Source organism: Heterocephalus glaber, unplaced genomic scaffold (genome assembly GCF_053883595.1).
Source record: "Heterocephalus glaber isolate CG9 unplaced genomic scaffold, H.glaber_assembly_v1.0 deba00000071, whole genome shotgun sequence".
NCBI classification, from domain to species: Eukaryota; Metazoa; Chordata; class Mammalia; order Rodentia; family Bathyergidae; genus Heterocephalus; species Heterocephalus glaber.
Genome location: NW_028258137.1, coordinates 2,571,483 through 2,639,354, shown reverse-complemented (window position 1 = coordinate 2,639,354; position 67,872 = coordinate 2,571,483). Strand labels below are relative to the sequence as shown.

At 59.2% G+C, this 67,872-nt stretch overlaps 4 protein-coding genes across 7 annotated transcripts; 1 reads left to right on the top strand and 3 right to left on the bottom strand.

Moving 5' to 3' along the window:
* Window positions 1-13,428: 13,428 nt before the first annotated feature.
* Foxl1 (forkhead box L1) lies at window positions 13,429-18,539 on the bottom strand. Its single transcript, XM_004842758.3, has one exon. The coding sequence runs from the start codon at window positions 16,319-16,321 to the stop codon at window positions 15,281-15,283; it is 1,041 nt and encodes a 346-aa protein (XP_004842815.1). The 5' UTR covers window positions 16,322-18,539; the 3' UTR covers window positions 13,429-15,280.
* Window positions 18,540-24,143: 5,604 nt separating this feature from the next.
* Window positions 24,144-26,848, bottom strand: Foxc2 (forkhead box C2). The gene has a single exon (XM_004842757.4). It carries the CDS (start codon window positions 26,390-26,392, stop codon window positions 24,926-24,928), a length of 1,467 nt encoding a protein of 488 aa, XP_004842814.2. The 5' UTR covers window positions 26,393-26,848; the 3' UTR covers window positions 24,144-24,925.
* Window positions 26,849-32,185: 5,337 nt separating this feature from the next.
* Mthfsd (methenyltetrahydrofolate synthetase domain containing) lies at window positions 32,186-47,339 on the top strand. Of its 4 annotated transcripts, none has more exons than XM_004842755.4 (8): window positions 32,186-32,501; window positions 33,589-33,692; window positions 36,371-36,484; window positions 37,875-37,988; window positions 38,708-38,798; window positions 40,817-40,929; window positions 41,040-41,165; window positions 46,048-47,339. In XM_004842755.4, the coding sequence occupies exons 1-8, from the start codon at window positions 32,186-32,188 to the stop codon at window positions 46,294-46,296; spliced, it is 1,227 nt and encodes a 408-aa protein (XP_004842812.2). In that variant the 3' UTR covers window positions 46,297-47,339. The 4 variants fall into 4 exon arrangements, with proteins under 4 accessions (XP_004842812.2, XP_004842813.2, XP_012926915.1 ...); XM_004842756.4 differs by lacking the exon at window positions 36,371-36,484 and adding an exon at window positions 36,223-36,336; XM_013071461.3 differs by lacking the exon at window positions 32,186-32,501 and adding an exon at window positions 32,596-32,785.
* A 6,674-nt stretch (window positions 47,340-54,013) lies between these two features.
* Foxf1 (forkhead box F1) lies at window positions 54,014-59,797 on the bottom strand. Its single transcript, XM_004842754.4, has 2 exons — window positions 58,638-59,797; window positions 54,014-57,386 (listed from the first exon to the last, which is right to left on the bottom strand). The coding sequence occupies exons 1-2, from the start codon at window positions 59,605-59,607 to the stop codon at window positions 57,226-57,228; spliced, it is 1,131 nt and encodes a 376-aa protein (XP_004842811.2). The 5' UTR covers window positions 59,608-59,797; the 3' UTR covers window positions 54,014-57,225.
* Window positions 59,798-67,872: the final 8,075 nt, after the last annotated feature.

Sequence of the window (67,872 nt, the reverse complement as noted above, 5' to 3'; positions counted from 1 at the left end):
AAATAGGAAGAAAAGGTCCAAAGGGTTAGGGGAAGTGGGAGGGAAAGGGGAAAGGAAAGGAGAGAAAGGAAAAATTATGAGAAAAGGAAAAAATGGAAATGAAGTCTCTGTAAATAGGGAAGGGCGCACAGGTAATGGGAAAAAATAAGAACCAAGATACGTCATGTACAGGTACAAGCACCCAATGATAAATGCAAATGTACTGTTTACCTAAAATGTACCAATAAAAGAATTTAAGCAAAAAAACTACCAGGGCCTCAGGGACTCGAATGTTTCCCACTCCCAGGCCCTGTTCTTTTTCCTTCCAGAGAGAGAAAGAGAAGGGAGAGAGGCCAAACTGCGACGCTCCTGGGAATAATTCAACAATGTGCAAGAGGAGAAAAGAAAGCGGTCCCTCTGGGTGACTCCCCCAAGGTAGGTGACACCCGTCCTTTCCTAAAGAAAGAGGATTAGTCTTTGGGTCCAGTGGGACCCACCTGAGGTGGACTCTGATTGGCCCAATGTGAATGATGTGTTTGAAAAGGAACCAATCACTGTGGCTAGAGGGTGGAGCCTGACCCTCTCATCTACTGGAAGAGTCCGTGGGCCTCCAGTGTACCCGACAATGATGATGTGTGGTTTTCTTCTCACTCTCTAGCCAGCTGCCTGCACTGCATCCCTTCGCGAGTCCAGGAAGATGCTGAGTGAGTGGGTGATGCTGACTGCTGCTGTGAGGGACACTGAGATCACACGTGCAGGAGGAAGACCCCACGACCATGGTGCTGCAGGCCGGCAGGGCTGGGGTGGGAGACACTAGGCCCCTGAGAAGCTGGGGGAGACATAGGGCCAGAGCAGCGGCCCCAAGAGCAATGAGTCTCTGCCTCCACCTCCCTGCCCCACTTCCCTCGTCCAGTGCAGCCCTTCTGGGAGTCCTGAGTGTTTCCTCTGGATGCATTAAAACCAAGAGCCCCAGCTCAGACTCCCTGGGGCTCTGGAGCAGCAGTGACTAGAAAAGGTCATGAGGAAAGTCATGCCAAGAAGTCACCATGCTGTCTGCTCAGCCTCATGACAGAAGCCAGGTCGGTCCCCAGGCAGGGGCAGCAAGGCCCCGGGACAGGAGACGCCAAGTGTGCAGTGAGGGGACCTTTGGAAGTCCTAACCCCTTCCTCAGCCTCCAGGGAAACCCACCACACACAGACCTCCCACACTCACACCCCACTCTGCAGTACAACTGATGACCAAGGAGCACACACACACACACACACACACTCACACACACTCACACTTCTCAAGACAGGAGCAGCTGGGGACACAGCTCAGAGGTAACACACGTGCTTAGCATGCACAAGGCCGTGGTTCCACCCCCAGCATCACATACAAAAAAAACTTCTCACTAAGGGCAATCCAAAGACTGGGAGAAAGTACTGTCAGAGAACCAACATTAGGGCAGGTGGCAGCCTATTCCCTGGCCAAATTCAGCCTTGACTGTGGGCTAAGAATAGTTTCTACATTTTTTCAATGGTTGGGGAAAATTATAAGAAGACTATTTTGTGTCACATAAAAATTTTATGAAGTTAGGGGCGGGGATTTAGCTCAGTGGTTCCTCTGCCTCGAAAGCGTAAGGACCCAAGTTCAATCCCTGGTACCAAAAAACCAAAACAAAACAAACGCTGACACACCAAAAATTTTATGAATTTATATTTCAGTGTCAATAAATAAAATTTTATTGAAGCGTGGCCACAGCCATTCATGCACACGTCACCTATGACTGCTGGCACACCTCAGTGCAAGTTGAGCAGGCACAAAAAGAAACCATTCATCTCAAAATTGAAAGTATTTACCATCCAGGCCTTTACAGAAAAGTGCCCAGCCCCACCTTAGGAAAGGAAGAGAAGCTGTAGCCTCCATCAAAGAAGAACAGTAAGCACAGAGTGCTATTTTTAACTCTCCCTAAGGAAAACAAGGTCTTAAAAATAACAAGCATGCTGGCATAAATTTAAAAATTCAATAAAGATGATGAAATATAAAGCTAGAAAACCCTCCAAGAAAGTAGATGGGCAAGGGGGAGTGAAAGAGAGTGGTAGAGAAAATTAAAAATTTAGTCAACAGTCTTGAGATCCAATATTTCACTAATGGGAATTCCAGAACGACAGCACTAGGAAATGGTAGGTAAGGAATTGTCAAAGAAGTGTCCTGCAATTAGAGGACTTGCATCTCTAAGTCAAAAGGAACACTCACTTCCCAGCACAGGGGAAAGGCTCTTCCTGAGTACATCAAACAGTAAAGGAAAAACTGCCTTGGTGCTGCACCCACCACCCTACCATACCTGTTCCACAGAGACCACTGCTTTTGACTTTCAGTCTACTGCTGTATTTCCCCCCAAATCAGACCCGGTCTTATATTTTTTGCTCCAGAAGATGCAGTAGGGCTTATTTTCAGGGGATGTCACATTTTTTCATGTACATCTGCATTTATTCATGTACAAAAATCTACATGTATTTATTCATGTACAAAAATCTACATGTGTTCAAATAAAGTCATGTCGTCTTCTGGAACATCATCATAACTCAATATGTCCATCTTGTGCTTCAGTGGACATTCTAAAGTGTCCATCTGACTGATGATCCTAATGAGCTTATTTTGGGGATAGGGCTTATGTTATGAACATCCTGAAAAATCATGTTAGGGCTTATTTTCCAGTCAGGTCTTCTTTTGGGGGAAATAGAGTGCTTACATCAGCACTTCTAATCTGTAAATATTACTGTTCTTGATTCATCAATTATAAGCACAGACTTTTATTATAGCGAGGATTTTAGTTCAGTGTCTACCTTCCCTTCCTTCACCCTCCTAATAGAATTACATTGTAATTGCCCATAAAAATGGCAGTGCCTTCCCTCTTATGGCTGCAAAAATGTTCTTCATTCTGAGAAAAGTTGCATATGATCATTTTATTTCCTTTCTTTTTTATTTCTTTTTTCTTTTTTTTTGGTACTGGGGATTGAACTCAGGACCTTGCATTTGTGAGACAGGCACTGGAACCACTGAGCTAAATCCCCAGCCCCAAAATTTTTTTGTTTGTTTTTTTGGGGTACCTGCAATCGAACTCGGGACCTTGCACTTGCGAGGCAGGCGCCAGCACCACTGAGCTGAATCACCGGCCCCTCCTTTCTTGAATAACTTTTTGGCTTTCCTGGACTTAATAGTTGCCTCATTATTTTTACTTATCATTTAAAAAAATTTTTATAAATCAAAATTACATTTTTATAAAAATATTATACAAAAGTAAAAAGAGATTGAAAAAACAAAAAGGAGAGGGAGGAGAGAACAGGAACTGTGAATTAACTTACCAAGTGCAAAATACAACCCTTGCTTAGATTCTGATTCAAAGAAGCCAATTGTCAAGAAAAATTATGAAAAACTAGGGGAAATTTAATCACTGCCAAGATACTATGTGACATTTGGGGATTTCTTCTTTCTTGCATTTTAGAAATAGATACTGAAATGTTTCAGAATGAAGTGATAGGAAGTCCAGGATTCATTTCAGAACCATCCAGGTTGGTTCTGAGCTGATCACTTGCTGAAGCCAGTGAGGACTCCAACTTGTTCAAGGGCTCTGCCCTTGTTTGTGTTCAAAACTTGATCAAAAGAAATTCAAAACAAGTCAGATTCTGTGAACATCGGCACCCTCCGAAGCAATGTTCTTTTGCACCAGAGGCCAGTCTTGCAGGCCACCTTTCTCGGGGCAGAAGGGAACCACTCTGTAGAGATGGGTTCTGGGGTCCCCCTGAGGGGAGGCCCTTCCACGAGGCTGTGGGTGGGTCCTATGGGGGGAGGGCACCCAACCAGTCTTCAAAGGATGCAGGTTTGGCCCATTTCACAGCCCACTGAGAATTCACAGCTCTCTAATTGTGAACCAAACATGAACCTTTCTTTGGCTTGGGAGCTCATTTATGCTTGGCAAAGGCATCTCATTTCAAAGCTGGGAAGTGAAGACTTTAAAAGATTTAAAACCCAACTCCAAAAGCTCCTTGGACATCAAATAGCTTTTTCTGAAACAAGGTTTTGATGAGTTAAGAGCAAATGAATTAGAAACATATGGATTAAATTCCCTCTTAAAATCCACATGGGTTTAAAAATGAAGGGGAAAAGGGCTTGGCGAATGTCTTTTTGGTTTTATCAAACCCCAAGCATTTGAAAAACAGCACGAGACCGTTGGCGAATCCAAAATGCAGCTGAATTCATCGAGTTCCCAGAGCGGGGCTGCAGAACGGACCCCACTGAATGCACCCTGACCATGGTGGTGGGGACAAAGCCTCTCACAGATGCAGCCACCCCGGGCCAGGAGCCGGGCTGGGGGCCCCAGCGGGCCTGGTCTCTGTAGCCACCCGGTTCTGCCTGCAGGTGTGTAACTGTGTTAACGGAAATGGCAAACAGCAGCATCTCCCTGTCATCTGCCCCACTGCCATCAAACTCCCTCCGAGACCCCTGCAGCACCCACAGGAGGTCAAAACGGCTCCCAGCAAAGCGAAATACAGGCATCAGAGCAGGGGGAGGGGAGATGGGACCCCAACTCTGGAAGGAGCTTCTGAGCCTGGCCTGTAAGTGGGGCTCCAGCACAGCACCCCATGGCACGCCGGGATGAGCAGACTGTGGCTGACACCCTTTGCACACAGCCAAGGAGAAGGGGCACCCTCGGGCCCCTGTCCCCAGGCCGCACACAGAACGAGGTGCATGTTACAGGACTCCAGGGCCACGTCTGAGAACTCCACCCCGAGATCCTTGTGTATGGGCCCCTGGGATTGTATGGCCAACATGGTATGACGGATGTGACTCTCACCTTCGCCCTTGCTCAGCTGGCGCCACTGCGTCCTGCTTACCCAGCACTGCTAGAGGCAGCATGAGAGGACAGATGCTGGCAGCCAGCTGCCCGGGGTTGCTTCCCGCCCTGCTCCGGGCTAGTGTGCCTGCCTCACTGGCTGCCTGTGAAGTGAGGGGAGATAGGAGGAGCTGCACCTCCGGGTGGGTGGAGCTGGCCTGGGTCTCTAAATCCCCGGCTCTCTGGAGTTATCACAGTGCACCACATGCTGCAGGGAAATGACCTCACCCCACTAATCCTCAGCACCGCTGTGGTGTTGTCAGGCCCATTTGTGGGATGAGAAATCGGGGCTTGCAGAGGGTGACGACTGGCTACCCAGCACCACAGATTGCAGCCCAGATAGGGCTGCCCAGGGCCTCAAGCCCTGTTCTTGCAGGACTCAGCTTGGCAGGTTGGTTTCTGAGCAGCTCAGCTCCACTGCTGCCACTCGCTGCCACGAAGAAGTGGCTCGGCCAAACACCCACGTACACCCTAATCCTTCGTTCACTGGGTGCTGGGGTGGGGTGCACCCAATGCAGTGTGAAGAGCACCATCTGGCTCCTACTCCCAGCTCTGCCACCTTCCTGGCCGGGGAGCCTAGGCTGAGCCTCAGTTCCTTGGGCTGCAAAATGAGCCGGATGACAGGCCAGGCTGGCGAGGCTTCGAAGCGGAAACGCAGAGGCTGAGTTCTCTCCCTTGGCAGGGCTCCGGGCACACGCTCATTACCCAGTAATCGGTGCTGAGGGCCGTGTTGTCACATGTTGGTACTCCAGCCTCCGCCCCCAGAGGCAGACAGCGTCCCCCGACACAGCATGCTTCACCCGGGGCTGGACCTGGCCCAGTGGAGATGGAAACACAGACACAGGTCGGCCTCTGCTCTGCATCTCTCCACACAGGCTTCAGGAGGACTTTGTGGGTGTGCCAGGTGCCTGGCGGTTGTCAGGTCTGGGAATGACGGTGGCTACATCTACTCATGCTTCTTGGGAGATCTGATAGCAAAGGCATCCTGTAGTTCCAGAAGTGCACCGTCTTTCCAAAAACAGGCTCCCATACAGAGCCATGCTTTCTGCACAGCTATTTGGCTATGGACTAAACCTCCCTTAACCTCAGTTTCTCCATCTGCAAAATGGAGCCAAAGGGCAGCGCAAGGCCACAAGTGACTGATAGCTGTGTCCCCATCAGACACCCCACTCCCCGTCCAGCCCAGCCTCCCACCAAGAGCCAAGAAAACTGCAGGTTCAGGCCACAAGTGACAGGCAAAGATGTAAGTCTCCAGGGCTCGCTGGAGATGCAAAGCATCACTTTGATACATCAAGACCCCAAATCTATTACACTTTTAAAAACCCAAACTAGGGCCCTGGCCCTTTGAAGCCAACATAAATACAACTTTTTTTTTTGTACTGGGGATCGAACTCGGGACCTTGCGGTTGCGAGGCAGGCAGCAGCACCACTGAGCTAAATCCCCAGCCCAAATACAACTGTTTAACAGCTTATTTTAACCATCCAATGGGAACTGAGTCATTTCAGTGAATTGCCAGCAACCTCCTTCTGCGATGAGGTATCTGTTAGAATCAGGACCTTCCTCCGATAAAAGTCTCGTGGTGGTCTCTGCTTTGTTTCCTAACAGGGTCGTCTTCCTTCGAGTTTTCCTTGGCATCCCAATAGAAGAGCAAAAGATTCCTTTTGAAGTTTTTATTGATGAATGAGCCGCTATAAATAACCCTCCCTGGCAGCCGCCCCATCTCCCAGGCAAGTCCGGGGTAATAGTAGCAGTGGGAACGGGAGGCCAATTCACGGCAGCGCGTCATGAAACCGTTTAATGGGCTTCATACTGCTTAACTTAATCTTTACAGATGTAAAAACAGAAATACAATTATTATTACAACTATTATTACATATTGCTTTGCTAATGAAAACACAGGTTTGGGAAGCGCTTAGACTCGGGCTCAGGAACTCAGGACCTTGCAGATGCAGGGGGGAAAGGCTGCCAGACCCCCGGACTGACGGGATCTAGGGAAGATTCGAGGACAGACTCCTAACAGCCCCCAAATTCTCTTCCTCTCAGCCATGCGGGCACAGACACACACACACACACACACACACACACACACACACACACACGTCACCATGGCGCAGTCACCCGGGAGCAGCCACGCCAGCTGATCTCAGCCCAGCCCTGCGGTATGAGTTATGGGCCCCGTGGAGAATTCCAGCTGCTGGGAAAGAACTGCTCACTCCTGCGGAGCCCCTGTTTCTCACAGTCCACAGCTGCCACCGCCCCCTCCTCGCCAGGGAGGGGACGCAAGTCACTTGAAAACCTATAATGCAGAGTCCACCGTGGGGCTCACCGAGGGAGCCCGGGTCCCCCAGAGCTGGTGCAGCCCGCCCTGCGTGTTGATTCTTCAGGGAAGGCCTTGCCCCCCAGGCGTCCCCAGTCCACAAATGCTGTGGGGTCAGCGTTTTTCTCAGGCGCCGCCACCCCCAAAAGCCACCGCCCCACAGACTGGGAGCCGGAGCCCTCCGCCCCGACGACCCGACGACGTCATTCGGTGCCTCGGGGAGCTCACTGGCCTCCCTGGCCCTTGTTGCTTCTCACCAGGGAAACGAGGAGCCGCCTGAATTCTGAACCCTGGGAGAAGGGCAGCCTGGGCAGAGAAGCCCAAATGCTAAGGAGGAAATCCAGTGGGAGGCTTGGCCGCCTGGGGGAGGGCAGTACGGAGCCGCCCCCGCCCCCCGCCCACCGCCACCACAGCCTGCCCCTCCCCACAGGGAGAGGGTTTCAGAGCTTCTGGGGGAGACAGCGCCGCCTCTGGGGGCCACTCCTTCCTGCCCAGCAGGACAAAGGCCAGGATGGCTCCCAGGCAAGCCTCCCCATGCCCATTCACCCACCCAATGAGGCCCACGCCCTGCTCTCCGGCAGCCAGTGAGAGGTGAGAGGGATTCCATGCTCCACAGCATAGGGTCTCCAGAGGTAGGAGGGGGACGTCTGGGGGCCACCTTCCTCCTGCCAGTCACGGCTGCCCTTCCACCCCAAGCATGTGATTATCGGAAGCTGGGCCATCACTCCAGTGACAGGGCCAGGCAGCGAGGAAAACTGAGTCCTGTAGCAAAGGGTTGGGTGCCCACCCAGCCAGACACCAGAGAGGAAGGGGCGCGGTCAGAATGTGGAAGCTCAGCCTCAGTGGAGCTTACTGAACAGTGGGGGAGACAGGTGCAGAACTTAGCGCTGGCGGATGCTGGACTGCAGCGTGCTGAGCAGGACAGACACCAGGGCAGAGGAGGAGGCGGGCAGGGACATCGCCCTGCCCTGGGGGATGCTGTCCAGGCCAGGATGGCTCCTCCCACAGAGCACCCACGGGACTGCAAGGAAAAGTGTCAGAAAAACATGAAATATCTCAATCATTCTTTGTGTTCAGTTACATGATGAAATAATAACATTTTGGATATTTGAGATCAAATCAAATGTATTACTGAAATTAATGTCATATGTTTCCTTTTACTGTTTTTAATGTGGCTACCAAAAATTGTGAAATTTCTCTCTTCTGGCTCACCGGTGAAGGACAGAAGCACTCCTTGGTTAAGAGCCATTGTGAGCCCCCTTGAGTTTAAAATCCAAGCAATTGGGCTGAGAGGGTGACCTAGTGGTACAGCACCTGCCTGGCACAAGCAAGGCCCTGAGGGCGATTCCCAGCACCTGGAACGAGGACGGGAGGAAGGGTCAGTTTATCAACCTCAGGACTGTAGGGTGAGGACCCCTTATCCAAGGTGCTTGGGCCCGGAAATGGTTCATATCAGGATTCTTGCAGGTTTGGACTATTTGCATGAGAGAGCTGAGGGTGACAACAGGGTCTAAACGTGAAATTCATTTCTATTTCACCTGCCCCTCACACAGAGTCAGAAGACAGGATTACACAACAGTTCAGAGCACCTACAGTTGGGCAAGGGGCTGCCCTGGTGATCCTTGGGCTGATCTGAAACTAACCAGCCATGTGCTCTAGCACAAGCCGTCCGAGCCTCTCCAAGTGTCTGTGCATGCACAAGCAAGTGTGAGTGTGTGTGTGTGTGTGCGCGCGTGTACATAATGAGCACCTAAATCATGGGAGGGCTGATAAAATTAAGTGAGAAAATGGATGTGAAAATTCTTATACAAACTAAGTCTTTTTCACCTCTGTGCACTTTTCTGTGCACCTTCCAATGAATCTATAAAAACATCAAATTATATCAAAACTATTCATTTAGTAAATATGTGAATCTCTTTTCCTCATTTTTCTTTCTATGGCCAGGTTGTCAGCACTTAAAGTAAAAGGATTGTGACTTACAGAGTTCTCTGCCCCCCAATATTCTGTGCGTGTACTGCATAAGAAATGAGGAGGAAAGAAAGAAAAGTGGAAACGCTTTCTGGTGGTGGTGATGATGATGATGATAGCATAATAAAGTAAAAAACTATATACATAGATATATGTGTACACATACATAAAGGAAATACCAAACTACATTGGAGAGAGCAGCTGTATTCTTCAGGTGGCAGGATTATTCCAAATATTACAGGAGCATAGGTTTGTTCTCTTTTTAATGCTCTTCTGAATTACACACTCTTGGTGAACACGTAAGTTGGATCATGAGTATTGTAGTGGTGCTTCACTCCATACAGAGTAGAGAGACGGGACAGAGAGAACATGGAGAGACGCTGAGCCCCTACTCTGGCCACATGTAATTGCACAGAGGAAAATAAAGATGGCGGGCAACACTGGACACCTTCCTCTGCCCCTGAAAATCACCCATGGTGCCTACACTCACTTCGGGGGCTCTCAACTCTGGCTATGGAATCTCAGCCACAGCCCCTAGGGAGAGGGCACAGAATGGGAGCCGTGGCTGTGAAGTGCTGAAGGTCTGGGCTTGGTGGTGGCTGTTGCAGGTGGATACCCTGGTGGACACCGGAAGGGACCAGCAGAAGCCGGAAAGAAGCTGCCCTGGAAGAAGGTTGGTGTCCCTTGAATCCCACTTCCGTACCCACAAGGGAGTGGCCACCTAGGGGCCTGTGCCCACCCTGCTGCTGTCCCTGTCCCTCAGCCTCAGCCCAGAACATCCGGCTGAGTCTCCAGATACCAGCGAGCTCTGGGCAGTGCCACCATGAATTATTCATCACCCCTTCATTGTGGTCTCAGGATGGGGCCGCCAGCGCTGACTCCATCGCCAAAAATGTGGAAAAAGTTTATTTATTCCTCCAAAACATTCCTGATTTGTAATGTGCTTTCTAAAAATGTTCTAGCTGACCAAGCCCCTGTTATATTTAGCCTCAGCATTTAAAAGAAATGCTCTTTACACTTTATAAGGCTGGCCCTGAAATGCAAGGATTTGCTCCTGGCCGGTTCCTTTCTCCCCAGGAGGGGGCAGAGGTGCCCTTAGCCGACAGGAAGGGCCTCTTTCCGGCTCAAGGCTCTGGAGCTCGCTGTGGTTGGACAGCGGGCCGGAAGAGTTCCTGAGCCGTGTATCACTCAGGCCCCAAAAGGAGGCATGCAGGCTGTGTCTTCCCCCGCAGCCCTGTGGCCATCTTGCCCTGGGGCCTCAGAGGCCCGGCCACTGTCCCTTGGCCCGCCCAGCAGTTTGTTTTGCTTTTGGTTTCTTGTTCAAATGGCCAGACAATCTCAAGAGAAGTGGGTCCCAGCCTGCTGGGGTAGGAGGCAGGCAGACGGCGGCCCAGGAGCTTCCGCCACTCCAGGATGATGAAACATCCTAAGCTGTGGCCAGGGGACCTTGAAGAACTAGGAAGTCGCAACTGAGATTAGAGGCACTGTCTGTGTGCAGCAATAGGACACTGCTTATGAGTGCTTCCACCTGCAAGATGTCTACATAAATCAGTTAGTCTCACTCTGAGCAGGCCCAAGGTAGGAGGCATGGTCATCACTCCCATTTTACAGAGAAGAAGCAAGGCAGGTGCTGTCTTAATGAGTTCAAGCTGTCGGTTGTGCTGCTCACAGCTCTGTGAGGCACTGACTGAGGTCCCTTCCAGTGGCCAGGTAACTAACATAGGAGAAGGACAGAAAAGTGAGGTCACTTTGCCAAGCCATAGGCGGGAAGGGCAGAGCTGGGTACAGGCCCCCTCTGAGGTTGGTGTATCCCTTCCACCCGCACCCAGAGACCAAGAGATCCACAGGACGCTGGTGTGGGGATTGTCCTCACTGGTGGCCGAGTGGAGCACTGGGGCCTGCTGGGAGTGGAGGGTGATGAGCTGCCCAGCGGGGACGTGCAAGGCCCAGGTGTATGGACGGCCTGGGCTTCACCCTGTCTTGCGCGTAGGAGGACCTAGGTCGTGCACAAGGTTGTGCTGTCAAGGTGAGCTGACTTGTGAACCTCTGAGCTTCGTCCTTCCCCTTCCCAGAGGGCTCTGCGTAGACCCCGCCCTGGGTCTGAGACCCCTTCCCAGCGCCCTCCTTGCTCTGCACTGGGAGACACCCTCACCGACACGCACTCACACGGCAGCAGACGGGCAGCAGAGCGCGGTTGCACCCAGTACACCACTGGAGGGGCGATGGCTTTGTCTGGGATGCTTGACAGACGGCCATGCGCAGTCATTTGCAGCCAGTCTTTGCCAGGCCCTGCGATGTGAGGGCAGAGAGGGCAGGGACGGGGGAGCCCGGGAAGCCACATCCAGGCCCACAGGTAGCTCCGAGAGGGGCACAGGGGAGCTCCTGGTTCCTCCCAGCTCCTGGGCTCCAGACGCTGGGCCCTGCTGCAGGCCAGGGGCAGGGCACGGATGGTCTTGTCCTTTGTGGTCCCCTCCGTCCAGCCCACACATGCTGAAGGGACTGGCCGACTGGTCCTTCCACTGGGCCTTCTCGGTGGGCCTCTATTTCCTGCCGGGACCTTAACTCTTATAGAAAAAATAAATTCAGGCCCCCTCCCCACTGCCACTGTAAACAAAGACGGCTGTGTGACAGCGGCCCGGGGTCCCCAGGCACCTTGTGGTGGGGATTCCCAGATTCTCAGCTTGGACCTGACTGGCCAGTGCAGTGGGCAGAGCTCAGAGGCATCGGAAGGGACAGACCTGCCTCCCCCTCTGCCCGGCCCTCCTGCCCTCCCTGTCATCGTAACCACCGTGGCACCGGCCCGGGCGGCAGGACCGGCCCTGGGCTCTGGGTGAGGGCTGGGGAGGCCAGGCCTCGCCATGTGGCTGCTCAGGCACATCTTTGCTTCACTCTGAGTGTGTACCACAAGAGTTCCAGGCGTCCAACAAGCTCAGGCTCTCATTTCTAAAAGTGAACTGTGCTGCTCACCATTGGCATTGTCTACAACACGAAACAAGCTTCACTTTGTGGGCTCAGGACCGCAGCCACAGGAAGTGTGGCTCCCACTGGATTTCCTCTCTCACGGGTGAAGCTTGGGGTGGAACAGGTTACCCACCTGTGTGATGGGGACATCAGCCTACTCACGTGTGGACAGGTGGCTCGGGCATGGGTCAGCTGTAATCATGACTGTGTGTGGCTAACTTTTTATCCCACCCATGGATGTACACGGCCGCTGCATGCAAAATGGAGAAGACATATGGCCCCACGTCCTAGAAGGGGACTCTCTGAACACGGCTAAGCAGTCTCCCCGTGTCCTCTAAGCCCTAGGGTGTGCTGTCAAGCCAGGAGGCCATTTGCATGCCCAGACAAGCTCAAACCCAAAGCCAGACAAAACCAAGGGCTGCTGTACAGTCCTCTGTCCTTGGAAAAGTGGTGGAAGTGGAGTTCTCAGGGCCGGCCCTTCTTCCACGATTCCTCCACAAAGTCTCTGTTAGTTTCATAATAATGAGGCAAAAATAATTCCTCCTCAGTTTGAGCTATATAGGAAAACAAATCTTTCAAATGATATTAGTTATTGAGTGCATAAGAAAGGACTTGGCCCCTCACCCGAGTTCCACCAATGTGGAAAAATGGTGACTTGCTGAGCATTTCTGTTCACAGAACAAACATTTGCATTGCACATATGCATATTCACACATATATGTGTGTACATACGTACAGACATGTGTTCAGGCACGTGTATACACGCTTACTAATTGGTAACGCATGTCATGCCCCACAGTCTGACCCACGCACTCAGCAGGAGAAAGCACCTTCCGATTCCAACAGAGGAAAACAAGCTTGCTTCCAGTTTGCCCCCGTAGAGCAGAGACTTTGTTTTAATTAAGAGTAGAGACCACTTCTTGGTCTCGATCCACGAGGCTGAGGCAGTGGGTAATTACAGGGACTTAGACGTGAAGATGGAAGGCATCTCTTTTTCTTCACTAAGAAGAAATATGCTCAGAAGTGTGTAGCACTGCAATCCACACTGTCCATTTCTTTCAGTTTCTAAACCTGATGAAAGTAGGGATTAGACAGAATTTCTCCTTATGTAGGTATGAACGTACAAAGGAGATACATGTTCTGGCAGCTTTCTGTGCCTTACAAATAAAGCTCATACTTTTTGAATTATAACTCTACAACATTATCTTTTTAAAATAGTAGCATTCAATTATTTGCTTCTCTAAAAAACAAGGATAGAGCTGGGGATTTAGCTCAGTGGTTCCACTGCCTGCCTTGAAAGCAAAAGGTCCTGAGTTTGATCCTCGGTACCAACCACCCCCCCAAACAAGACAGTATATCAAAAATGGAAAAGGAAAACACGAAAACATCCGACCCAGCAGAATGCTGCACCCTCCTCTGACACCCGGGCCCTCCCGGCACTGAGGCCCTGGCTCCACCCTGAGAAGCCAGAGCCTCCCAGACCTGAGTCTCAAACATAATCCCAGGCCCTCTACCCCATCCCTCTGTTTGTTTATTTCCCCCCAGGAATCCACTGGACCAGTCACTGAGAGGTTAATGGAAGAACAACTTTATTCACAGAGGCTGGGGGTTTAGGATAACAGAACACCCAGCAACGGCCCTTCTGCTACATTTCACGTGGATTACACTGGGCCTGGGCCTCACCGGTGGGGTCTCAGCAGAGCTCCCTAAACCCCTCACCCTAAGCCCGCCAAAGCCTTCCCACTGGTCTGGGCAGAGTCCTCCCCATTCCAGACAGTGTCCGGTCAGCAGCCCTCGGCTCAGTGTGGCTGCAGGGCCAATTCTCAGAAGGCCCCTCTGTGCCTGCAGGTGCGATGCCTCCCTGCCTGCAGCTTCCTTGCCAACAGGCCTAGTGGCAGGCCTTCTTGATCTAAAGCCCACAAGCATTTTCATGCATGTCCCAGGAAGTACTTAAACAGTTATTGGAAGCCCAAGAACTCGCGATGTTTTATGCTTCTCCTACACCAGATACAATGAAGGCTCCTCTGGGGTTCAGGAAAGCAAACTTCAGAGCTCAGGAGCTCGTTCCAGAAGACACGCCACAGTCAGGGAGGATTCCCCACAGCTTTCCGTGGCCTGGACGTGAACATCACCATTTCTGACTCAGATCCCAGCTGCAGACTCCCCGGGGTTTAAGGTCGGCCTCCAGGCCTGCTTGGGGCTTGCAAGGAGGAACCCCATCCACCCTACACCTCAGCCAGTTCCCTGGCTCCCCCCAACATTAACCCACCCCACTCTCCATCTGCTTTTTGTGTTTCACTCCATTTTTGTAACTAAATGAGGTCCTTCATTACATGATTCTGGAAAATGTTGTAAAAACCAGACCTAGATCTTGATAAATCCTGGAAATCAAAACTGTGACGTGCCTGTGTCCTTCCCCACACCCTCCCCGGCTCCCCGGCTCCCCTGAAATCTTCTGATTCCCTAAAGCAAAAGCTGGGGTGTGGGCTCTCCAGGAACAGGCGCAGGGGGCATGGCACTGACATCACAACGCGACAAGACGCTGAGTTACACAGGCTGTGCCTTATAGAAGCTGTCGGGCATTACAGGAAAAAGAGCTGAGCATTGAGGCAAAGAGTAACCCCTGTTGCTTTTACTGTCCAGAAAGAAATCACGAAGAAACTTCTCTATGTAAAACACTACTGCACTGGCGGTGGTTTCTTGGTTTCTACCTAACGCTGGTCGGAAATGCTAACCAGGCCTACGCCCCCGATCCTCCCACCAACCCGCGCTCGTCCGCAAAGGGGACCCAGGCCTCTAAGGGCTGCAGACTGAACGCGAGGGTAACCCTGCGCTTCCGGTGGAAAAGACCCCCAGGGCTGTGGGTCCCACCCTCGGGTCGGCCTGGGCCTGGGCCGGTGCAGGCGCGGATCAACCTTCAGTTGCCCTTAAGGGCAGGGAATTCTCCTGCGCCGGCTCCGGTGGCCGCCTGGGCGCCCAGGTCGCCCGGGAGGGGTCTTCGCAATCCAGAAGCCGCTGCCTGCTGGGCAAGTCCCTCCGAAGGAGCGCGCCCACTCGCCGCAGCGGCGCTGCCCGGAACCCAGCGTGGACCCATCGAAGCTCATTCCTCTCCGGGAGTCTGGCCGCGGCTCCGAGGGCCCGACGAGGCCAGGGAAAGAGCCGCCGCGGGCTGCCGGCTCTACTGGAAGGGGAGCGCGGGGTCAGGAAGCTGCAGAGGGAAGTAGGTGAGGAAAGGGATCCCCAGCTGGAAGAATCCGCCCTGGACGTGCGGATCGAGCATGAGGGAGGCGTTGAAAGGCGGCCGGAGTCCCGAGGAGGCGGCCAGGAGCGAGGAGCCCAGAGCTCCGGGCCCCGGCTTGGCGGCCCCCAGGCCCTCACTCCCTCCGGCCGGCTTCTGGCCCTGCCTTCCCGCCAGGATGCTATCGATGCTGAAGCTCGCGGACCTGTCAGTGCTCTTCGGGGAGCTGCGGGAGGCGGGGCGCGGAGGGGACCCCGGGTCGTCCTCCGTGCGCGCTGGCGCTGCCACGCAAGCCGCCGTGGTTGCTGCTCCCTGCGCTGCGTTGCCCGCGTCCTCGTCCTCGAACTTGGGCCCCGGCCGGCGCAGGGGCGCCGGCGGAGAGCGGCTCTCCCCGGGGGTCGAGGGGCGCGCGGCGGCCGCCTGGTGGCCGGGGGTCCTGGCGCCCGCACGCCCCTCCCCGCTCCCCACGGGCAGCTGCGCCTCCGCGCCGCGTTCCTGCAGCTCCGCGCGGGCCCGTTTGGCCTCCGGGGCCCCGGCTCCGGGCTTGGGCTTCCTCTTCCGGCGCCGGTAGTTCCCGTTCTCGAACATATCCAGGCAGCGAGGGTCCAGCGTCCAGTAGCTGCCCTTGCCCGGCCGCCCCTTCTCGCGTGGCACCTTGACGAAGCACTCGTTGAGCGAGAGGTTGTGGCGGATGGAGTTCTGCCAGCCCTGCCTGTTGTCGTGGTAGAAGGGGAAGCGGTCCATGATGAACTGGTAGATGCCGTTCAGTGTGACCCTCTGCTGGGGCGCGTCCTGGATCGCCATGGTGATGAGCGCGATGTAGCTGTAAGGCGGCTTTTGGGGTGGCTCTGCCCTGCCCGAGGCAGCCAGAGCGGCCGCAGGGGCGAAGGCCAGGGGCAGCCCGGGCCTTTCCGGGCCGTACAGATAGAGCATGGATGAGGCGGCCAGAGCTGGCACCGGGGGACCAAAGAGGTGGCTCATGCTGAGCGAACCCGCTGGAGCTTAGGGCCCGCGCCGCGCCAGGGCCCTCCCGGGAGCCCTCCGTGCCTCTGCCCTGCGCTCTGCCGCTCTCCCCAGCCGCTGCGCGCTCTGTCCCTTCTTCATGGCTTTAAAAATGTTAAATAATTGTTGTAAGTTTGCTATTATATGTTGACTTAGCCCTGGAAAATAAATTGTCTATGATAAACAGTCGTTATGTTCTCAGCCCACCCACATTAATTAAAATTTCATTGCTGAAAAACTCCAAGCTTTTCCCTCCACGTGTCTTTTTGATACCAGCCAATGGTTTTCGGGGCTATTCCTTCATTTGTTTATAGAATTAGTCTGTTGATAAGTCCGCCCACCCAAGTTGAATCAAGCTGTGTTTATTTGGAAAAATTTCCGGGCACCCAATATATAAACGCACTGATCTGATGTTTGAAATATCACGTCCACCCCTTGACGCTGTGAGCACACACAGTCAGCAGGCAGGATCTGCGCTCCCTCAGCTCCCGCGGCCAGGAAGGAGGGATGGAGCTGGGGGCAGGGAACCCAGGCTGCCTTCTACTGCTGGCTGGGGGAGCCCCTGAACCCAGAGCCCCCACAAAAGGTCTTTTCTTCTTCCCCAGCTAGAGGGAGACTGGAGAAAAGCTTGGGGGGGAGCGGGAAGCGGGTATCCTGGAAACATTTTATCCCCTGGTGAGAGGGAGGAGAGAAGGTTTTTTGCCTGATGAGAAGCCCTCCCTGGAGAGATTCTGGGTCGTCACACCGTCACCCTGTCCCAGGCAGGCACTCTGCAGGGCCCCAGATGCCCAGCGGGCCCAGGGACCAGGGGAGGGGTGGACCCAGGAGCCCAGCCTCTCTGGGAGGGGTGCCGAGGGCCCTGGGCACCTGGTCCATAGCTCCCTGGAGAAAGGCTTCGAATGAGCCCGTGTGGTGAGCTGAGGGCAGCAGAAGGTCTCCGGTGAAGTCAAGGTCGCCAGCTAGGAGCACCGTAAAAGGGGAATTTGGCAGCTGGCAGGGGAGGGCGGGTATTTGTGAATGCTGGTCTTTTGCTTTATATTCTGTGCTTTCCTGTTTATAACAAGGAGGGGGTTATAACAACTTTACAAGTGCACGCAGCTGGCCCGTGATTACATTAAGCATTTGGGAAGCCCGACGGCCCCCCACACCCGCCCTAGGGTGCAAGTACCCCCACTCCGGTTTTGCTTTACATTTAGCACACATTGCACTCTGAATCGAAAATCCTGCGTGCTATTGACCCCACCAAGCTGTCCCCTCCCCCTCTCCACCAAGGCGGGGGCTGGGCATATAGCGTGACCACTTAGGTTTCTGATCTGCGGAGTATTCTTTTAAAGGAAAAAGAGAACACGGCGGATAACTGAATTAGTGCTTCGTTTCGTGCAAAGTGGAGGGATGCCGAAGACCAGAGGGAGGGGTGAGGTAGGAGGTGGGCGTAGAAGTGGCCAGGGCCAGCCCTGCTGGAGAGGACTGGGGAGGACTGCAGAGGACTACAGGTGCTCTGACCGCCAGCCGCTGTCAGGGTTGCCAGGCTGGGGCTCCTGCGCTGCTCAGGCGGCCTCCCACTCCCAGGTGAGGAGTCTAGAAAGCAACGAAGTGTGTGGGGCTCCAAAGCCCGGCCCTTGGAAGCCACAGACAGCTGGGAAGAGGGCACGTTTGAAATACCAAAAAGGAAGCTGCAATTGGGGTCGCAAAGCCGGTTTGGGTGCAGGCCTTGCCTGGGGCGCAGGCCCGGCCCGAGAGGCCCTCCAGGTCTCCCCGGAAGGCGCTCGTTTCTAACTTTGGCCAAGAGCACCACTGGCCCCTGGCCAGTCCTGGAGATGCCCCGACCTGGCCGGGATGGAGCGGGGCGCTGTCCTCTCGGGAACCCCATCGCTGCACCCCTTTCAACCCTAGGGCAGAAAAGGGGCCTTGGTGCCCCTGCCTTTGCTCCAGAGACACCGAGGTCATCCGGGCGCTCCACATCGACGCCTCCAGCGAGCCCTGGTGTAGAGGGACCCAGCTCCCAGCCTCTGCTCCCGCTCAGATAGATCCAGGCCCCTGGATAAACTGGCATCACGCTGCCACCTCTCCCTCACCTCTGCGCCACGCAGCCCTCCCAGGGCTCGCCGGGTGCCTCCAGCACGCACGGCCCTGACTCTCGGGAACGCGCGTGGTCCAGGCGCATCTTGCAAACTCTAAGGCAAATCCGAGCTTGAAAGGAGCAAAGATACACAGTCCGATTCAGGCGGGGGCGGGGGCGGGACGCGGGCGGACCCGCGCGGCGAGTGGGCGGGTTGCCTGTGAAGGGGCGACCCGGGCACCCGAGCTCCGTCAGCAGCGTGGAAGCGCGCGCTGCCCCGCGTCCGCAGGGCTGGGCAAGGCTGGGAGGTCCAGCCCGGAGCTCAGCCTGAACCCCGCGGGTCGGCTGGGCTCGTCCCGGTTCCCAGGTGGGGAGTTTGTAATTTGAGCCCGAGCCCGGGAGGGGCGAAGTCGGGAGCCGCCCCGTCGGGCACAGTTCCACGTTTCCGGGGAGCCGGGTCGGGCCTCGAGCAGGAGCGGATGCGCCCCCGTGCGGAAGCTGCGGGCCGCGGCGGGCGGAGGAGGCCGCAGGGGGCCGCCGCGCCTGGGCGACCGGAGCTGCGTGGGTGTCCCCGCGCCAGACAGGGACGCGGACAGCTCCTCGCGGTCCCGGGTCCCCAGATCGCACCGGGCGGCGTCTCCGAAGCCAGCGGTTGCGAGCGGGAGCCCTGAGGCCTCCGCCGGCCCAGGGCACGGTGATGACCCGACCCTGGGGCTGGCAGACAGGGGCTCAGCGTGGGCCGAGGGCAGACGGCACGGTCCGCGTCTCCTCTAGGGACTGAGCGGATATGCGCTCCGCCGGAGGAGGGGAAGAGCGGCCTGGGAAGCGGGGAGGGCCAGGGCCGAGCTCCGCCCACCGCCCCGCGTCCACTCCGGAAAGTGAGGGGCAGGCGGCCAGTGGCCCTCGACCTCGCCTCCCAGAGGTCTACGTCCCTCTCCCTGCGAACCGAAGGCGGTTGCCCAGTCGGACACAACACGAAAACGCAGCGGGCGTGTGTGTGAGAAGAGCAGGGTAGGGAGAGGAGAGGGCGCCAGAACCCTGGAGGGAGATGAGCGTCGCTGACCGAACCGAACCGCGGGGGCTCTAAGGCGCCGACAGTGTCCTCGGTCCCATTCTGCAGCCAGAACCTGAGGCCGGAAGTGAGCCTGGGTCTCCCTGAGGAAGTGTGCCAGAGACAAGACAAGCACGCTGAGGCCGCTCCCCAGTGGGCCACAGGGACTGGCGGGACCCCTCTCCCCAACCCTCACAGCCTCCCTCAAAGGCAGGATCCACCCACTTTACAGATGAGGAAACTGAGGCTGGACCAGGGAGCTCCAAGAACAGAGCAGGGATCGGAACCCACAGGCTTCCTCCAGAAGCAGGTGCTCAGTCGGAGAGGCTGATGGACCGGAGGAGTAGACCACGGTGTGGACAGGTGTGGACAGGCCCAGAGCTGGGAGACTGGGGGGGTCCCCCATCCTCCCTTACAATCCCAGAGTCCCTCTCTCTCCCTGCCCCTCCTGCTCTGGAAAGAGAGAGAAGGCTTCCTGCGCTGGCTGCAGGTGGTGAAGGTCGGACCAGAAGGAAGCAAGGGCTGCCCAGCCTGGTGGGTGGAAGCAGGGCTGGGCAGGCCTTTCCAAGAGACGCACTTATTTATAGCCCACCTTGTTCCCAGAAATGACTGAAAGGCTCCAAATGGGCACTGCCCTGCCCGGCTCGGGCCTGGGCCTGGTAGAGGAGCCAGTTCCAGCAAAACCCCAGGCTCCCTGCTGTGCACAGACGCTGTGTCAGGGCCCCCAATCCCCACCCACTCCACCATCCTCTTATTTTCCCACTGAGAAACTGGCCAGGAGAGCTTAGGGTAGTGGGGGCAGTCACAGGAAGCCCCCACTTGGCTTTTGCAAGGCCCTGAGTGAGTACGGCCTGCGGATGGAACCTCAGACACATCCTCGGCTGGGGAGGGGTCACCTGGGAAGTAACACAAGCCAGGGGGAGGCTTGGGGCCACAGGGCCACAGCTATGCTGGGTCAGAGGGGGCTCTCCGGCCACTGGGACCTCCTAGGGAGGACTGGGGTCCCAGCACAGAGCTGCACCCCAGGACAGCACAGAAGCCTTCTGCTACCAGGCTCCATTTTTGGAGACAGCAGGGGGCCAGCACCCTTGTCGGCCCTCAGCTCCAGCCTTCCATACCTGCCCCCAGGAAGAAGTCCCAGGAGCCTGACACCTGGGACAGCCCAGCTCCCAGACACCAGAGACCCAACTCCACAGCAGACATGGCTTCCTCTCTGCTCTCCTTCCTGTAGAGCAGGGGTGTTGAAAACGTCCAGAGCAGCCTGGCACGCGTTAAAGGTGCGTGGTGTCTTCCCAGGCACAGCTGCTGTGCACGAGGAGGGATGGAGGGGCTAGGATGGTGGTGGCCAGCCTTCTGACTGCCCTGACACTTTCCACCCCTTCCTTGCATGCCTGTGTCAAAAAGCAAACATTTCAAACGCCTTGGTGAGCTGAGGCCATGCAAGACAGAGGCGGACAGGGAACGGTTCTCTGGGAAGTTTTGGAAAGCATTTCAAGTATGTGGTGTCAGAAAGCACTCCGGAGGGCAGGGCAGGGCAGGGCAGACAGCCCTCAGTGGCCCTGGCCCAGCCTGCCCCCCTCACCTGCACCCGCTGTGTATCCCTAGCAGAGCTGCCGCTAAGGCATAGCACCACAAACCCCTGCTTACCTAGACACCCATAGAGGACTTGGTTCCCAGGCTGGAGACCCCAGTGCTTTCTGAAGACCTTGAGATTTTGGGTAACGGTAATTCCCGTCTGATACCCCTGCCCCAACCCCTCCCCTTTCTTGGATTTGGGAGAGGGGATGGGACTCCTGGGGGGCTGGGAACCACTTTCCTTTCCTTTCGGTCCTCCAGGGCACAGTGCTGGCAGCAGCCCCCAGGCCGTGGTGGGGAATGAGGAGGAGAGGACCCCAAAGGGTTTATGAGCCTCTTTTTCCTCTCCTCTCCCTTCTGATCTTCATTTCTTTTGGGGTGGAGGGGGGGAGAGCGGGATCCACCATGAGCCCCCCCCCCCCGGCCAGGGCCATGTGGAAGGGCAGGGTGGCTGTGGTCACCGTAAAAGGGTGTCGGAAAGGGGAGATTGATTCTTTGTGCGGGCAGACAGGGTCTTCGAATGAACCCCTCCTCCAGTGCCCGGGCGACTCAGGACACAAGTCATGAAGGGTTTGTATGGCTGAGGACAGGCACCCGAGCCAGGGCAGTGCAGACCACCTAGCTGCAGACCCGAAGGTCCTTGGAGGTCCGCACAGCACGACCCTGGCGGTCCCTCTTTCTGCACACCTGGGTTGGGGTGCAGCCTCAGAGCCTGACCGGAAGCCATGGAACAGCCGCTGCCGCTGTGGCTGTGCTGCCGCCACCACCCCGGGGGGCTGGGAGAGTGGGGGTTCCAGGAGCATCCATCACAGCCAGACTCTGGGCAGTCACAGCCAGCAGCTCCCTCAAGGTGAACCTTAGAGAAGCCCTCTCTGGGTGGCGTTGGAGTCGCTTTCATTTTATTTTCGGTGTTTGCCATCTACCCAGCACTGTCTTCTTACTGGGTGGTCATGGAACACCGCTTCCGGCAAACCGAGTTTGCAGAGTTTGGGTGGACTGAAGGGCCCTTCCATCCTGGCCCTTCTTTCCCCCGAGGAGGAGGTGGTGAGGGGACCTGTGTGCCCAGCACAGTCTGTGTGGGGCGCCGGGCTCCTGCCAGCATCCCCTAGAGAGGCACTGGACTGCGCCGTGGGTGCTGGGGTGCTGAGCACAGTATGCACTGCAGATGTGGCAGATGTCGCGATACTAACTACTCGGGGAGCAGAGACAATAAGCTGCTAGGCCCAAGGCCTGAGCTTCCGGGAGTCGGGAGCCCCAGGCTGAGCCCAGCCTCCAGGGCAGGCGCAACATGCTGGACTCAGCGTTTGGCGCTTACCCGCACCCTCCACACCCAGAGTCCCTTAACGTGAGAAAGCCTGGGATCCCCAGGAAAGTCCCAAGGCCAGCCAGACACACCCAGGGACAGAGGGGCAGTTTTCCACTCTATGCACACTATCGGCCTGGGTAAAGCCTCAAATACCAGCCAGAGTCGCTGGCGTTCCCAGGGGAGCAGAAGGACCCCCACCAAGCCCTCCAGGTGTGGGGTGGGACTGTCCCCAGCCCCCTCTTCAGGCAGGGCCTCCTCTAAGAAGTCTTCCCAAAGCTGAGAAAGCTGGTGTGTTTCAGTCACAGCACTGGGGTCCTCCCCACACCCTGGCCTCCTGCTGCAGAAGGCTCCCAGGCCTCCTTGTCATAGGGCCCAGGTATCCACGTCGCAAGAAGAGGGCAAACTTTCCAGGAGTTCTCTGCAACATCTGGAGCTCGTGCCAACTCAGTCTAGAACAGCCCTTCTCTCCTGGACGAAGGCCAGAACTGGACAGGAGCAAAAGCGAGTGGAGGGGCCCAGAGTGCAGGCCACCTTCGGGTGCAGGCGGGACCTCCTCTCTTAGCTCGGTCCTGCCGCCTGCACGCAGGACACCGCCAGCCGGCCTGGCCTGCCCTGCGTCAAGTCCTGGGCTCCACAGTTACTGAAAGGAACAAAACGAACCCTTTATGTCTTAACCATGCTACCTCCGGGCCGAAGAGCGAAAGCATCGAGTTGCACGTGTGGGCAGAATTACTACACTTCAGATTTCCCTGATCTGTTTCTGCACTGCGTAGAGATAAAAATGCTGTTTTAACAACCATGAGAACACCCAGACTGTGCTGGGGGCCACTGCACCAAGCAGCATCACCTTTGGCAAAATCGAGTTGAGTTGCCGAATGTTTAATCCACAAAGACCTGCAGGGCAGCAAAGCCTGGCCCACCTGGTGGGGGGGGCCTTTGGTGCCACTGAGGCCCCAAAATTCACACAGGGAGGCCACAGGAGTTGTAGATTTCAGCCAGTGAAACAGATAAGAGACATTCCCCCAGCCACAGTCTACAAATGCTGTGTTGTCATCAAAAATTAAGATGAGATATCAACACAGGAAAAAATCATAATCTCCCTGTTATTTACCGTCTTGAAAAGGTTGATAAAATATAAAACTACAAAACCATCATAAATTAGTTTTTGCAGGACAATGAGGTTTTACATTTTTTCACTGCACTAGGGTAAAAATTTAGAAATCAAATGGATAAGCAAAGGAGTTTGAAACCCACCTCTGACCCAGCCACCCAGGGAGAGAGACATTAACTACAGGAGAATCCATCCCTCTGGGTCCTCACCCAGCGTCAAAATCCTCTCTGGGAAACTACTCAGGGCCAAGGAGTCCGCATTTTAAGAAAGCAAGGGACAGCAGGACTCACCCCGTTGGTTAGCAGATGGGGAATGTTTGTCCTTTCCTCCTGCACCTCCTAAATTGGGGACAGCTGGACCCTGGTAAGGAGCAGCACTATTCTGTTTGGCCAATTGGCTTGTTTTTCTGCGTTTAACAAAATTCAGTACAGCAAGTGAGCAGCTAGCCACCCTCCAGGAAGCCCTTCACAGTGCAGCAGTTTCTCAGGTTGCCCAAGGAAAAAAAAATCCCCAGGGCGGGAAGTTTTCATGAAAAGCGCTTTCTGTCACTGATCGACCCAGCAGGCACACACTGCCTTCCCCCGTGGTCACTGCTGGGGTGGACAGCCACCTGTGTGGCAAAAATAATCAGAACAGGTGGGTCGGTCACCAGACACACCTGGCTGTTTTCTTTTTGAATGCAAGAACACAAACACACTATTTGAACTTTGGGCAGAAAAACGACATGGGTTTATTTTAAGGTAAATACAACAATTAAGACCACATAAGACAAACACAGATGAAGTTAAATTTTTCTGCTTTTTTTTTCTTTTAGGAATACTAGGGTGAAATCTACTATACAAAACCATCAAACTTTGTAAATAAAAAGTATCAGATACTTGACTTCTTTATCCACCAACAAAAAATAAATTATTTCCTTGTTTTTGTAAAAGACCTACAGCTGGGAAAAGAATTATAGCTCACCCACATAGGTTTCTTGAGTTAAATTTGGCAGAAATGGTTGGGCAAGATGAAAAATTATCCAGTGAACTCAACTTTAAATATTATATTAATGGCTCTGAACAACAACAAAAAATAGCCCGATTACAAATCCTCCACACATTTTTACAGCACGGTTAGAGAAATTTAAAATTACACACAACACACACATTATCCGTAGGGACCCCCATACACCTATGGGGCCGCTGCGGAAAGTCATTGGTGGGCCGCTATGGGATCTGGTCCATAACTTAATCTTTGAGGCCCCCAGGGGGGCAGAACACAGCTTCCAGCAGGGGAGGGGGCCTCTAGAGCAATGTTCGTCTCGCTGGCTGTCCCTTTAGCGGGGCTCGCTGGGGTCCCAGGAACGGGGCGTCGCGTTAGTTACCTGCGCGCTTCCCAGCCCGCTGGCTCCGAGTCTGGGGAAGAGCCGGCGGCCGAGTTTTGTTTCTCTGCAGCTGCACTGGCGGAGAGGGTCTCGTCCCGGGGCGGGCAGGGCCGGGTCAGTACTTGGAGCAGTCGTAGGAGTAGGGGGCTGCGTGGCGGTAGAGGGACGGCGTGGCTCTGTAGGGCAGCTGACAGCTCGCGTTGCCGACCTGGGACTCCCCGAGGGCCGAGTTCTCCATCCCCAGCCGGTGCGAGTTGAACATCTCCCGCACGTTGGGGAACGGCTGCTGCTGGGCCGCGAACGCGTGCCCGGGGAGGTGGCTCAGGTCCCCGCCGTGGTTCAGGTACCAGGAGGCCGCCTGGGCCGCGGCGGCCCCGGGCTGCGGCGCGGGCGCGGGCTGCGGCGCCTGCGGGTGGTGGCCTGGGTGCTGGTGGTGGTGGTGGTGGCCCGCGGCGGCGAGCGCGCCCTCCTGGCCGGCCGCGAGGCCGAGTGCGCTCAGCGGCGACGCGGGGCCGCCCGGGTGGTCCGAGAGGGCGTCGTCCAGCGCGGGCCGCTCGGCGCCGGTGTACAGGCTCAGGGCGCGCATGCTGCACTGGTAGCCGCCCGCGGGCCCGGCTTCCAGGCCCTGCGCGCACGGCTGCCCGTAGGCGGCGGGCGGCGCAGCGGAGTAAGACAGCGCGAGCGGCGGCACCGCGAGGCCCGCGCGCCCGGCCGCGGGGCTGAGCTCGGGCCCGGGCGGCGACGCCCGCAGCGTCATGATGCTCTCCACGCTGAAGCCCGGCAGCCCGTTGGGCGCGGCGGCGTGGTGCGCGGGCGGGGAGCCGTCGGGGGACCCGGCCGGAGAGGACTCGGCGCTGCGCGGGCTGCCCCGCTGCGCGGCCTCGGGGCTCAGCGCCTCCACCTTGGTGATGACCGGCAGCGCGGGCGACGCCGCCTCGCTCTTGACCACCACCTTGCGCTCGGCCTCGGGCGCGGCGTCGGCGAGGCCTGGCCCGGCCGGGGCGCCCTGGGTAGCGGCGGGGGGCGGCTCCCGGGCCACGGCGCGCGCCTCCCTCTCCTTGGGCACATCCTTCTTCTTGAAGCGCCGGCGCCGCCGCAGGAAGCTGCCGTTCTCAAACATGTTGTACGAGTCGGGGTCCAACGTCCAGTAGCTGCCCTTGCCCGGCTTCTTGTCGTCGCGCGGCACCTTGACGAAGCACTCGTTGAGCGAGAGGTTGTGGCGGATGGAGTTCTGCCAGCCCTGCCTGTTCTCGCGGTAGAAGGGGAAGCGGTCCATGATGAACTGGTAGATGCCGTTCAGCGTGACCTTCTTCTCAGGCGCGTGCTGGATCGCCATGGTGATGAGCGCGATGTAGCTGTAGGGCGGCTTGACCAGGTCCTTGGGTGCCGCGGGCGCGTGCTGGTGGTAGGGGGCGTAGGGGCGGCCTGCGCCCGCGCCGTATTGCTCGGGGTGGCCGGGGTAGACGCCCACGGGCCCGGCCATGCCACCGTAGCCGCCTGCCGCGCGGTAGTAGCTCTGCTCGCCCAGGTAGGGCACCACCCCCAGCGCGCTGGGGTCCGGCACGGAGTAGCGCGCCTGCATGCTGCGGGGCCTGGAGCGCAGCGGCCCGGCTGGGGCGGCGAGCGCGATCAGCGCCCCGGGCGGCCCAGCATCCTGGAGAGCGCGCCCCGGGCCCGGCGGGCGGCGGCGGGGACGCCACGCGCGCAGGGGCGCCGAGGGGCCTGGTGCGCGCAGACGCCGGCGGCGGTCCGGGCGCGCCCGCGAGTTGGCAGCCCCGAGGGTCCGAGCCCGGGCCGAGCGTTGCCCGGCCGAGCCCGGAAAAGAGGCGAAGGTCCCTTTTAGGGACTGGGAAAAGTTTCAAAAGTCTTCTTTCCGAAAGCCAGTTTTAACTTTGCGCAGGCCACGCCCGCTCCCGGAACTTTGGCCCAATCCGCGGGCGGCTGCGGGGAGAGGGCGCCAATCAGGGCGAGGCGCGCCCGAAGCTGGCGGCTCTAAGACCCAGCGCGCCCCGAGCCCGGGCGGCGCGGCCTCGGTGGGCGGCTCTCCCGGGACAGTGTCTTGCCTCAGTTTATCGTCGGTGCCTCGGGCGCAGGGGCGCGCGGACGGCAGCAAGGCGTTTCTAGGCAAAGCCAAAGTTGAAATATAATATCGAACTGGTCGCTGCAGCGGTGCCGCCTACGCCCGGGGCCGCCGGACCCGAGGTTCCCTCACGCGACGGCAAACAGCGCGGTGTCCCGGTCCGGCCCTAGGCGAAGCGGGCTCCGGGCGGGCGTCGTCCCCGGAACCGGGCCTGACCCACGGACCGCGGCTGTCGGGAGCGCCGAGTCCCCTCTCGGGTCGGCTAGGGTGACCTCGCTCTCACCGCCGGCTCTGCGCGGCCCTGGGGCACCCCGGGGACCCTCCTGCCTCATCCTGCCCGAGGCTGGGGTTTGGAGCGGTGAGTGCGGACCCGGCTCCTCCTCCGGGCGGCCAGCGAGGCCTCTGCAGGATTCTGCTGCTCTGGACCCTGGCGGGGAGCGGAGCGCGGGGTCTGCGAACCCCCAGGCCCGCTCGGTTCGTTTATCTTCGGGCTGCTTGTCTACTCCCTGACACCTCCGATGCCCGGCCCGCTTGGCCCACTGAACGCAGGCGCCGGGCTGCCGGGCCCAGGCCCCAGGCGATCGCTTGGGTGGCGAAGAGGCCCGCAGGTGAGGCCTCCCCGGCGCCTTCCTCTCCTCGGGTTCTCGGCACAAGGGCGAAGGAGAACCCGCTCCGCTCGGATTCGCGCTGGGCCGAGCTGGGGAGGCAGCAGGCCTGGAGGCCCCTCGCCCGCTTGCAGTGCGGGGCTGAGGACGTTCTTGTGCGGTATTTGTGACTCCCGCTCCTTTCAAAATCCAAAGGAAAACAAAACCCAGGTTCTCGTACCTTGAGCACTTGACGTCTGAAACACTGTTTTACGGATATTCTGGGTTCTTTCTCTAACTTGATCTTTTTCTTTCCTTCTCGCAGGAAAGCAAATTGAAGCGGCCCGTTCCCAGCTCACGGTAAATGATTTGAGCCTTCTCCCCTCCCCCAAACTCTCAGGACAGCTTCAGTGTTTTCAACTCCTTTCTTATTTTCACACACATCTTTAAAAACACAGCTAAGCACTACAGCCGAAGAAAAGAAGCCTTTCTCCCGAAGCACACGGCAGGCACGCGGTTCCCCGCACGATTTTACTGGGAAAGCAAACGCCATGTCTGTGGGCTTCCGGGAGCAGTGTGTACCCTGCCTTACGTGGCGTGTGCGCGGGTGCGCGGTGGCTTTATCACGGCACAGGCAAACGCAAGCGACCTGAATACCCCGGAAAGCGCACTCGGGAGGCCCCGCTCCCCGACCCGGTGCCAGCGAGCCGAAGGCAGAATCGGGTCCCAGGGCCCTGTGCGTTGCTAAAATAACACGCGGTGCGAAGGGCAGGAGGCCGAGTTTCTCTTCCTCCCCTTCAAGTCCCTTCTCGTCCAGGCGCAGCCCGGCTCCTGCGCCCGCGGGCTCCCAACGACTCCGTGGGCGTGCGCGCCCCCTGGCGGCCCGCGGGGGAACTGCTCCGGAAACCGGCCCGCGCGGTTCCCGGGAAGGTGCTGCCACCTGCCGGGCGCGCCGGGCGCTGCACGCTGCCGCAGGACGGCCCCGAGGGAGGGGGGACCATGGGCAACTGCAGCCGCGCGCCTGGGGGAAGGCGGGAGACCCGAGGCTGGGCCAGGGCGCCCGGTCGCTTCCTCACTGGCCCCAGTCCATCCACCCAGCACCTTGCGCCCTTCTCCTTGGGAGTAGGGAAGGGAGCAGAGCTAGGGCCGCTTCAGGGGCTCCCCCTTGGGTCATTGCCACTTTTTAAAGAATCCAGTAAGCAACAAAAACCTCCACAGTCGTGGCTGGGCGTGGCGGCGCACCCCTGCAATCCCAGCACTCTGGGAGGCTGAGGCAGGAAGGTTGCAAGTTCGAGCCCACCCTGAGCACTTTAACAACTTAGTGAGGTCCTGTCTCAAAAATAATTTTTAAAAAATTAAAGGGCTGGGAGACATAGCTCAGTGTGAAGGCCTTGGTATCCCCCCCCAATTCCATGGTCATTTGGCTCCTAGAAATTATCTTTTGCAAGATGAAGCACTTGTTCTTGATGGAGACGGCTCCAGCTAGTTTCACTGATGTGCTGTTCTGGGCAGGAACGGGGAAACGGTGAGCACCAGTCATGGACGGCTGGGCCGCAGACACATGAGGGGACAGGTGGGGCTGGCTCTGGTTAAAAGCAGCTCAACGAGCCCGACTCGGTGGTGCAACCTGTGATCCCAGCACTCAGGAGGCTGAGGCGGGAGGATTGCCTCGAGTTCTCAGCCAGCCTGGGTTACACAGCGAGCTCCTGTCTCGAAAAACCAGCTTTCCCAAAGCAACAGATTCAGTGATTCAGTGCAGCGCCTGTCCTGGATGGAAGAAAGCTGAACGCTAACGCAGAGGGGGTGAAGGGTGCTTGGGGTGGAAACTGGGGTGTGACTAGAGAACGGTTTTTCTAAGTTTGAAATTCTTCAAAATAAAAATTTTGGGGGAAAAAGCACGTTTTTAGTTACTCTGAAAAGTTTTATTTTAAAGTGACACAAAGCAAAAGTCTTTCCATCGGAGGAAATTCAAGACATTTAGAGAGCTGGATGTCTCTGGAAAACAACCCTAAATCACTGTGGCTTTATCACAGCAACTTGTTGTTACTTTTTGAAAAGAGGAGTCCTCAAGGCACTTATCGGCTTCATAATCCAAGCGTTGCCACACTTAACACAACGATGCAGGACATCCAGCAGGCCCTGCGCGCTTCCAAGGCACACAGCCGCAGCTGCGCGGCTCTCAGCAGTCCAAGGGCTGCTCACGCTGCAGGCAGCAGATCAGGTTGCCGCGGTCTGCAGCGCCAGCCGTGATCCGAGCTGTACGCCTGACGGACTGGCAGACCTGTGAGGCTAGGCTGGTTCCGCCGAAGCCGCAGACGTCCAAGGCCTGCTGCCTGGATCCTCGGGCCGTCCCAGCCGGATGGGCCTTCTGCTCCTCAAAGCCACTCGGCCTGGGCTTCCAAGGGCAGCCGCTCAGCCCACACTTCCGCCCCTCCCAGGGAAGATGGGCCCTGCCCTGCGGGCTCTGTCTCCCTAACTCAGGACAGAGCTGAGGCCTGGCGGGGCGAGGATGCTGCCTTGGCACCTACGTCTGCCCTGCGTGCCCTGACTGGGCAGGTGGCAGGCCTGCCATCCTCCTCTGTGGCTCTGGACTCCTGGTCTCCCAGCGCATAGTAGGTGCACAGCGCTCACAAGGATGTGACATCCCGCTTAATCCTCCTCAGGGAGGTCCAGTGACCCCACTTCTCACAGATGGGGAAACTGAGGCTCCCAGGTCTTACATGGCTACCATGCGTTGGAAACGGGCTCCCTTCATCCTGACCTTGCTGCCTCTTTGAGGCCCAGGGTGAGAGCTGTGGAGCTGACAGGCTTGAGTCGTTAGAATAGCACCTTCTCTGTCAGCAGCAGCGGATCTGCGGGTGCAGCTGCGTAGACACGGGCAGCAGTGTAAGCGTCTGAGTGAAATGTTTTAAAAAAATTCCACTCCCGCGGAGCCTGGTAATTAACGTGGCGGAGTCCTGGGCTCATTCTGGGGCCCCGAGAAGCTATGCCCACTGAGGTCGGAGGGGACCCTGGCCGTGTGGACAGGGCGGGAACGACGTGGAAGCCACTGGAGACTGCAGCCCCAGGGAGTGAGCCGGACCCCAATCCCCGGCCTGGCAGCTTCTGCCGGGACTCAGAGCCCAGCACTCTGCCGCGTTAATCACCGGCCTGACAGTGGCTGAGCCCGCACCAGCGGGACCCTCGGGGACCGAATGAAGCAGGGGCGCGGGGCCCAGAGAGCCGAGGCGGCCCCGGCCTCAGCCCTGCCCGCCCGACCCTCCTCTGCCTTCGAGGGACCCTGCTCCGGCTCCGTGCCTCCCGCCTCTTCCATAGGTGGCACTGGGCGCCATCCGACGGGCCCACCGGTCTGTGCTCCGCCCCTGCACAGCACTCGGCTCCGCCCCGGCGCCTCCGCCTCCGGGGGCCCGCACCGTGACGCACCGCCCTGCCGCAGCTGCGGCCTCGGGCCCCAAGCAGCGCCCAGACCAGAGTCACCCGGCGCCAGGAGCTGCCCCAGGGTCCTGCTGCGCCCCCACTGCGGAGGGCGGAGGATTCATCCTCCGGGCCGGGCTGCCCCCACCCAGGAGGAGCCGAGCAGGCGGGGGGGGGGGGCAGGGGTGCGAGGGGCCGCGGAACTGGGCCATGACGCTGCGGAGAGAAAACTGTACGCAGTGGTCTTTTTCCGCAGCACTTCGGGCGGGCAGACTTGGCGAAGAGAACTAGGCACCCACTCCCCCTCTCTGCTTAGGGTCCGCCAAGCCCTGCAGCGCTCCCACCACGGCCTCCTTATAGGGGCCCGGCCAGCCAGTCACTGAACCCTTTAAAAACCATGACCCAAATAAACCTTTCCGGTGGTTGCTGCGTATTTTGTCCCAGTGACAAGAAAGTAACCCAGGCATGATTTGCAGAGGATGCTTGGCAGATCACCGCGGTAAAGACACGCGAATGGGCGCTTCCAGAACTGCTTCAGGGTGGCAAGAACGATGGGATGAGGGCGTGTGAGGCGACACGGGGTACTCTAGGGGTTCACAGCGAGTGCCTCTTGCTGTAGGCTTGTTACACGCACACCTAGGCCTCCACTGGCCCCGCGTGGGCCCGGCTCCGCACACCGGGTCACTCCTGCCTGCTCCACTGGGTCTGTTCCAGCCAGGCTGCGAAGCACTCACAACACTCACCAGGAGTGCCTGCGACAAACTGAAACCCTGCGAGCAGGCACAAGGCTGCCTGGAGCAGCTCTGTTTACAACCGCCAGATCTCGGGGAACCAGGCCCTGCAGCAGGCCAGGGGTCCCGGGCCACGGCGCAGCAGCCCGGCGGTCACTGTGTCCTTCCCAGGAGGACGCGGGCTCGCCCACCGGGCGGCCAGGGGAAAGGGCGTCCGAACAGGCTGCGTACAGTGCGAGCCCAAGCCCAGCCTGCTGGAAACGAAGACGCAGAAGCGTGAACGTCCACGCCGAGGGAGGAGTGGACGGACAGGAGGGTGCAGGCTCTTTAGGGCAGCGAAGCTGTTCCGTGCTGTAGAGGTGGGCACAGGTCACGGACCCTCGTCAGACCGCCGGACAGCGTGAACCCGGGGCCCCGGAGGTGACTCTGTTCCACAGCACACAGCCCAGCCTGCTGCAGGACGTCGCTAGCAGGCGAGGCGGCCAGGCGGGGTCCTGGGGACGGTGCTTTCTCTCAGCTGCGCTGTGGACGAAGGCTGCGCTACACCCTGAAGCCGACTTAAAACGATGGGCTCAGTGACGCACAAAAATGCAATCGTGCTGGGCTGTGGTGTCGGCGTCAGGTCCCAGTGCCCTCCAGCTTCCCTCTCCCGAAGGCTCCGTGGCAGCCGGTTACCATTCCCGGCGAGAGGCCGAGAACTGGACCTCTCCGGGCCGTCCGCGCCGTCCGCGCATGCGCGCCCCAGGCCTTCCCGTCCAGGTCCCGCCTCTCCGGCAGTGCGCAGGCGCAGGGCTAGAGCGCGCGGCAATGACATCACTACGCGCCAGAGTCCGCTACGAGAGGTGTCGCACAGTGACGGCGTCGCCATGGAGCCGAGGGCGGGTGAGGGGCGCGGGGGCGCAAGGGGAGGGGCGGGTCAGGGTGCGGGGAGCCCGGGACTGTGGGTCTCGCGCTCAGAGGCCTTGCAGACGCCCAACCGGCGTCCAGGGAAGATCCTGGAAAGAAAGAGGCCGGGCGTGGAGGCGCACGCCTCTGGTCCTAGCACTCAGGAGGCTGAGGCAGGAGGGTCTCGGGTTGGAGCCTGACCTGGGCAGCTCAGTTGGACCCTGTCTCAAAACAAGACAGAAACCCTTGAAGATGACCGCGCAGGTCCCTCTGCCCACGCGGTGAGGCTCAGGGCCATGCCTGTGTGCAGCCACCCCACCCCAGGAGACCGGGACGTGAGGTTGGAAACCAGCTTACCTGAAAGTGGTGCTTGGCCACAGGTCTACTCCCAGGTCACAGCCTGGACTCCACGGAGGCTTCCAGAGCCCCGGGCCCGTGGGTCACCGCTGTGAGAGGAGCCCTGTGCAGAATCGCCCGTGTGCACGCAGTCGGGCAGTGGCAGGGCAGGCGCCTCTGGGCTGGAGCCGCAGGACAAGGCCACTGGGCTGCCTGGCTGGGCCGAGCCTGCTGGGGCGTGAACAGGAAGTCACAGGACGGGCGCGGCTTTGCACACATGATGCATTGCCCACGTTCTCAGAGCTTGCCAAGGCCACACACCTGCCCTGTCCTTTGTGCCTCACCTTCCCCCACCCCACTGTGAGCGCCGGGCCTCATGGGGCCATCGGCTGCAGAGCAGGACCCCGTCCCTGTCCTGTGCCTGCAGCACCAGCACAATGTGGGGGATCCTGGTCCTTCCCCTTGCTGATGCACGTGAGATGGGGACTTGCAGTGACCGTCCAGTGTCAGCGCCGTGGGGCAGATCCAGGTGGGGATGTCCCCAGGTCCCTCCGGGGTGAGCATCTGTCAGCATGAGAGGCAGAGTAGGTGCAGGCCGCCCCCTGCCCGCAGCCTGAGCTCGGGGTCCGGGGCCTGGATCTGTTCTGTTGCCACCCTGACCTGTGACGCAGAGCGTGGCAGTGTCTGGCGCTTGCTCCCCAGGAAGCCTTCCTGTTCTGCCCATGAGTCACAGTGCTTTGTGCCACAGGCGTCTCCAAGCAGGACATCCGGGAACAAATCTGGAGCTACATGGAGGCTCACGACGTGGCCAACTTCCCCCGACCTGTTCACCACAGGATCCCCAACTTCAAGGTACAGAGCCTCGGGAATGAGGAGCCGATCCTGCGTGGGTGACACTGGGCACTGAGGTCAGGGGCAGTATTTGAGACCTGCCGGGCTCTCTGTCGAACATCCTCCCCTGCCTCTGCTGTCGTGTGCCGGGCTGGCTGGCTGGCTGAGCTCTGCTGGATACAAAGTACAGGGTTTTCTTGTTTGGTTGCAGTTCTGGGGATTGAATCCAGGGCTTTTGCACTGAGCTGCATCCCCCGCCCCTTTCTACTTTTTATTTTGAGATAGTCTCACCAAGTCACTGAGTTGACTGAGTTGAGCTTGAACCTGGGATCCTCCTACCTCAGCCTCCTAATGCCAGCTGGAAGCATGTTGCTGCCATGACACCATCCACAGAACTGCCCTCCCTGTGGACAGCAGAGCCTGCTGTTCAAAACCCAAGATCCCCGTTCATGATAGTTTTCATGGAAAAATGTTTGCTTGGAAGAAGCAACATAGTAGCATGTGATCTTTGGCTGTGTATTTTCCAAGAAAAAGGAAATGCTTTTGGAAACATGATCGTTGTGCCAGGCCTGAAGGACCCGGCCTGGGGCTCACCAGCACCCCCAGGCCAGACTCTGTCTCCACGTGGGGCCCTCACTGGTCCCTAGCTGAGCGCTTCTGCCCCCCTCCAAAGCTGTTCTTTTGTGTGGTTTTTGTCAATACTGTGCTATTTTAGCACTTGTTACCTGAGGGAGAGAAAAGCATGTGAAGGACGAGGAAGACGGAGGACACAGGGTCATTTAAAATTTTTTAAATGAATCACCTGAGCCAGAGGTGGTGGCACACGCCTGTGAGCCCAGCACTCAGGAGGCTGAGGCAGGAGGATCACCAGAAGTACAGGGCCAGCCTGACTTACATAGCAAGACCCTGTCTCAAAAAACCGAAAACAAGCAAATGAATAAATAAATAAACAGAGTCAGCTAGCGGGGAGCTGGGTGGGGCCTGCTGTTTCCTGGTCCAGGTGGTGGGTGTGGGTCTTTGCTCAGTGAACGCTCTGAGCTCTGTGCTCCTGCTGTGCCCTCAGCCTGAAGCCTGAGCCTTATTTCTGTGAAGACCGGGTCACCAGCTGCGTCCCTTCCCACATTGCCCCTCTTGTCCCCACAGTGGGCGGAGCTCCTTCGGCCAGTCTGGGTGATGCTGCTGGGCCAAGACAGCAGTGTAGCTCCAGGGCATGTGGCTCCGAGGGCCCTATGATTTGCCATCAACCCACATATCCGAAACAGGAAGTTAAAGTGATGAACATATAGAGAAAAACAGATAATTTTATACAGGTATTTAGTAAATAAAAAATATACAATATCGCTTCTCGGCCTCTTGGCTAAGATCAAGTGTAAAAATATACAATAAAAAATGTACAATGTGACTTAAAGTAGAAAATTTAAATGACCTATAGAGAAACCCATAGATTCATTCATTATATTAAATATAGTTTCCTCATCACCTTACAGCTAGAAAGTTTTAAGTGCTGTCCGTGCCCCATGACTACTCACTCACGAAGGTTACACTCAGATGGTACTGAGTGGCTGCAGTGGAGACCGTGTGGAAACAGTACAGCTCGTGGGCAAGCAATCACAAGGTGGAAACGCTGTTGCATTCAGATGCACACAAACCTTAGCTTAACAACAAACAGTTCAAAAGAACCATAAGGCATTATGATTTCCGATGGTCCATGAGAAACCATGAATACAGGTATCTGATATGAGTAAACACCAATCACCATATTAGTAACAATATTTTTAAAAGAATCTTTCAAAACATGACAAATGCTGTAAAGAGTACATTCAGTAAGAAATGAGATACAGTGAACCCTGGAGTTACAAGGGCTGATGTATGAACAACTTGGGTTACGACCAGAAATTTAGTTTTAACTAACGGTCAAAGTCTTGAGTTACGACCTGAACACCGGCCAGCCCTTGCATGCGCTTCCAGATGGTCTCAGATTCCGATTTAACCCTTAAAGAGTTCCGGAAGGAACATGATAGCATCCTCTCCTGTGTGGGGTTAACTGGGAAACCCTGGGCCAGTGTCTCTCTGAGGACACTGGGATCTGCCTGGAAGAAAGTGTTCCCTAACATTCATTATATGGGAGAGGGACTCTGAGGGCAACTGACCAACTTGAGTTACAACCAGCCCTTGGAGCGAATTGAGTTCCTAAGTCAAGGGTTCACTATAACGTTTTAAGAGTGTAATAAACTCTACACATGGGCTGGGGATTTAGCTCAGTGGTTCCGGCGCCTGCCTCGCAAGCGTAAGGTCCCGAGTTCGATCCCCGGTACCCCCCCAAAAATAATAAACTGCACATGTAATGTTTGTATTTCCATGTACTCAAATTTTAGCCGTATTAAAATGCAGTAAATTGTCACAATATAATTTTGCTTTTGGCCAACAATGCTCGCAAAAGATGCGCTGCCCGGGTGCTGCCCCGGGCTGCCGCCTCTACCCCGCCCCACGCCGCTGGCGGGAGGCCACACCCTCTGGGTGACGGAGGTCCATTGCCCTTGTTTTGGCTCAGGGGGCGTCCAGGGCAGCGGAGCACCTCCCTCGCCTGCAGGAGTTCAGAGTGGCGGGAACCGTCAAAGTCAACCCCGACGCTCCCCAGAGCAAGGCCCGCTTCCTGGTGCTCCAGGTAAGCTTTGTTCCGTCCGCTGTCTCCCTACTAGGGGTCTCACCTGGCTTCCCAGAACATCCGGGGCCTGGACGTTTTTGCCAGAGCGCAGGAAGTGAAGGTGGACCCGGACAAACCACTGGAAGGCGTGCGGCTGATGGCTTTGCAGGTAACCCCACCTGCCCGAACTTGACCCGCTGGCAGGACAGGTGCTCTCGGGGTCTCTGTCATGGGTCACCTTCAGCACCTCTTGCCTCTTGTCCCAGTCCCCAAGTTTCCCAGCTACAGGGTGCTCACAGCCAGGGGCGCAGCTGCCGGGGGTCGGGGGTGGTGGTGGTTTAGAGAGAGATCAGCAGGCTTGTTTTTCTTGCTACATTGGTAAGAATTCTTTGAGACATGTTAACTTTGTAATGTAATTCTTTGAAACACGTTAACTTTGCAGTAGAATTTTTTGAAATATGTTAACTCTGTAGTAGACTCCTTTGAGACATGTTAACTCATCAGTAAGAAATTTAGTAAATGTGGTGGCGCTGACCTGTAATCCTGGCACTCAGAAGGCTGAGGCAGGAGGATCAGTGAGTTCAAGGCCAGCTTGGGCTACATAGTGATTCCAAGGCCAGTCTGAACTACATAGTGAGACCCTGTCTCGAAAAAAAAAATCTGGTAAATGTGTCCCCAATATTAAATGACAACATTGATTTTCAGCTTAAATATGTGGGCCCCTTTTTAAGGAAAAGAAAAAAAGAACTCTCCCTGGGTTGATGTAAATGAATGTGTTAATAGTTTTAATTTGTACAAACATAAAACTCGGTATAAATTATAATGCTCGTAGCTCTTAAGCAACTATAAAAACAAAGCACATAAGTTAAACGCAGACAAAGCTATAAAAGCTGTAGCGTTCGAAGGACCCCGTTAATGTAATATAATGGTTGCTGTTGTTTTGATGAAGCGGGTCTGTCTTCGCACTGAGCTCCATCCCCAGCCCTTTATTTTTTTATTTTGAGAGTCTCGTCAGGTTGAGCCCAAATTCGCAATCCTTCTGCCTCAGCTTCCCGGAGTGCTGGGATGACTGGTGTGCACCACGGCACCTGCAAGCACAGCAGAATTTGGGGCTCCACACTGGGCTCAGTCAGGTCTTGGAACAGGCGGGCTGAGGGCCCCGCTGCCCAAGCATGCGGCCCCCAGGAGCCTCCTGTGGCCGGGCCGGGGCGGCGCCTGCACCGAGGTCATCTCGGAGCCACCTGGTGCTGATGCGCCCGGAGGAGCCCCGAGAGCGCGGCCCCTGTGTGGCCCGGCGCGGTGGGGCTGAGGAGCAAGCGAGCCTCCGGCGGGCTGGCGGGCGGGCTGCGCAGTGAGGCAACTTCGCGTCGCTGCGCGGCTTCGCCTCCAGAGGGCGCCACGCGCAGCGGCGACTTGCGCCGGGATTCCCGGACTCTGCAGGGCAGGCAGAACCCCGTGAGCGGCCCCTGCAGCTCCTCCTTCCCTGCCGGAAGGCAAACAGCAGACAGTGCCGTGTAAATTTCAGTTTTGTAACTTTTTGCTTGTCTTTTTCTTGAAAGAGCCAAAAAACACTGCTGGTTCCGACGCCGCGACTGAAAAGGGGGCTGTTCAACAGGATCACGCCACCCCCCGGGGCGACGGCAGCCGCGCTGCGCAGGTGCGCCACCTCCCAGGTGCGTCCCCACCGCGCAGCTGCGCAGCACCGTGGGTCAGTGCGACGTCACCGTGCATCTGTGTGACGTCACCGAGCAGGGGCAGAGCCAAGAGCGCAGGAAAGGGTGGAGTATTCAGAAATCCTCCCTTGAGGGCGCCGAGTACATAACCATGAATAATGGATTAGGGTTAGGGTCAGTCTAGTGTCTAGAGACTGAATGATTTATTATTCATTGACATCCTGTCTTGTTGAAAAAATAGTATGTACTGTGGCTTAAAATATATGCAGTAAGTTGTGTGTGTGTGTGAATGAAGTAGCAAAGGGAAAGGCAGGGAAATCGCCTCACAGCTTCCGAGGGCTGCTGCAGCCCCAGCCTGACCGCACATCCTGACCCCACATGTGGCCGCACGGACCTGTGGATGAGGGTTTCGCAGCCAGGCCCAGGGCTGGGCCTGCCGTGTGGCCCTGGCAGGATGGTGATGCGGACTGTTACGGAGTCCGTGTCCCGTGAGTGTGCCATTGCTCCCTTTGCCCGCTTCCCGGGAAAGAGACTGGGGGAGACGTACCTCACAATGGCTTCTGCACCTGCTGGGAACCTGACAGAGTCCCACCCACCCCCACCCCACCCCGAGCCCTGCAACCTCGGATCCCGCTCTGGTGTGGTGGGGCGGGGTTCGAGCCGCTGCCCTGGTCTCTGGCCAGGAGACAAGGCCCCGCCCCGCCCGTCTCCCTTTCCAGGGTGTGAGGAACTTCAGCGTCCCCGTGGGCTTGGACTCCAGTGTCCACGTGGACTTGGTGGTGGTGGGATCCGTGGCTGTTTCCGAGAAAGGTAAGATGGGGCAGGGCTCCGCTGCCTGCATGCCCTCGGGGCTGGCAGTCACTCACCCGCCCGCCCTCAGGACACACCTGCTGTCCTCCCCTCTGCAGTCAGCCCTGCTGGGTTTCCAGGCTCAGCTGGAGGAGCAGGAGATTCATTGCACCGGGCTCGGGCTCGGGGTGGGGTGGGGGTGGGTGGGACTCTGTCAGGTTCCCAGCAGGGACTGAACTTCAGTGGTCCTAAGGGGCGGGTGTGAGGCCTGGGCAAAGGGAAAGTGCTAGGTTCTGAGCCCCGCTTTCACCGTGTCCCCCTTATAGCAGGGGCACCCCTTGAGCCTTTCGGCAGGCAAGGACAGGCTGCTTGGTTTGCAGAGCAGCGGGGCCCCGCCTGCCCCCCGCGTACCCACATTACTTGCTCTCCATCCCAGCTGTACCCCCGTTCACAGTGTGCCCGGACCCAGCTGCTCTCTCTGAGGCATCGGGACTGGCACCCCGGATGTTCCTCTCTTTCCCATGTGCCTACTGTGTGCCTCTGCCAGCTGGGCAGCACGGGTACCGGAAACCAGTAGGACGGGGCCAGGGACCCTCAGCCTCCAGCAGGTGTGCCCTCCCAGGTGGCCTCAAACCCACTGTGGCCTGCAGATGCCGTGGACACTGGGAGCAGACGCGGGGCCCAGGTGGAGGAGGCCTGGCCTTGGGGTGTGGCAGGACTTGCAGCAGAGCCCCCGAGAGGCCCTAGGAGCTTCCTCTCCAGCTCAGAGACATGTGAAGCAGAGCAGTGTTGCAACTCGGCCTCCCAGTCACCACAGCTTACAGTGACAGCATGGCCATGTGTGGGGCAGGCAGCGGAACAGCTCAGAAAGCTCCCCCTGTGCCTGTTCCTGTGGGCCACTGCGGCGTCCCCAGTGGGGACCCAGATGCACCAGCACTGTGCACTGGAGTGGACTCTGTCCCGCCCTTCCCGCTTTCCCTGGAGCAGTGAGGGTGCATGCTCTGCACTCAGCCCAGGTCCCGAGCCTCGTGTGGGGGCAGCTGGATGAGGTGAAGCCCGGGTGCTGCGCAGTCTTGGCAGCCCTTCCAGGCGGGAAGCTGCTGGGCTCAGCCTGGACAGTGGGCCTGATCGCCCATGGAGAGGCTGCATACGTCTGCTGCCTCCTCCCCAGCTCCCCTGTCCCCGCTCCCAGCGGGATTATCAAGCACTGATCATCACAGTCTGAAGTGGGCCACGGTCCCTCGTTTGCCCTGTGATTCCCATTTAGTGACGAGTGGCCGAGCACTCTGCCTGCCCACTGCCACCTGCTGTCCTTGTGTGTCCTCCACCTGTCATCTCCCCGTCATCTACTGCTTCCCCTCCCTGTCTCCCTGCACGCATGGCTGGGGCTTTTACCGCGGCAGCACCTGCTCTGTGGGCTCTGTCTGAGAGGCCTGGGCAGCAGTGCTGTCCCCAGGGAGGGTCCTGCTGATGGCCAGGGCCTGGACCCCCCCGAAGTCCCCATAGGAAGTGCATGAGCGCTAGGGAGGCGCAGGCAGCCCTGCTGCACTCCTGTGCCCTGGGCCTCCGGCTGCAGAGGACCCAAAGCCTGGGCGGCCCCAGCCTGTCCTCAGTGTCCGGCGGTGTACGCTGGTCCTGCTCAAGCCCCTGGCCCTGGCTGCTGCCTGCAGGGCTGGCAGGCTGTGTCACCGCGAGTGGCCCAGCTGGCCTCAGAGCTTTTAGTTCTCTGAGGTAGACGGATCAAAACTGCTTTGCTTCTGCAGAAATGTGCTGTCTCTCAACAGTCTCTCCTCACACTGAGCTTAAGTGAGGCTCGCTGACTAAGAGCCAGCCCAGCGAACTTAGTTTTCCTGGCAGCTAAAAAGGTCCCAAGTTGCTTTTCAGCCTGAATGTCCGTTTCTGCTGGCTGCTTCTGGGGTTGCTGTGGAAACCAGCGGCTGGGACCGTGGGTTCAGGTCCCTCCTGAGGTGGGCTGGTGAGAGCCCACACCCAAGGGGCCCAGGCCACTCACAGACCCCGCCCCTCGTCCTGTTCCTCAGGCTGGAGGATCGGGAAGGGAGAAGGTTACGCAGACCTCGAGTATGCCATGATGGTGTCCATGGGAGCCGTCTGCGAGGGGACACCCGTGGTCACCACCGTCCACGACTGCCAGGTGCGTCCTGAGCCACCCGAATGCACAGGGTGGAAGGCAAGTCCTGGGCAGCTCCGAGAGGTCCCGAGCCGTGCCATTCCCCCAGCTCCTCCTCCCTTCTTCCCGGTCAGGTCCTGGACTTCCCGGAAGCACTCCTGGAGGACCACGACCTCACAGTAGACTACATCCTCACTCCAACCAGGGTCATCGCCACCGGCTGCGAGCGCCCAAAGCCAGTGGGCATCACGTGGTCCAAGGTGGGTGGCTGCCAAGCCAGCCCTGGAGCCCCATCGCCACCCCTTTTACCATGGGCCCTGCGAGGCTTGGCTGCTGCCTCCCACCCAGCCTGGCCCAGTGCTGGAATCCCCAGCAGAGATTTGGGACAAGGTAGCATCCGCTCACATCACTGGCTGAGTCCCTGCCTGCAGATTTGGATGCTGATAACAGCAGGCCCAGGTCTGCCCCGTGATGGCAGAGGTAACTCATGGCAGAAGTGGCAGGAATGACCCGGAGGGCGGTGTCCTGGCCTCTGTTTGGCAGCTGCTTTTCATCCTTTAGTGCTGCCCCCCATCCCCCTGCAGTGCAGTCTGCTAGCTGTGCTGCAGCCCTTCCTCAGTAATTACTGGGCATCCCATCGTACATTCAGATCAGCAAGCAGGTGCGGTGAGGTGGGAACAGAGCCCTGGCCCTGGTCTCACACACATGGCAGTCAGTCTGCAGTAGGGGTTTGTCCCCAGAAGCCAGTCGGCAGCCCACAATGCTGTGTCTGGTGGTAAACAACCAGAGCCACTGAGGAAACAAGGAGAAGCTATGCTCCATGGGGACCGAGTGCAATTGCCAGATTCTCCTTTAAACCCAAATCGCCCAGAGTTTGGACCCATAGAAAATCAGCATCCGCCTCCACGGATGAACAGGAGCTGAAGTACCTGGCACTCAGCCGGCGGGCAGTGCCTTTGCCTGTAATGCCAGGGGTGGACAGTGTCAGTGCCTAGTCCTTCTTGGGCAGTGAGTAAGAGCAGATGGCAACAGTTTATGCAACCCGGAAGCAGATTGCCAGGCCTCTCCAAGGGCATCAGAAGTACCAGGGAGAAGGTGCCACGTCCTCCTGAAAATCAAGATGGCCTTTAGTGTCTTTCCAAAGAGCTTGGGGCCCCTCAGAATTTGGGCACAGCTTCCCTGGGGATGGAGGCTGTCGGCCCCACCCCCAGCAATGAGGCCAGGTCTCCCTGTCCCTGGGGCAGGGGCTCAGGGGCTGCCTACGGCTCAGCCCTCAGCAGGACTACAAGGAGAGCACTGGGGGGGGGGGGGTTCCCACTGCTCACATCTGCAGTTCTTCAGAGGCGCCGCGCTTGATGTCATTGAGCCTGTCAGACCAGTGCACTGTCGTTTATATCTGGAGGCCCCCAAAGGCAGGGCTTGTGGGGGGTGTGGACTACGGGGTGGCACAGCTGGCTTGCTGTTGGGAGGTGGGGCCTGGCCAGAAGAGGCGGTCACTGGGGCTTGGCCTGGAAGGCTCCGGCTCCCTCCCCAGTTCCTCCCTTCCCTCTGCTTCCTGGCCACCGTGAAGTGAGCAGTTTCTTCCACCAGACCTTCCTGCCTTGGAGTCTGAAAACGTGAGCCAAAGTAGACCTTTCCGTCCAGTTGTGGGTATCGGGTATTTTGTCCCAGCTGCCGGAAAGTGACTAAGACAGTGTGACACCCTTACCTTTGGGCAGAACTAGGCCCAGCAGGCCTCCCCAGGGCACCCAGTACCAGAGCCCCACTTCACCCCATCCAGGAGACATCAGACGAGAACCCCATGCCTGTGACTGGGGGTCCCTGCACTCAGCTTCGTCACCAACTAGTAATCCTTTGTGTGGACCCTGTCCACTCTTGGTCACTTTTTTTCTGTCACTGCGACGCAGTACCTGATGCCCACAGCTGAAAGGTGGGGAGGGCTGTCTATCAGGGTGGGCGGGGCAGGCGGAGGAGTGCCACCCCCAGCCCCCAGCCCCCCAGCGCAGGCGGGAGGGAGAAGCTGCAGAGTGGCTTGCGCTCCCCAGCCCCACCCCGCGAGGGCCCTCGGGCAGGCCCCACCTCCTGCAGCAGTCACGTGGGGGGGGGCGCCCCACGGTGCCTTCCGGAAGCCCTGCTTGTGATCCGGGAGACTTGGGGAAGCTCCCGTTCAGCCCCTGGCATTCGGCCTTGGTCTTGCTATGCATGCAGCAAAGTGTATTTTCGTGGACGTTTGTTGAGGAAAAATCTTCAAATTCCAGTAAGGGGGCGGGGTGCGGCTGGATGCAGAGTCCTGCTGTCCTTTCTGCTCCCCCGTGGATACACGCGTTCGCCTCCTGTCTCCTCGGTCTGGAGTAGCGCGCCGCTAACGCTGGCTCTCGCAGGGAGGGGTGAGAGGTGAATCAGACACGGTTCCTTTCCTCACTCATCTTAGCTGCGTCTGCCTGGCCTTGCGCCACCTTCCTCCGGGACCCCACTGCCCTCCGTCTCCGGCCTGTGCCACGGGGCTCAGAACGGGACAGCAGGCGGCCGGCGAGCGGGTGGCAGGTGCACCACCAGCACCCCGTCTGCGAAGGACGCCAAGTGCGCCCGAGCTAACTCAGAAACGCCGGCAGTCCTCTTTGTCAAGGGGGGCGGGACAGGGCCGCCCACCAGGGGGCGCCTCGCTAAGGACGCTAAGGAGGCGGGGCGGGTCAAGGTCCCTCCTCTGCCTTCAAAGAACCGACGGAAGCGAGAGACCCTGCGGCGGGCCTGGGCCTGAGCCTCAGCTTGACCGAGGTCCTGGGAAAAGTGTCTTCACTGAGCTGTTCTCAGTGACTTGTGTACCACTGCGGGGTAGAGGGTCCTCTGGCCTTGCGCGGGGCCCAGTGCGGGCCTGCAGCCCTCCTCCACAGGGGCCATGCAGTGCCGAGGGCTCGCTCCCCGGGCGGCAGGCAGGGCTGAGGGGCCTGGCGTTTGTGAAGCTGCACCCCGGACTCCCTGCCCCTTGTCCCCAGCTTGCTCCCCCCACGCCCGTCGGTGCCATGATTTCACCTTGGCCATTTGGAAGCCTCTGGAAGCATTTTCATCAGTGAATAAAGAAAAGACAGCTGACCACCGTTGTGGGGTGGACTGGTGACTGTTTCTGCCAGTGGCTGCCACACTCCCGCTCATCAAGGATGAGAGGGATTTCAAGGTCTTCGCCAAAGTGAGCGCCTGAAGGCAGAGCCTGAGTTGAGGCCGGGCCTCAGGTTGGCAGGGCAAGTGCTGGGCTCAGGATTCTGACCTGGCCTGGCCCGAGCCTGGACCCTGGCATGGGGCTTCTGATCGCTGCTCATAGGGCATGGACTGTGAGCGACCAACATCCTTGTGCTTGAGCGAAGAGGGATTTTAGCAGGTAAACGACAGTCAACTGTGCGTTGTGATCTTTTTTGGAGAATGGAATGATTACTCAAGGAGGTGAAAAGGTTGTTTTCTGTTTGATGAACAAGCAGGACCTTTCATTCCACATGGCAGGTTGACAGCACGTAATAACTGTTCCCAACTGCAAGCCAGGAAACTCCGAGCCGCGCCGTGCAGGGCAGTGGTCTGGCTGCCTGGCTGGCGCTGAGAAGGCGCCGTCCACTCTGGCCCCAAGATCCCCAACCCTGCCGCAGACAGAGGTGGGGAAGGCGGGGGAGCAGCCCGGAGCACTGTGCTCTAGGAAGGAGCCAACTGACCGGGTTTCCCCTTTGAGCCCCACCCAGGTGGCGCCCGGCTGCTGAGTTCCCCTGGCTCCAGGGTGTAGGGCCAGTGTTGGGCACTGCAGGGCACATTTGCCCCTCATGCTGCAGTCGAAGGTGGATTTCTGGGCAGATGCCGAGGCGGGAGCTGTGCCTGGGGAGGACACTGGCCTCTGCCAGGGGCAGCCTGACAGGCCAGGGACAAGCGGAGGGAGCTCAGGCCCTCACTGGAAGCGCCATGTTTGCGGGACGGAGGGGCCCGAGCCGGCCACTTCCTGTCACCCAGATGACACATTGCCCCTGCTTGCATTTATACCTGCAGTCTTGGATCTGATCGTCCTTTCTAAACACAGGATCCCGAGACTTGGAGAGTCAAGCTGTTCCTGTAAATCTGGTGTAGAGCACCCCAGAAGAGCCTGGGTGTGGCACTTAGGAGGAGGTGGCCGGGACGTGAGCCAGAGGTGGGCTCCCAGCGCCTGTCTCCTGGGATCCGCTCACGAGAATGCACAGGGGCCATGGGGCCGCTTTGCATGATTGGGGTGTGGCTGCGCTGTGCCATGGCCTGGTGTGGCTCGTTTCCTCTGTGACTCAGGCCTGCCCATGGGCACATGGGTTCTGCCGTGCAGAAGTCCCCAGGGTGCCTGCCAGGATCATCCTGCTCGGTGGTGCCCTCGAAGCCCCTTGGGGTTCACAGCCAGCGATGCTCGATGCTCAAGCGGGTTGGGCCTCGGCTGGATCTCGAAGGCAGGAGCCTGATCCCCTTCTGCCTCCCCGGTGCCAGTTCCCAGGAGACACTCAGAGGTTGGTTGTCCTAGTCCAGAGAAAGCCAAGAGGCCCCTGTGTAGCAGCGCTCTACAGCCGGGCGAGGTACCGATGACGATGCATGCCTGTAATCTCAGCTGCTTGGGAGGCTGAGGCAGGATTGCAAGTTCAAGGTCAGCCTGGGCAGTTTAGGAAAATCTTCTCTTAAATAAATAAGGGCTGAGGCTGTGGCTCAGTGGCAGAGCACATGTGTGAGGTTCTAGGTCCAATACTCAGCACTGAGAAAAAGAAAGAAAAGGAAAAAGGTCCCGTAGGTTGGCCCTCGGCTCCCGTGTGGCGTTTGTTTCCTGGCTGGAGCAGCCACCGCAAGGAGTGTTTGGCAGAGGCAGCGCTGGACTCAGGTGGCCTCTCCTGTGTCTTCGGCCAGGGTGTGACCCCGAGATGGGGGGGAACCTGTGGCCCAGGAAAGGCCTCTTCCCCCCTGCACAAGGAGGGACAGGTGTGGGGCAGAAGCCTTGCTGTCCCCGGGGACGCCAGGGACCAGGTGTCCCCTCTGGGCAGAGGCCCCCACCCCGCAGGACACACTGGTCCCAGGCACCTGGTCCGCCATGCAGCGGGGTGGCAGGCACAGTCCTTAGGCCCCGGGACGCCTGAGAACAGCGGCTCTGCTTTCCTCTTTCAGATCAGCCCTGAGATGCTGGAGAGAATCCCGGTGCTCCGAAGCCTACGAGAGCGAGAGAGGCGGGCTGGGAAGGACGTCAGCCTGTGGGCCGATCTCCCGCACCCGGCACCCCTGTGCACCGTCGTGGGACCCCAGCTCGCACCCCGGCCAGGGTTGAGTGTCCCGGGGGCAGCCTCTGGCAGGATGGGCAGCCCCCAGCAGCGGAGCCACGCTGGACAGACACAGGCCCTCCGCCACCGGCGTCTCTGACAGGACACTGCCGCCCTGTCCATGGCTGTGCACACAGTGAGTGCGGAGCGGCTGCAGGCTCCTCGGTTGGCTGCGCACAACGGCGGCCTCTGTGCCCGGCCCAGCCACACTGTGCAGAAGGGGCCCGCACTCTGTGCCCAGGGCGCAGGCCGGGCGGCAACCTCAGGACGCAGGCGCCCTCTGGCCCGCGCCCCCCAGGCCCTGGCCACCCCCCAGGTGCTCTTCACCCCACTTTCCCGTTTTCCCACAGTGACCGCTGTGCCCGAGGGTGTCCAGGAGTCCTGGGCATTGGATAGCAGAGGCGGACACATGGCCCTCACCCCACATCCCAGCTCCCGTGTCCAGCCTGCCCAAGGCCAGCTCAGCCCTCAGTTGGGAGGCACAGCGCTAGGTGGCCACTCCTGGCGCTGGGGAGCCAGGCTGCTGGGTCCCCTCACTCGGGACCAGGACAATCCAGATTGCTGGGCAGGTAGCCGGAAGCGGTCTGTCACTTTATATCTGTGGGAGGTGGTACCAGAAAACTAGAAATGGCCCCAAACGTGTCCACCCTCAGATCTCCCACTGCCCCTTGCTTCCTTGAGGGGCAGCTCTTGTCCACACCAGGCAGGAGTCCCGGCCACAGATGTGATGGCAGGCTCCCAGGCACTCAGCATCATGAGGCACACTTCACGTGAGGGTGATGTGGGGCATGGGGGAGCTCCCACGGGCACGGGGTCCCATCCTGAGTGGGGAGCAGTGTTGCCACGGGACGACACCACCTGCAGAAGCTGCAGCTGTGGACCCTAGAAGTGTACCTTCAGCTCCATGGGGGAGTGCAGAGTCTGGTCCACTGCCCCCTCCTGAGTGGTGCCGGGTCAGGGTGGCCAGGGGTGCACCTTCCTCCTCATCCTCAGGCCCAGCTGGTCACCTCCACTTGAATTTTCCTATGTGCCAGGGGGTGGCACAGGTCTGTCATCCCAGCACTCTGGGAGGCTGGGGCAGGAGGATCGTGAGTTTGAGCAGCTTCGTGAGACCCTGTCTCAAAATAAAAAAGGTAAAAAAGATTTGGGTTGGAGCTCAGTGCGAAGGCCCCATTCAATTCCCTGTACCCCCAAAACAAAGCTCAGTACCATCCACTGCAGGCACTGCTGCCCTCCCTGGAGTCAGCAGGGCCCAGGGTGAGCTGGGGGCTCCAGACACAGCTGCCCCCCACCCCGCAGCCTGGTCCTGGGGGAGGTGGGGCCTGTGCTTGCTGTGCTCCGGGTCCCCACGACACATAGGCCATCATGGCCATCAGAGAAGGGGCCGTGAGGCTCCTAGAAACTAAAAACATAAAGTAAAAGCCAGTCGCTGGGCTGCAGGTGAACGGTACGGTGAGCGGGGAGATCAGGCGCACGATTCTTCCCAAAACCAGCGCAAGAGAGGTGTGAAGTCTGCGGCGGCCAGGGAGGTCATCAGAACTGCTTCCACTGAGAGAGCTGCACCTCGTGTGGAGAAGGCCGGGGCGACTGGCCCGCCTGAGGCCAGTGCAGCAGCAGTGCCAGGCAGCTGCTGAGCACCACAAGGAAGGGACGCGGCTCTCCGGGGAGCACTGGAGCCCCAAGGGATGCCGTCCGCCACGAAGGGGGACACAAGGGGCTCGCCCTATGTGCTGTGGGCCCAGGCACGAGTGTGAGCAAAGGCTCCGGGACAGCCACACAGCACGGAGCCATCGCAGCTGGCTCATGGCCATGGGACCTCAGCAGCGGGGCGCCTCCCAGCGGGCAGCACAGGGGCCGGAGAGGTCACCCGGGGGGCCTGGCCATGGCAGGGAGGTTGCCAGGACTGAGACCGAGCCTGAGAGCTGCAGCCACACAGAAAAGTGCGTCCCAGGATGACTGAACAAAGAGATGCAGGCTGGCCTTGAATTCACTGTGTGGCCTAGGTTGGTCTCCAACTCAAGGAGATCCTCCTGCCTCAGGCTCCATGCTCTCACACCCAGCTAAGAGACTGCTTCTGAAGCCCTTTCCTAGCCCAGCATTAGAAAACAGCGCCCTGAGTCTGGGGAGAGGCTTGTCCTCTGTCCCCTACACGTGTTGGGTTGTGATGGGTGCAGTGCCGTGAGCCACCGGGCTGGCCTGAGGAGGCTGCTGGAGCGAGATGAGCCATCCACGCACCCCGCTCAGTCAGGGCTGCGGATGCAGTCAGCACCGCCCCGGCCCAGCTCCTTCCAGTGCATCCACACAGCGGGAGTCCGGCCTGGTGCCGCAGCTGATGCCCGGGCATGTCGCAGTTATGCCTGAAAGAGGCAGGGGCCGACAGCACGACCCCTTCATTATGCTAGGGATTGAACCCAGGCCTTTCACAGGGAGCCCCATCCCCAGCTCTTTGTTTTTTGGGACAGGGTCTGGCTAAGTTGCCCAAGCTGGATTCAAACTTGTGCATCCTTCTACCTCAGCCTCCTGCAGTGCTGGGATGATGGGGCACCACCAGGGCCAGCTCAGCCACGTCACCACCAGGACAGCTGTCACCCGAGGGGGGAGCCCACCCTCCGCCCAGGGGCTGGGGCACACAGGCCTGCCTCGCTCTCGCTGCCACTCCATGCTGAGACACGAGGAGAGAGGGCGATCTCCCAGCCAGGAGCAGGCAGAGAGCGGAGTGAGGCCAGCGAGGCCCTCCTCAGATGTTTGCTCAGAAACATTTTCTTCTTAGTGACATAGATCTTTCAAAAAATAAAAACAGAAAACTAAGCTGGGTGTGGAGGTGCATACCCACAATCTCAGCATGCTGGAGGCTGAGGCAGGAGGACGACAAGTTGGAGCCCAGCCTGGGCAGCTTAGTGACTTGGCCAGACCTTGTCTCAAAAATTAAAGAATAGATGAATAAGGCTGGGAAGGCAGCTCAGTGTGAGGGCTCAGGGTTCAGTCCCCAGTACCACAAAAAAAAGGAAAAGAGTCGGGGGAGCAATGGCAGTGAATCCCCGGGAGGAGCCGAGCGGCTTCGGATGGGCAGAAGGTGCAGAGTGCCGGACAGGAAAGGCAGTGAAGAGCAAAGAGGCAGTGGTCGGGGCTGGGGACCCCTGTCCTCCCTCCGAGACTCGGTGACAGATCCCAGCCCTGCAGCCGGCCGTGTCTTGGTACCCGCCTCAGGGTGTTCTGGGCCTGCTGGGCTCTGCTCCTGCCCTTTTGTTCTTTGGGGTTTTTTGGTTTATTTGGTACCAGGGATCGAACTCAGGGCCTTGCGCTTTCGAGGCAGGCGGCGGCGCCACTGAGCTCCATCCTGGGTCTCTGCTCCTGCCCTTTTAGCCAGAGGTGCACACAGGAGGATGCGCTCACTCCCTCTCCTCGCCTGCTCGGCAGCAGGAGTGGCCGCTCCTCCTGAGGTGCCTGGACTGCCTGCTCTGGACCCTGGTTGGCACAGTGACCAAGGGCACTCACAGGGCTCCCTGCCCTGTCTGGGCTCAGCAGGACAACCGCCCAGCAGGGCACCACAGGATGCAGAGAACCTGGGTTCCTGGGTGCTGGTGGGGCTGCGCAGCTGCATCCTGCCCTGGCCGGATGTGAGGGCAGAGGCCAGGGCTGGGTGTTGCCCACTTCGCAGCCGGAGCCCCCCTCCCCTGGCGCCGCAGAGCCAGGCTGGGTCCTGTCCTGTCCTTACAGCTCCCGCTGACTGAGCCATTTCAGACGCCGGTGTTGAGAAACTTGGCCTCTTGTCAGGAGTCTCCCCAGGCTGGCAGAAGCCCACTGTGCCAGTGGGCAGCAGCGTGCCCCAGGGAACTGGTCCCCGCCCACGCTGCCCCATTCAGAGACAGCTGAAGGCTGGCACACACGAGGGCACCACGTGGAAGGAACCCCAGGGAGATGCCAGCCCATGCTGGGACAGCAATGCGTGAGGTTCGTCATTTGACAGCGCTGAGCTGTGGGTCAGTGCTCGGCTCCTCACTGAGACCTAAATTCATTTAGGGTCACAGATAACGGTGGACATTACAGTGCTCATATGTAGTTTACATTTCGATCAGATACTAAGTTATCCACACAGGTATTTATAAAGTGTAATTGAAAAAGGTATGGTAGGGCTGGGGATTGAGCTCAGTGGTTCCAGCGCCTGCCTCGCAAGTGCAAGGTCCCGAGTTTGATCCCCGGTACCAAAAAAAAAAGGTATGGTAAATGTTTAAATAAAAATCCATGGCAGTGGAAGATGCATTGCCATGAATCCTCTCAAAATCCTCCCCCCGATTCACACACACTCATCCATTGTTCTTGCCCCTTTCTGAAGCAGCTCCACATCCCTTTCCTGAGTATCTTTTTGTGTCTGCCTCAGAGTTCTGAATCAGTTCAAAACTTTCACAATTCCCACCAAATAAAAACATGACGCTGTGTCCTCATCCACCTCATTCTCTGTACCTCCACCGTGCAACTCCTGGCTCTTCAAGTCAAAATGACCATTAAAGGAGAACATTTTGAATTGATCCAGCACATTGAGACAGCCAGGACATCGCAACTAAGGACTCTCATGAAAGGGCTTCAGAGCTGCTGCAGAAAGTGGCCAGGACAACTGGAGGGGATTGTGAGGGTGATTTGTGGCGATGTGTCCTTTACTGTAATAAAATGTTTCTGTATTTCAACACTCACTGCAGGCTTTGTCCAGCACCGTGGTCACTTTGAGAGGCCTCTATCTCAGACCTCGAGAGCTGCTGTGGGTGCCCACTGTCCCCCAGTGAGTGGAGCCTGAGGTACTCATGTGCTCTCACTTGGCACGGGTTGTCCCCAGCTGCCACCAAGGTAGAAAGAGGCAAAGCCAGGGCCATTCACTAGAGGAAAAAGGCAGCCGGGCGTGAGGGATCTGCCCGGTCACACAGCAGTGGGGCAGGGACCGGTCTGCGCCTTCGGTGCCGGCAAGGGCGTCTGGCCTCAGCACCTCCCACTTCCGATTGCCACGGGGTCACGGCTCTGCTGCCAGCCCGCCAGGGACAGCGCCCGCAGCCTGCCGTGGTCCTTTCAGCGGCTGGCACTGGGTTGCTTTTGCACATGAGGTCGTGGGGACCGGGGTTTGGGCTGCCCCCCCTTCGCCAGTCCTGGTGGTGGGGTTTTTACCGCACCACCTGGGCAACCTTTCCAACAGTAGAGATGCTCCAAGTGGGAAGCCGTACTCCTGTGCTCACTCCCGGCAGGATTCCCCCTGTGAATGGAAGCCTTTATTGCCGATGTCCATAAATCACCGAGGCTGAGATGGGAGCCGACATGTGACCGTGCCTTGTGGACACTTCGCGCTGTGGAGGCTTGGAAGCGGTAAACTCCGGCCCCGAGGTGCTGAGCTGTGAGCAAACCAAACACCCCTGCCACCCTGGAGTGTGAACTCATGCCCTGAGCTCCAGGGAGAACTGGAAACCAGTCCAGGGAAGGGGGAGGAGCTCCCAAGGGTCCTGCTCCAGAGCTGGCAGAGCCCCAGGCCCTCCCTGGCCCCCAAAACACTGCCCTCCCATCTGCGACCTCAGCAGCCTCGGGGCTCACGGAAGCCATGGTGGACAGAGCATCCTCACAGCCTTGGGCTGGGGCCACACAGTGGGTCCTGGCTGTGTGGCGGGAGGCAAAGTCACCGTCTTAGCTCAGTTCCTCTACACTGAGAGCCCCTCCATCCCCCCTCACGGCACAGAGGGGAGCCCCATCAGGCAGGAAAGCAGTGGAAGCAGGACTTGAACTCGGTCCTCCAGCTGCTGACCCTTGACCGCCTCTCCTGGGGCCGCGGGTCTCAGGGCGATGCCTCCTGGGCCAGTGTGGCCACTCGGTGGGGCTCAGAGAGACCCTGACTCCCATCTTGTCCTGAAGAACTGGATTCTATTTTAAATAAGCCTGATCACTGGAAAAGACCCAAGTAGCTTGGCCCCTCCCCCAAAGCCCGGGACTCTTAGCAGACGCCCAGGGTCTGAAGTCCCAGGGCGGGGGGAGTCAGTCAGTGTTCCTGGTGGGACTATTCCTTGTCCCAGCGCCACCTGCAGCCTTTGGACAGCAGGTGGCGCTGCCTCCCCGCAGACAGCCAGGTGGGCCCCAGCCTGCTAGACGTTCCTGCTTCCTGGACAGGTAAACTGGGGTCCCCTGAGCCTTCTCTCCTCCTTTGCCGTCGCCAACCTTGAGCTCCCACCCTGGGGCGGAAATCACAGCAAAGAGCCCTGGAGGGGAGTGGGACCCGTGTCCTCCTGTCCCCACGGACAGCACCAGGAGCCTTCCCTAGAGGGTGGCTATCCCTGCTTCCTGTCATTCTGCTGAGGGTGCGTGTGAGACCAGGAGGCCCCGCCAAGGTCAGCCAGGGCTGCCTGCCTCGCGGCATCTCCATCTTCCATCTCTGTCTTCCACGTAGCTGTGACAGGGATGCTGCCATGGATGCTGTGGTTGATCAGACGCCCCAGTACCAGCACATCGCCCTCCCCAGACCAGGGCCTGGCCGCTGCACCCCACCCTGTGGCACACACATGGGCATGCACAGGGCAGGACCAGCTGTGCTGGCCCACGGTGCAGGCTGCCCTGGGCAGAGGCGACCACCACAAGCACTGCATAGGCGCCGGGGGGGGGGGGGAGACACCACCGTCACTGGTCTCACCCAGCACGACGTGGTGGCCCCAGCATCCCCCACGTGGCTGTGTGCTCAGCCCAGGGTGCTCCCTGGGGTGTGGTGCTTAGGAGCTGCAGAAGGAAGGGCTGCCTCAGTGACTGGCACACTGAAGACAGGACTTGCTGCCCCTTCCAGCTCTGGTAGGGGCTTGGGCTAGAGACCCCATGTTACTGCCCCGGCCACTTTCTCGAGCCCCAGGGGACCAGGGGCTGTGCTTTGGTGGTTAGAGACCCCGGCTTTGAGGTCAGAAAGTAGGGGTCTGAGTCCTGATGCTCCTCCTGCTGGTTCTGGTCTAGTCGGAGCAGGCGCTCCCCCTGTCGGGGCTCAGCTTCCTCTGCAGGCTGCCCCTTGAAGAGGGAGACCCGAGACCTCACAAAGGAGACTGCTGCAAGGGGGGACGGGGCCCCCCACGCCTGCCCCAGGCTCCTGTCCCCTCCACCCACAGCTGCTACAGTCACACCTTGGGTGGACAGGAGAGGGCAGCAGAGGCCAGGCAAGCGCCCTCACGGCAGAGGACAGGGCAGACCGCAGGCTGCAGCCCTGCAGATGGGGCCACCTCCGAGTGCCTGCAAGGGGGACCCCGCACCTCTGTCCTGTGCCTCCTCCCTCGGGGTCGGCAGTGTTCTGGGGGCTCTGTGTGAGGTGGGCACAGGGGACCCACTGTTCAAACTCCACCTGCTGAGCCCTGGGTGGGCGTGAGGGTCTCTCCCTGGGAAGGCAGGAAGTCCAGATGCCTGGATTGTGGAAGCTTTTGGGGCGGCCGGCCGGACCAACACAGCACTGCTCAGGGCTCGGGACCCGGTGCGAGGAGTCTGCCAGTCCTTGTCTGGGTGATGACCTAGCAGGGCGCTAGGTGACCTCTCGCTCCCCGGGGGCCTCACTTCCTCATCCACCAGCCCCAGGTCCACGGGGACAGTGTAGTCGGGGACGAGGAAGCCACAGCTCCCGGGTGATGGGGCTTGCTGGAGCCAGGCGGTGGCTGGCAGGGACCCCAGCTCCATCTTTTGGGGCCTCCTCCTGATGGAGACTCCAAGGGGGGGAGCGCCAACCCCTCTGCCCCACCCTCGGCCCCCAGCCTAAAGGAAAGGGACTAACAGGGCAGAGCTGGCCCAGGCACCTTCACACCCCAGACCCGCATGGGGCGCCTTCCAGCTGCTGAGCAGTGTGCCGCAAGCACCAGGCTGGGGGCCGCACCTCTGCCGTGAAAGGCAAGTGGCCGGTGGGCTGGTTTCAGCCAGAGGTTCAGGCCCCCAGCAGGAGCCCAGCTGTGAGGGAGTCTGTAGCCTTGTCACTTCCCTTCTAGGGCTTTCAGGACGGGGAGAGGGGCTCGTGCGCTCTGGGCGGCCCAGGACAGACTCCCGGCTTCCGTGGAGGTCAGATGCTCCGTGCGTGGTAGCAGGGACTTGCTCGCTTGCACGCACAGGTGATACCGGCCCCAGCCTGTACCTTGCATATTGGTGCGCCCCTGCGGAGCCTCACCCCATGGCACCTGGGCAAGCCCAGCCCTGCTCCCTGGAGAGCTGCAGCCAACCGAGAGCGTCTGCCTGCAGCCTCTGCGGCCCAAAATCAAAGGCTGGGTGCTGGCTGTGGAGACAATTTTGCCTTCGGATCCAGCCCTTCCGGGTTGCCTGGAGCCTGAAGGCCGGACTTTCCCTCTCATCCTCAGGCTGCAGATCAGACCTAGAGACAGAGGCCAGTCTGGTCCCCAGGGACCCTGGCCCTTGCTCCACACAAGCCTCTCCAGGTGCTGCCACCCAGCCAGCGCCCCGGACCCGGGAGAGCAGGAGATGCTGCTGAAATGGAAGCACAGCCCAGAGATGACAGGAAGCTGACAGGAAGCGGGGACCTCAGCCCCGGGACTCTGGCCCAGCGGTGCCCCAGGACATACCCATGGGGATGCACTGAGACCCGTGGGGAGCAGGGGCTGGAGACACAGCCAAAGCCCCGGCAGCTGCCAGAGCCCAGCCCCACTTCCTGGGAGCCTGACGGGGTGCAGGCGCTGCCCTAGCTGGGCACTCTTGCCTTCTGAGCAGGCATGTGCCAGGCACTACGGCCCGCCCGAGAGAGAGTCACAGGCCTTTTCTTGTTCGTTTTATCTCCGTGTTACAGACAGCTGTTAGTTTGGGACATTAATTGCCTGGGCGAGTCTATTGATACTTCTGATGTAACAGAGCACCGGAGAAGATGTCCCCACGTCCAAAATGTCAGATCTGAGAAGAAGCAGATTCGGGGACTGGAGACCCCACAGCGCAGACACTGCGGTGGGTCACACGACAAAGTGACTTATTGTGTTTGTTTTCCTAGGTAGCCGGGCAGGAACAGAGGAGGGCAGTCAGGAGAAGACACAAGCTTATTTGTTTTTCCCCAGAGAGGAAAAAAATATGATGTAGGAGAGAAATATTGCTGGATTGGAAATTTGCCTATAACCTTGCTTTACCCCCAACAGCCCTTTTCTTGCTCAAATTTAACTCAATTTTCATTTGGGAAAACCAAGTATAAGGCACCATCAAACAAAAGAAACCAAAAACAAAACTGTGAACCTGTTTCATGATTTGTAACAGCTAGAATATGGGACCAGCGATGTCTGAAGCTCCAAGTAACATTCTCACTGGCCATGGGAAAGCAAACAATTATGTGTATCTATCGCATCAATACATTTACATATGTAACATATAGAACACACGTATGTGAGACACATACGTACATACATGCATACATGGCCAGCTTGGTTTTCCCCAGCGGAAAGATCAGAGCTTTTCTTCAAACATTTGATTATTTCTTTTTAACAAGAAATGACATTTAGAGGGGCAGAGGGCTCTTCCTAAAACACAGAAGCCAAGAAAAACAATTACCCTTGTCCAGATTTTACTTCAGTGTGAAATGAGGAGCGAAGAGAGAAGGATCAGCCGAAAAAAGAAAAAAAGAAAAGTAAAAGGTATTCCGAATTACCCACATTCTAAGTGTCTAAAAGCCCTGGAGAACTGGAGCCTTTCTGTGGGACCCGGAAAATATTCTGCAACCCCAATCCCAGTACAATGTCCACGCGACTTTATTTCTAGCTGATACACTTCGAAAGGCCATGTACAAATGTTACACATTTTTATTTTTGTTCTTTTTTTAGGAAAAAAGTACACAAAAGGCAAAACATCCTCAAATCGTCATTTTATACAGTGCAGAAGGAAACTGAAAATATGTGTCTCACAAACGCTGCACCCCGACAGCCGAAATACTAAAAAAGGCGGGTAGTCCTTCATATTATATATATATTTATATAAAACATATGGGAATTTGTTTTTACATGGTTTGGTCTTTGTTTCAAATTTACAATGGGTATCTAAAAAAAATTCTACGCGGCAAATATTGCCAACAAGTTACACCATTAATACTGATAAATGGAGGAGCCTGTGCGGGGTTTTGATTATTAGGGAAAGAAAGTAGAATAAATAACAGGAAGAGCCTTGCTAGAATTTTAAAAGTGCCTTAACCTTTCTGCGTCACCGCGATGCCGAGCTCGAGGTCCTGGGCCTCCCGTCCCTGCGCCTCTGGCCGTGTTGGCTTCGTCCTGGGACCAGAAAGTTTACAGTAGAGACTGGGAGAGAGAAAACACCCACGGACGAGGGAAGACTGAAACTCAAAACAGTGAGGGGAGAGGAAGCTGGCAGGGACAGCAGAGGCCTGGACAGCCGCACTTGTGGGCTTCTCGGCTCCTGTTTTCTTCTGAAGAGGAACAGTGGCTTCAGAAATGCAAGTTATTCGCACAGAGATCCACCTGTGTTTGCAGAGGAGGCGTCGGAGACCGGGGGAGAGCACCGGGCCTGGTCCCCTCCCCTCTTGGAAAGAGGGCTGTAAAGGGAGGCTTGCGCTTTCCAAAACATTCTTTCAAAAAAGTTAAAAATAAAAAGATAAATACTCAATCGAAAAATAAAAAGTATTTGATAATGATTGGTCTCGCTCGTTTGCCTTTCCTGTAAAAGCCCCCCCCCTCTGCCACGGCAGCGCCTGGAGGGCTCTCAGCAGAACTCTCGTTTGGAAGTTGCAGGTTGTCCCCGACTGCACTTCTGCAGCCCACGGCCTGGACAGGGCGGAAAACAGACGCCTCCTTCCCCGACAGCTCCGGTCCACTCAGCCCCACCACCACCATCGGACAAATCTTTAAAAATCTGTGAGGGGACGGAAGGAGTTGCTGATCCCAGGTCGCGGCGCTGGGTCTTGGCCTTGGGGATTTCTTTCCAAGCAATCCGGCGGGCGGGGAGGGGCCGGGCCCCTTTCTCCTGCGGAAGGTTATACCTCAAGAATAACGCAGTCTCCGGCAGTGGCTGCGAAGTCCCGGGCCGGCCAGTGCCGGGAGGGTCCTGCGGACCGGCCTCACATCACGCAGGGCTTGATGTCTTGGTAGGTGACCTGCTGGTGGTAGTAGGAGCCCCCGCCTGCCGAGTGCATGGACGAGGAAGCCATGGCGTTGAAAGAGAAGACGAATTCCTTTCGGTCACACATGCTGGGTGACTGCGAGTGATACCGAGGGATGCCTGCCAGGCCAGGGGACACAGAGGTGGGAGTACAGGTGTTAGCGTTCGGGGGCCAGACCGCAGGGCAGAGAAGCAGCGCTGCCCCGGAGCACCAGAGGCTCAGCCCGGCTCAGGCGCACAGCCGACCTGGGCTCACTGCCCGCCACATAGCGACCCGATTGTTCCTGGCCCTCGGCGGCGAGAGGTCCCGGGGAACCGTCCCAGAACGGCTACCAGCCCTGCTCCCCAAAGCTCCCTCAGCCCAGGCCTCTCCCACCTCGGACACTGCACTTCCCAAAGCTGAAGGGGAACGGGAAAGAGGTCGCATTCTGCCGCAGCCTCAGAGAGGGCCCCAGCACTGCACTTCCCCGGCCACCACCTCCAGGGTGGAGCGAGCAGCTGCAGCCAGGCCAGGAGGCGGCAGGGCGGTGAGGCCCTCAGCAAAGGAGTGAAGCGGCTCGTTCCTCGGCAGGATCCCTTGGAGAACACGTGCTGTCCGGGGCAGCGGGGCGCCCGTGGAGAGGCAGCCGGTCGGCCTCCCGCAGGCTCCTTCCTGCCTCCCCAAAGCTGCAGACCACCGACCTGGCACCCAGCAGAGCTCTTCAGAGCCCCTTCCCTGCTAGGCCCAGAAGGTAAGGGCCTCCTGGGGTGGGGGGATGGGAATGGGAGCTGGGTCCAAATCTGCTTCCTGGGGTTGCGTCTGGACTGGGGACCCGGGGGCCTGAAAACCTGGGTCCTGAGAAACACAAAGTCCTGAGGCCTGCAGCTGTGACCCTCTGCCCTGGCCACCGCAGTGCCCTGCGTGTCCCCACAAAGTACCCCTGGTCTCAGCCAGGCCTGGCTCCCTGAAGGGCTGGGGCCAGGTGGCTTTGGGCCTAGCTCTCTGGTTCTGCCCAGGCCAGCAGCTGGAGGGACCGGCAGGGAACAGATTGGTGGGCCTCCTGTCCAGGCTGGGGCCCAAGGTCCATACAGAGGCCTTTCTGAGCAGTGAGGGGACTGAGGGACCCAAAGGAACTTAGAGTATTGGGGTCTGAGAGTTTTGGGGACAATGAGCCTCCGGATCAGGCTTGGGGATGTAGAACAGAAAGAGAAACAAAGTAGCCCCAAGCCGGGTACTGCGCTGCTCTCACCCGGGCGACAGAACAAGGCCCAGGGTGCTGGGGAGCCAGCGCCTCTCAGCCTTGGGACGGAGCCTGCAGGAGCCCTCGGGGCTGCCGGCCCTGGCCCTGGCGACCTCGGGGCTGCACCCACACACCCCGGGTTCCCACTCACCTTGGAGCTCCGCTGGGGCATTGTGGCTGTTCTGGTGCAGGTAAGGCTGGTCCAGGGAGTGCGTGGAGAGGCTGCCAGACAGGGGGTTGGCTGCGGGGGGACAGGGCGACAGGGGCTGCTGCTTGATGTAAGAGGCGCCGCTGTTGAGGGCTGCGGAGGCTGAGGGTGGCCAGGCAGCGGCCGAGCCGGAGTAGACGGCGTGTGGCTCCATAACCCCGCTGGTGGCTGCGGGCAGCAGCGGGGAGGCCGGCACAGAGCTGTCGTGGTGCGGGTACTCGCCAGCCGCGGTGCCGCCACAGCTGCCCATGTATGAGTGGCCGCCGTTGGAGGGCAGGTGGGGCACCGAGTGGCTGGGGAGGGCCATGCCGTCCACGTTACCCGGCAAGTGGCCATTCATCATGCCCAGGCTGCCCTCCAGCGCCAGGCTGTTGGGCGGGCACGAGAGGCCGCCGGCCGAGCCCTGGAAGCTGTAGGTGTCCGGGAGGTGGTTGAAGCCCAGCCCGTTCATCATGCTGTACATGGGCTTGAGCGCCTGGCACTTCCTTCGGAAGCCGCGCGGCCGCCGCCGAAAGGAGCCCTCCTCGAACATGAACTCGCTGGCCGGGTCGATGGTCCAGTAGTGGCCCTTGCCGGGCCGGCCGAGCCCCTTGGGCAGTTTGATGAAGCACTCGTTGAGCGAGAGGTTGTGGCGCACTGAGTTCTTCCAGCCCTGGTAGGCGCCGCGGAAGAAGGGGAAGCGCGCCTGCAGGAACTGGTAGATCTCGCTGAGGGTCAGGCGCTTGGTGGGAGAGCTCTGGATGGCCATGACGATGAGCGCGATGTACGAGTACGGTGGCTTCTCCGGGCGGCGGATGCCGGCGTTCGTCTTCTTGGCCTTGGACGGGCCGGACGACGCGGGGTCCATGGCCGCGCCGCCTCCCCCGCCGCCGCCGCCGAGCGGGGGCTGCTGCTTCTCGGGCGCCGAAGACATCGGGTGGCTGCTGCCGCCGCCGCCGCTGCTGCCGCTGCTCTGCGCGGCCGAGGAGCCGGGAGGAGGAGGAGGAGGAGGAGGAAGAGGAGGAGGGGGAGGAGGGCGAGGGGGAGGGGGCTGCGCAAGCGGCCCGGCTGCGCCTCTGCCGTCATCCGCGGCCACCGCTCCAGGGCCCGGCGCGCCTCCCCCGCCCGCCCTCCCCGGGAGCCGCGGTTGGCTCAGAGCCCCTCTCCCCAGCTCCCGCCTCCCCCTCTCTCCTCCCTCTTTCTTGCTCACCCTCCCACCGGGAAGGAGCGGAGCGCAGGCCGCGAGGAGGCTCCCCGAGCCCGGCCGGGCCGCACCAGCTCCGACCCGGCCTCGCGCCCCACGATTCCGCCCAGGCCGCTTTCACTACGCCTCGGCCGGGCGGTGGCCCGCGAACAGGCTCCCTAAGTCCGCTCCGGCCCTGCCCCTCCGGCCTCGCTGAGGTGGGCGCTAGAAGCGCCCCCACCTTCGCCGCCCCGAGGCCGCCTGCAGAGCGCGCCCCGCCTCCACCGACCTGGCGTGCAAGTGTCCGCGCGACCCGCCTCCCGGGCCTAGGCGGCGCCGCGCGGGACGCTGCCGCTGCCGAGGTCCCTGGTCTTGCGGGGCACTCACGGCCCGAGGCGGCTCTCGGGGGAAGGAGCGGCGCGCCCCTCGCGGGCCGCGGCGGGCTGGGCTGCGGGTCCCGGGCGGGACGGGGCGAGCTCCCTCGAGGGACCGCCTACCCACTCTCCCCGCCCCGGGAAGGACGGCGCCGCGCCCGGGAGTTTTCGGATTCGCTCAGCAGCGCGCGAGCCGGCGGCCAGCCGTCCGGGGCCGGGCTGGGGCGGAAAACGAAAGCGCCGGGCGGGTCGTGGTCGCTTTGTCTCCGGCGCCTCGGGCTGAGAGCCGCTGGCCCAGAGGCGATGCAAACCACACAGGTTCCCGGAGCGAGCGGCCCCACTCACTCGTTCGCCCGTGCGTGCGCACAGCTGTGCGTGCCCTACTGCGCACACTTAGCACACATGTACATGTGATGGTGCACAAGCAAGTCCAGCAAATTACACAGACCCAGACGTGCAAATTCACGCCCGGGCGTGCATGCCCACGCACAAACACGGCGCTTAGGCTCGTGGGCGCTCGTTAATGCGCGCGCTCCTGCACACCCCACAGCACGCTGATCACGCGCACCAACACTGTTCGGGTCTGAACTCACACGAAGCCGATTCTCCCGCCCTCCCCCAACACACACACTGAACTCCCCCCCCCCCCCCGTTTGGCCCCGCGGCCCGGAGTCCCCATTTTCCAAGTAGGTTCTGATTTCCCGAGAGATGGCAAAGGCCCTGGCAGGAAGTTTACACGGCCCAACGTAAACACGTTCTGGGGGATTCTTTAATAATAATAATAGAGAATTCCGCGTGCGCGGGGGGAGTTGGCCTAATGCCCCTGTGGGCTCGGCCTGCCGCCGCCGCGGGGCCTCCGACTGCGCACCCGGCCAGGTTCCGGAGAGCGGGCAGGGAGCGCGGGCCGAGGCTGCCCTCGCGCCCCTGGCTGCCGGCCTAAGGGCTCGCTCGCACGCACGCCTCCGCTCGTCACCCTCGCCTTGCCGGCGTGCGGACAGGGCCTGCGGCGGTGGGAAATCTGGGAAATCGGAGCGCAGCGCAGGACCGCGCGGGAGGCCGGCGGGACGCAGCGCGCACAGACCCCGGTGAGTGGCTGCGGCGCTGACGGTCGCGCGCCGGGCTTGGCCTCTCTGCCAGGGTCTCGGGTGGAGAGGAGGGCGGGGGTGTCTCCAGTCTCCACAGGTCGTCGCGAGGAGCCGCACGGCCGTGCCCCGGAGCCAGCTGGGGCGAGAGGCGTGTGCCGGGCTCTGAGCGGGACCTGCGGCTTCTTCAAAGCCCCGGACCGCAAGGGTTTCTCCCGACTCCGCGCTCCCCGCTGGCCTCCCTCTCCCTCTCCCGGCCCTTCGCCGCCCGCAGGGGACGCCTGGTCGCCTCGGGGCGCCAGGCCCGTCCCTGCCAGGAGCTGGGGGCTTAGCCTGCCCCGCTGTCGCCGCCTCTCCACGAAGAGCAGAGCTCCTGGGAGAGCAGAGCCTCCTTCCGCCCTGTGCTTTCGGCCAGGCCCCGCCGGCGGACACCTCGGGCGCGGAGGGAAGGTCCAGGGTAGGCCCTGGGCGCGGCGGTCTCGGGTATTCTCGGACCCGGCCGCCGCACACAGCCGCCTCCGCGCCCTCCGCCCCTGCCTTTCCCGGAGCGCTGTGGCACCGCTCGGACCCCAGCCTGGGGCATCACGCACCCTCGCTGGACGCCCTCGCGCACTCGCATTCTCTTCCCGCTGTGTCCCCTCGCCCCCAGGGAGGGACGTCAGGGACGGAATAGCTGAGTTTCCCCGAAATGGAGTAACTTCCTTTCCTGTTCCTGCTCCTCCACTCGTGGGGACCCCCAGAGTGAGGGGAATCTACTGAAGGCGAAATTGGGGAGCCCTTTTCTAGCAGCCGCCTTCCCCTGTAGGCTCTGTCCGGTTTAGGGGTCTTGGGGTCCCATCTTTGGCTCACCCAGAATTCAGTTTTCCTGCCCCCCTTTGTCCTTCACAGGCTTCCCTGGGGGGGAGGGGAGCTTCTTAGGTTTGGGGGCAGAGAGCTGTGCCTGTGGGTGGAAGTATGGTGTGGGGGCCACGTTACTCACTCACTCAGGCCCCAGCAGCGAAGCAGACTCTGCCTGGACCCCAGGGCCTTGAGGTGTGGAGCTAGAGTCCCAGGGATGCCCAGGGCCGGCGCTCGCCAAATCCTGCTCTCTCCTGGGGTGGCAGAGGAGGTGGGAGCCTGAGAGGGGAGGGGGGAACCACAGCCACAGCCACGCAAGGAGACTTTTCTGTGAGGAGCCAAGTTCTTGGTTCTCCAGATGCCAGAGAGGTTTCCCTTAACCAGACACTTTTGAGGTGAGGACACTGAGCCCCAGAGGGGACTTGGGCCTGGCCAGCCCAGCTCAGCTGGCGGGGTTGGGCTGCCAGTGACCTTCCCTCCAAGCCCTCCTCTCTCCAAGCACGGAGGGTGGTGGCCTCTCTTCCCCCTGCCTCCTTGTGGTCAGAGAGAGTGGGCTTTTGGAAGGCTTCATCGGCGCACAGCCTGGCTTTCCAGCTCCAGGGGAAAGAGACTCATGGGAAAACCGTGGTATTAAGATGGTTACCACAGGGCCAGGGGTGTAGCTGAGCGGCTCAGCGCCTGCCTGGCAAGCTCGAGGCCCTCAGATCGATTCCCGGTATAATATAAAATAAAATAGTTAGACAACCACAGCCGCAGGACAGGAAGCAGGCTGCTCGGTGGCTCACTATGTGGTACTGGGCGCATCACTCCTTAGACGGGTCCCAAAGGGGCTTGAACCCCTTTGATGATGTGGGGAGTTTGATAACTTGGGTGATTACTGTCCTGCCTGCACCCACTCCCAAGGTGCATAACCGTGACACCTCTGCGGGGGTTTTCTTTGAGGTCTTGCGGGAAGCATGGAACTCATTCGTAAACCTACACCCCACCCACAAGCACAGAATTGTAACTGTCCCTCCACAGTTGTTTGATCTCGCGGGAACTCCTCCAAGTCAGCACCCCCTCCCTTAGTGATGGGGCTCAGGGGGGTTGCTCGATCCTCCACGACCCTGCAGGGCCAGGACCCAAACTGGACCCCCCCACACACCAGGATAAGGGCAGGGAGACCCTGCACATCAGATTCACAGGGTGGATGGAGATCCAGCCCCCCAACCCCGCGGGATGCCACCTAAGCTGACTCTTTCTCTGAAAGTGGAACCCGTAATGCTGCCCACTCTTAGGCTCAGGGGAGGGTGCAGCAGGGCAGGGAGCTGGGGGACCCTTTCAAATGGGAGCGAGGCCTCAGGGGCTCAGCCTGCGAGAAAACACTGCCTTTAGCTTAAAATCTGCAGACACCTCTCCCATCCTAAGTCAAAGCTGTGTGCGCCCCCATGCAGGCAGAGGAACCCCCAGAACTGGGGTGGGTGGGTAAGAGACATGCCCGTGTCGCGTCCACTCCCCAGGCCCGAGGTATTTTCACTGGCTAATTGCTTAAGTGAAGCCGCCGGGCGCGAGCGCCGTAACCCGAGCTCCGAACCAGATCCGGCTCTCGGTGTGCGCCGGCCGCCGACCACCCACCGCGAGGGCAGCCGCCCTGCCTGACGCCCCTGCTCCGCATTAGCCCGCTTCGCCCCCCACCCCTGCTCCTCGCAGCCCCGCAAGCTTCGTCCCTTGGTAGGTAGGGTGGCCGGGCTGCACCAACGGGGTGCGGGGCAGTGGGGAAGTGGAGTCCTGGGGCTCTGGTAGGGACGGCAGCTTCGGTGCGGCCTGGGTCTAGGGGTGTGTGTTGGGCTTGGTACCCAGAACTGCAGGGGGAAGGTCAGGGTCGGGGGGAGGAGGGTGGCCTGCTTGGATCACAGCTGACCTGCGTGCAGAGTCTGCAGGGGCTTGGACCTGCAGACTGGTGCCAAAACAGAACCCGGCTGCAGGGCATCCCCCGGAAGCTGGGCGCAGAGAGGCTTCTGAGGACAGCAGAGAGCCAGCACAGGGGCTCCCTGTGTGTCGCCATTTTAAGATGTTCTGTTTAACGGTCTAACAGGCACTCGCAGAAACACCCCAGAATACTATGGCGCGCTGGGCACCGAGCAGTGTAAATGAGCATGCAAGGGGACAGTGCCGTGTGCAGTCAGGATGGTCCAGGCAGCCCGCTGCTCAGGTTGGCGTAGTCTGAGTGTGCCACACAGCGTGTTCCGAGCTCCGCAGGCCCCGTTGTCACACGCAGAGGATCAGAGGACATGTGGAGACGTGTGCCAGTGCAGGGTGCCTCGTTAGGCCAAGGGGTCACAGGGGTGACACAGCAGCATCAGCCGCAGCCGCAGGCAGAGGGATCTGCAGGGCGATGCGCGTCCCCCAGGTGTCAGGCACGCTTTCAGGGCGTGTGACACGGGGTGGACATGGTGCAAGCGTGACAGCGGACCGGACTGTGGCCAAGGACACCTGCCAGCCCTTGCTAGGCAGGGTAGGGCCTCCCCACTCACAGAACTCCCACCCTGATCCCGAAGGCAGGGTCTGCTTTGATCTCGGGTTCCAAAACACAATGACACACCTACTTTATTTCTATGGTGACAGATGGGCCCCTGAGAGATGGGGTCCTGCATGGTACAGAGATGTGGGGACCCTGTTCGCCCCGTGTGAGCCCTGACAGGGGATTCCCCTCTCCGTAGCTGCAGAAAGGAGGTGCACGATAAGGGAGGTGTGCAGAGGGGGCCCGCAGTATCGGCGCGGCAGGGAAAGCCCTCCTTTGGGATGACCTGCAGTGTCCCTTGCTGCCTCTTTAAGCTCAAAGCAAGGCAGTCAGAGCAAGCCGGACTCCAAGCCCCAGACTGGGAGAAGGGCGGGGGAGGAGGAAAGCAGCCACCTGGGTCGCACCTAGTCCTGCAGCACCCCCAGGGCAAGGTGGGGCTCAGTAACCCCTGGCAGTGTGGGCGGCAGCGGTGACCAGGGCCGCCCCTGGACGCAGGCCCTGGTGTTCACCTCCCATCAGCTCCACCTTGGGAAGAGGCTCGGGGTTTAGTCACCGCTCCCCCCCGCCCCCATGCTTGGCCGTCGCTGCAGCCGGCGCTTGCCCCTTCCACTTGGCCCTTTTACCCGAAAGCACACATTTTCCATGACGTTCTTCAATGAAATATTTGACAACAGTGCAGCCCAGGAATTTACAGCTCTTCCCTGCAAGATGGCTGGGAGTTTTCTGGCATTTGCAGTACACGAAGCTCCAAGAACCAGCCCACCGGAGGGACACCCGGCCTCCAGCCCCCTGGGTCTGGTGCAGCCCCGTCCCGTGGATACAGCCCCCAGAACCCCCGCATATGTTTGTCTCTGCTGAGCGGTGTTCGAATGGGAGACGACTTCCTTGCAGTGCATGCTTGCCCGTGTGTGTGTGTTTGGGGGTGCTCAAGGGGCCCCTGAGCCAGTTTCTGAGCTGATGATCTGTGCTGAAGTAGAGCGAGCACAGAAAGGTGCTCAGAGAGGGACAGGAGGGCTGTGGCCCCGGGACAGGCCCCCAACCTGGGGATGAAGAGAAGGGTCCCAGACTACCAGCCAAAAGGAAAACATAAATTCAATGCCAAGGGGCCGTTGCTTAGTATTTTTCAGATATGAGGGGCCCCAAGAGGGAGGGACTCACATGACAAGGGAACAGGGTGGGGGAACACTGCCGCCCAGATGGGGCTCTGAGCCCAAGCAGCCGTGTGTGCCCAGGACCCTGTCCAAGTGCCCACCTGAGTGCCAGCTCACAGGCTGCAGATGAGAAGAACGGGTGTTCAGGGGGACACCAACTGCACACACCTGACTGCCCGGGTGGAGGGGCTTCCCTGCTCCGTGCAGCCTGCCCAGGCTGCTGGCAACAGGACTCCCTCTCCCCATGCCCTCGCCAGTCTAGCCCGGGCCTTTTGTCCCAGCCAGGTTGTAGCTCTGTGGCTCTAGGGACCTGGGCGAGTTGTGCCTGGGCAGGCCTGGCCCTGTGCACACCCGGAGGAAGCCCCTCTGGAGTTCAGCCCACCCTTGGGCTAGGGTGATAGGGTCCCAGGGGAGGAAGCGGGGTAGCCAAGCCTGGGAGGGGAGTCAGGCAGGTGCACCAGAAAGCAGACAGTGCTGGAGGGAGAGCCCACACCCGAGATGAGATGGGGAATTTCAGGCAGCAGGCTGAGCGCCCCAGTGGAGTACGGCCCGTGTCCACAGGACAGGGTGGCAGGGCACGGCAGGGCCAGGCCCTGGGGACAAGGAGGCCCATTAGAGCGGGCCCACCCCAGACCGATGTAGCACCTGTCTCTCCTTAGCTCTGGCCTCAGGCAAGCGCTTCAGCCTCTAGCGCCTCAGTTTCCTCTTTGTGCACCAGGGGAACAGAGCCAACCTGGAACCAGAGGAGAGACACAGGGCTTGCGCTGCAGTTGTGAAGGGGCTGGCGGCCTTGTGGATGATGGCATCGTAAATTGAAATCCAGACCAGGGGGGAATTGTTAAACAAACACCTGCAAGTGATGAGGAGCTTGGGCCCTGTCTGGTTCCACTCAGCTCCACGGCTGTGCGGCCCTGGACGGTGGTCTTACCTCTCTGAGCCTCCTGTTCCTCAACTGTAAAAGAAGGGCGAGGGTGGTACCTCTCTTGGGGTAGATGACCCCACAGTTGCCCACTGTGGTTGTTATTTAGAGTTTTGGGGGGCTGGAGGGTAAGATGCGTACCTCCCTGAATGTCTGGGAGCCCTGCTTGAGAACCGGTGGCCTGAAGACCAGCTGCCCTGACTCGGCCGGCCGAGGGCTCCGAGTGGCCAGGGGCCTCCCTGGGTCTGCCGAGAGTTCAGGGTGACACAGCAAGGACGTTCAGAGCTCTCTGGGGAGTGCCTCTGCCAGCTCCGTCCTGCCACCCTGCCTTCTGTTCTCCCTGGTCCCGGGGCAGCAGGGCGGCATCTGCAGTGGGCTGCCCGCACGCATGTTCGCCTGCTGTGTGCATTCTGGCCGGCCTCTCTCGGAGCCCCTTTTCTCCTCTGTGAGATGGACAGAATTATAGGGCCTCCACCCCCGGCTGCTGTGCAGACCAAAGGTGGCCAGCATCCCCCTCGGAGAGCCCAGCACCTGCTGTGTGTGGCACCATGTGGAGAACGTGCTGTCATTCTTGGATTTGATGCTGAATCCGCCTCACAGGCAGGAGAGCAAGGCACAGCTAGCCGGCCGGGTGTGGTGGGAGGACTCATTTTAAGGGTGCAGACAGGAGGTGCCCCCAATTCTGCTTAGGTGGCAGGGCAAGCTTAACAGCTCTTTGCACACCCTCCCGACCCCAGTTTCCACTGCACTTAATAACAGAATAACAGCCTCCAGCCAGGTCCGAGGGAGCAAGTGGGAGGCAGGATCAGAAGCCTCCAGGAGCCCCCCGACTCCGCCCGCTTCCCGGCACTGCTCCCCACGGCCCAGTTTCTGAGAAATGCCTGGGAGGCTGAGGGTGGATGCCTGGAGCCTCCCACCCGACAGCTGCACCCTGGGTGGGGACAAAGCCCCTCCTCTGGTGCCCCTTCCCCAGGTCCCCAGAAGAGTCTGGCCCTGGCTCCTTTCCTGCCAGACCAGAGCAGACGGCCCTGAGCAAAGGGCGCCGGGCAGCCTCAGCTTAGGTCCCGGAGGGCAGCAGGGACCTCCCAGCCACCGCAGAAGCAGGCCCTGGGCGGTCCTCGGAGGGGCTCCTGACCGACAGGCACACTGCACC

Bases quoted from the DNA above. Each gene is read 5' to 3' on its own strand.
- Foxf1 (XM_004842754.4), bottom strand. From the start codon at position 59,607: ATGTCTTCGGCGCCCGAGAAGCAGCAGCCCCCGCTCGGCGGCGGCGGC. The intron at 57,387-58,637 runs GTGAGTGGGAAC...CTGGCCTGGCAG, and splicing joins TGCCCCAGCGGAGCTCCAAG to GCATCCCTCGGTATCACTCG.
- Mthfsd (XM_004842755.4), top strand. From the start codon at position 32,186: ATGGGCTCAGTGACGCACAAAAATGCAATCGTGCTGGGCTGTGGTGTC. The intron at 38,799-40,816 runs GTAAGATGGGGC...CCTGTTCCTCAG, and splicing joins CGTGGCTGTTTCCGAGAAAG to GCTGGAGGATCGGGAAGGGA. The intron at 41,166-46,047 runs GTGGGTGGCTGC...TTCCTCTTTCAG, and splicing joins TGGGCATCACGTGGTCCAAG to ATCAGCCCTGAGATGCTGGA.
- Foxl1 (XM_004842758.3), bottom strand. From the start codon at position 16,321: ATGAGCCACCTCTTTGGTCCCCCGGTGCCAGCTCTGGCCGCCTCATCC.
- Foxc2 (XM_004842757.4), bottom strand. From the start codon at position 26,392: ATGCAGGCGCGCTACTCCGTGCCGGACCCCAGCGCGCTGGGGGTGGTG.